Consider the following 72,089-nt stretch of genomic DNA (forward strand, 5'->3'; position numbering starts at 1 on the left):
CAAAGGGCTTTCAAAATAAAGTGGGGGTGGAATAAGAGGCTAGGGAACTGTTCCTTCATGCACCAAATGCATTCTCAGAGTACTAACATCTGTTTCAGTTTACATACTTTAAGTATGACTTTACACATGGAAATTAAACATGCCTAAGAAGGCTGTCTGCAAAAGAACTACACATACCATTAACAGCTGGAATTTGATTAGGTCCACATTCTACACAACATAATAATCTGTGAGCCACCAATGACCCCATCTCAAAACCCAAATGTCAAAGGACAGCTTCTAATGCTCATGAAATTTTTAGAGTATAGAGGGATAAGACAGTGAAGGAAGAGGAATCTGATTCCAAAACAACATATAGGAGTTCTAGAACTTAAAGACATCTTTTGTAAAAAAAGACAAGTAAAGATGCAAAGATCTTTTTGAATGTTTCTATACTAAGAAATGCTCATTCTATAACACTCTACTAAGTTTAATTATTAGTTAGATATTAAAAAATATTTTTCCATGTGCTAATATGATAATTACAATTTCTGGTAGACTGAAGTACAATATAACACAAAACCTACAAAAATAATGATGCACCTCTGGTGCCACCACGTGGTATATCTGTATTTTTGCAGTCGTAGTTTTTTTTAAATAATAGTTTTCATACCTAGTTCTGAAGTCATCATCATCAGCTCAGATCTCTGGCATGCAAATACTATTAAATACTTTAGGACTATAGGGTCTGTTCCCAGATAATTTACATACTAATAAATCATCAACCAGTAAATGGTAATTAGGAACCCACAATGCAGGAAACATTGCATTATGATACCTAGAAGACCAATATACCATCTTGCCCTCAAAGAGCATACATCTGTAAACACGAAAACACAGACAAATCAAGTATTAACAGGAGACAACTCAAGCTATTATACAATTAAATCGCAATAAGTGGTAAAGTAAAGTTTAAGTGCTCTGACTGGAAACTAGGAAGATAAATGAGAATGTTCGTGGAAGAGAACTGAGAAGGTTTGAACCTCTTGGAAAGGATTTAGATATTCAGAATGAAAATAAGAGGGCATTTCAGGTAGAAGCAACATTAAATAAAGGTAAAGATCTAGAATCATCATGGAATGCTAGGAGGACCACCCCACAGTGAGGTTCACAGAGGCGAGAAAAATAAGCTAGATTAGAAAAAGTTAGGACAATTTGTGTCAGTCCTTCATTGCCAGATCCAGAAGCCTAGATTTTAGCCTATAGGTCATAGGGAATCATTGATTCAAAATATCATGCTTTTATTTCCCACTGTAGATATAATCCCTCTGCCACGTGAACGTCTATGAGTTTATACAAAAATAATTTATTTCCCAAATTGAGAATAATCTAACAGCTCAGATCCTTTAATCCCTCACTCTGAGTAGGTAATTTGAGGTTACAGAGCCCTGAAATCAAAGTCAACCAGTAAATCACCCCAGAGGGAAAAAATTAATAAATAAATATTAAAAAGGAGGATGACTGGGCCCAAGGAGATGTGAAACCTTCTTCCTAATATTTTACTGAGATCTGTTCTGAGAGGATGGGTGTGCATTGCAGGGAAGGAAAAGAATATTAACAAAGAAGAAAGGAGAAGAAACTTAGGCTCATAGGCCCCTTTCAAAGCAGAGTGTAATGTAGTGTGTATTGGGGAGGAGCAGAGGCAGGTAAAGGAATGAGGCACTAGGACAATTGCTAGGTGACACTTAGATGTCCAGGTAAAAATTAAAACTCCAGCAGTGGGTCAGTTTGATTCAAATTGTTGATGTAAAAATCAAAAAAAATAAAAATAGAAAATTTATTGTGGGTCATATATTATTGGATGCTACACTGATTTGTTCTTTAAAACGCAATTACAGAGCACCATGAAGAGTAGAAGATCTCCAGGTGGGGAGATTCAAATAATGGTTCCTGAACCTTCACATGTGAGAAATCATGGGGAAAACTTGGGGTCTTTGTTTATGCTGTCCATTCTGCCTGGAATGTCCTTTTCAGAATCTCTTTACATGGCTTACTTCTATTCATCCTTTGAGAATTAGGTGAATCATCACCTCCTTCAAAAATGCAGGCCAGGTTAGGGGGCCTTCTGTAAACCCGCATCACCATGTATATACCTAACATTTGCACTTGATTACACCATAACATAATGATCACTTTTGTGTCCATATTCCTCAATATAAGATCCTCTCTTATGTACCATGTACCATGTCTTAACTCATCTTTATATCCCCAGGAACCAGGACATCGTCTAATATTAACTGTTCAATGTTTGTTGAATTAGGAAGCAAAATGCGTTATTAAAAAGATAAAATTACACACCTATCAGAATGGCCAAAATCCAGAACACTGACAACAAAAAATTCTGGCAAGGATGTGGAGCAACAGGAATTCTCATACATTGCTGGTAGGGTTGCAAATTAGTACAGCCCCTTTCAAAACAATTTGGAGGTTTCTTACAAAACTAAACATACTCTTACCATACAATCCAGTAATAGCACTCCCTGGTATTTACCCAAAGCAGTTGAAAACTTAACATCTACACAGAAACCTATACATGGATGCAATAGCAGCTTTATTCATAACTGCCAAAACTTCAATGCAAACAAGATGCCACAACCTCATCAAGTGAATGAATAAATAAACGGTGGTATATCCAGATAATGGAATATTATTATTCAGCACTAAAAAGAAATGAGCTATCATGCTATGAAAAGACATGAAGGAAACTTATACGAATATCACTAAGTGAAAGAAGCCAATCTGAAAAGGCTACATATTGTATGATTCCAACTATACAACATCCTAGAAAAGACAAAACTAGGGATGGAGACAATAAGAAAATCAGTGGTTTCCAGGAGTGGGAGTTGAGGAGGAAAGATGAATAGGAAGAGCACAGAGGAGTTTTAGGGCAGTGAAAATATTCTGTATGATATTATAATGCTGGATATATGTCATCATATGTTTGTTCAAGCCCATAGAATGTACAACACTAAAAGCGAACCCTTAGGAAAGCTAGGACCTTGCGTTATTATGATGTGGCAATGTAGGTTCATCCTTGATAAATATCTTCCCATCTACACTGTGAGAACCTGGCAGGGTTCCTGGAGATAAAACATATGAAAGTGTGGGGATACTCATGCAGCTAGGCCCCCTTGGAATTTTTAACAATCAAAGCTGTCCACACTGAGCCTCCAATAATTTGTCAATTATAGCTTAAGTTTTCTTTCCCAAGTACTGCTCCAGCAATGGCAGTTTCTGCTCTTGGGCATCTGCTCTGATATGCTGTGATTCCATCTGCCTGTCTCCAGTTTGGGGAGCAGGGGCAGTGCTTTTCCTTGTGACCTCAATTATTTGATGGATCTAAGAAGAACTGTTAATTTTCAGTTGTTTTTTTCTTTCTTTTTTCTTGTTGTGGGTGTGAGAGTAATGATTTCCAAGTTCCATACAAGCTAGACCAGAATTGTGACTACTGTGATAGACCAGAAGGGACCCTGTATGACTTTTGACACTAGACCACAAGACACTCCCTGAGGAATGTCAGCCACCACGTAAAACTTCCAACTACCCTGAGACTGCTATGTCAGAGACGCCAGGTTTAGGTGCCCTGGTTGATAACCCCAGGTAAGCTTGCAGCGAACAGTCAGCATCGACTTCCAACCATAAGTGCACCATTTTGGATGTCCAGTCAAGTCAAGCCTTCAGGTGACTGCAGTCCAGCCAACATGAAAAATCCCATACAACCATCTCAACTGACACATAAAAGTCACTTGACAAAATACAACATCCTTTCACGATCAAAACACTCAGAAAACTAGGAAGAGAAGGGAATTTCCTCAACATGATAAAGGGGACATATGAAAAATTCACAGCTAACATCATACTTAATAGTGAAAGACTGAACACTCTCCTCCCAAGATCAGGAATAAGATGAGGATGCCTGCTTTTACCACTGCTATTCACCACTGTACTGGAAGTTCTACCCAGATCAATTAGGCAAAAAAAAGAAAAGAAAGAAATAAAAGGCATCCAAACTGGAAAAGAAGAAGTAGTATCTATTCACAGATGACATGATCTGACATATAAAAAATCCTAAAGAATACAAAACAGAAAACTATTAGAGCTAGTAAATGAATTCAGCAAAGTTGCAGGATACAAGATCAACACACAAAGATCAGTTTTATATCTATACACTAATAATTGTGGAGATGGGGGGAGAAGTAAATACTTAAAGGTAAACGATTTCCTTTGGGGTGATGAAAATGTCCTGGAACTAGATAGAGTGGTGGTTGCACAACATTGTGAATGTACTAAATGTCACTAATAAAAAAATTTGTTATGTATTTTTCACCACAACTTAAAAAAAAAAAAAACAAATTGATGCCCAGGTTACACTGCAGACCAATTACATCAGAATTTCTGAAGATAGGACAGGACCAGGTTTCATTATTTTCTAAAGCACACCAGGTGGTTCCTATGTGTAGCTAAAGTTAACTACATCTTTATATATATTAAGGAGAATTTAGTAAAAGGTTGGTATGAATAGCTAGAATATCCTTGGGGATATAACTAGCATAAAATATTTATTAAGGCCAGGTACTTAAAAGTATGGTGTTTTGTATGAGTTGATTTTTATGTTGGTAGGGACTTGCGAGTCCACTTAATGGCTTATTTTGCACAGCTGTCATTAAATTGTGGAACTTTTTTTAGCTTTATGAAGCTATTCCTTATTGCCTAGCCTCTCAGATTGAAATCTGAGAGTTCAATAACAATTTTTAATTTTTGAGATATCATTTTAATAATCTGAGAAAAAAATTACCACCAAAAAAACCCGTAATTCTCTTTTGCAGTGTTACTTCCCAATTATATTACACCCTCAATCTGTACAAAATAAAATAATACTATCCATGTTTCCAGTCTTCACGAACACACTCCTTCTCCCTTCCTAGCTTACCATTGACCAGAAGCCTTACCAATAACAAAATAATCAATTAACATATATTTTTGTTAAATGTATATCTACATATGTGTTATGCATTCCTGACATACCTAACTTTCTCTTAATTTTTCCGATATTTTTGGGCAATTCAGTGCATCTGTGAGTTTTTTCAAATTGTCAAAAACCTCCAAAAAAATTTTCCAACATATTTATTGAAAAACAACTGCATATAAGTGGACCCACAGTTCAAACCTGTGTTGTTCAAGAGTCAACTGTATAAAACTCTTCATATAAAACATAGGAGAATATTTTCATAAACTTGGAATACATAAAGTGTTTTTAGATACAATAACAAAAGCACGATCCATAAAAGAAAAAAAGTGATAACTGTACTTCATCAAAATTTAAAACTTCAGTTCTGTGAAAGACACTATTAGAAGAATGAAAAGACAAGCCACAATCTGGGAGGAAATATTTATAATTCACATATCTGACAAAGGAATTGTGTCCAAAATATATAAAGAAATCTCCAACTCAACAATAAGAAAACAACCAACCAATAAAACAATGGATAAAATATTTGAAGACATTGCACCAAAGAAGATATACAGATAGGAAATGAACACATGAAAAGATGCCCAACACCATTAGTCATTAGTGAAATAAAAATTAAAACAATGAAATACCACTATAAACTTATTACAGTGGCTAAAATTAAAAATACTGACAACACCAAGTGCTGACAAGGATGTGAAGCAACTAAACCTTTCAAAATTTACTGATTAGAATGCAAAATGGTACAAAACTGGAAAAACAGTCTGGCAGTCTCTTAAAAATTTAAACATATTATTTGACCCAGCAATCCCACTTATTGGTATTTATCCTAGAGAAATGAAAACTTATGTTCACACAAAAACCTACAAATTAATGTTTAAACAGTATTATTCATAAGTTCCAAAACTGGGGAAAAAAATTAAACATCCTTCAACAAATAAACAAATTGCAGAATAGCCATATAATAGAATAGCACCCAGCAATAAAAATGAGAAAACCACTGATCTATACAACATGAATTTCAAATACATTATGCTAAGTGAAAGAAGCTAGATTCAAAAGGTTACATACTATATAATACCATTTATACAACTTTCTGGAAAAGGCAAACTATAGGGACAGAGAACAGATTAGTGGTTGCCCAGTGTGGTAGTTAATTTTATGTCAACTTAACTGGGTCACAGGGTGCCCAGATATTTGGCTAACCATTATTTCTAGGTTTGTCTGTAAAGGTATTTTTGGATGAGATTAGCATTGGAATCTGTGGACTCAATAAGGACTCAATAAAGCAAATTGCTCTCCCCAGTGTGGGTGGGCATCATTCAGGGCCCATTAATAGCCTAAGTAGAACAAAAGGAAGAGGAATAGAGAATTAGTTGCTTCTCTACCTGACTGCTCAGCTGGTACGTCATTCTTCTCCTGTACTTAGACTGGATTTACACCATCAGCTCCCCTGGTTCTCAGGCCTTCAGACTCAGACTGAATTACACCACCGGCTTTCCAGGATGTCCAACTTGCAGACTGCACATTGTAGGACTTTTCAGCCTCCATAATTGAGTGTACCAATTCCTTTTAATAAACAAACAAATAAATAAATTCTATTGGTTATGTTTTTCTGGAGAACCATGACTAACACAGATTTTGGTCCCAAGAAAGGGGTGCTGCTGTAACTAACAAATACCTAAAAATATGGAAGCAGCCTTGGAACCAGATAAAGGTAGAGGCTGGAAAAGTTTTAAAGTGTGTGCTAGGAAAAGTCAGTACTTTCTTGAAGGGACTTTTAAAGATGATTCTGGTGAGGACGCAGAAAGAAAAGAGGAGAGCTGAAGAGAACCGAAGACCTGTCAAAGATGCTCAACTCAACAAATGAACCAAACTTCCCTTGCTCTCTTCTATGAAATGCCTAGGGAAGTATCTGATACCACGTACAGAGAGCATCTAGCCACCTCTATCACCCTCAGTATTCTATTACTTCTTTCCAGCCCTCCAAACACTTTAGAAAATTTTGCTTTTATTTTAGTGTTTGCAGGCCAATCAACAAAGACTGTTGTATGATATATGAATGCCAGTATATGAAAAGAAATATTAGACTTGAGAAGCAGAATTCATTATACTTAACAATTCTTGAAAAAGTGACTCCACATTACACTCTTAATTTTAAACAGTGAACTCCCCACCCTTGCTACCTTTCAATTGTTGTTCATTGATGCAGTATTTATAGGCAACTTCATTTGCCTTACACCACTTCATCAGTCCTTTTCCCTCCTGATTTCTTCTTAAGAAATCATACTCTCTTATAATACTCCCTCTTCTGATGGATTTTCCCAAAACTTTAAATAGTTCCATTTTTTGGCTGCCATTAGTTATTCCTCTTGGTTTTCCCAGTAACACATATCTCTATTCCACAAAACACACCCTCAAAATAAAAAATGCAAATATCCTTTAACCCCACAATACCTATTCTAGGAATCTCTCCTACAGCAATACTGTCACAAATTTACATGTCCTGTAGCACTATGTGCCACTTTTTAAAAAATGGAAATGACTAAATGTCCACCTTTGAGAGTATGACTTAATCAATTATGGCACATTTACTCTATGAAATACTATGCAGTTATCAAAAAGGAGATAAAAATCTGTATACATTGCAGTGAAAGCATATAGAGAGGGGGAAAAAAGAATACGTGGTGCCTTGCATTGCGCTGCAGAATAACGTTAAGGTGTATGTATGCCTAGAAAAATATCAGGAAGCATATACACCAAACTTTTAATGGTGGAGAGATACGCATAGGGTATAGGATCTACCGAGACCATTCTATTTCTGCATTGAATTATTTTATATCAAATTTGTATTAACATTGAATTGTTAAAATATCATCTTTAAACCTACACGACCTTAACAAATATATATTCATCAGGTTAAGCCTAAACCTCCTCAGAGAAAACTATTCTCTCTTATATTATTGTTTTATTTTTTTCGGCACACAATCTGTGATCATCTCGATTGTTAAACATTTTTGTCTCTCTCCCATAGAAGGTAACAAGGCAGCGGTCACGTCTGTCTTGCATTGTGTCTCACATATAGAAGGCTCTCCATAATTATTTGCCTCCAGAAACACTGAAGGGATGTGGTAATTTTCTACGCAATCAAGGCAGATCTCCTGTTCTTGTTAAAGTTAAGCTGTCACTGGCTCTTTACCCTTAAGAGTGTTACAGAGCCAGCACAGAGGGGATTGGTGGAAGGAAGGGAGGAAGGAAGATAAGCACCTTCTAATATACTGGGGCCACGAAAATGATACACGTAAGTTTATAAAAAGGAATGGAGATGGAGGCATAAACTTTCTCAGAGTTCAGGGCTTCGGTCGACTAACTGCGGAAGCTAAAACCACGGCAACACGCACAAAACAGTAGCAAACCAGGGAGCAGCGGCCCTGGAACTTGGCCAGGGTAGAGTGCAATGTCAGACCGGCCAAGAAGGTCCAATGAACCAGGGAGAGAAATAGGAACCAGAATCCCGGAGTAAGAGCCGGGTGTCCAAAGGAAAAAGCAAGCCTCTTGGAGCTGTGAAGATTCTGTAGGAACGTATGCTCTGCTCAGAGGAACAGAACAAAGTGACGGCTAACGAGAGGAGCTAACACCTGTGCAAAAAAGAGAACGCTACCTTTCCAACCAAGAACTCAATTGCGCGACCACGAATGCTGTTGGCGCAAAACGCTGGCGTCATCTCGCAGCTCCCGAATCAAAGTTAAGAGAAAGGCGAAGCCTGGCGGGGTATGGGAAAGGACTGGCGGTCATCTGACACACTTCGGGCCACCTTTCCCTTCCGGCGTAAGAAACTTTAAAGTTAGATTAACAAGTCCGGAGAGAAATTTATCTTTTCTAAATAAAAGTTTAGAGGGATCTAATATAAATGCATTCTGTGTTTCGCTTTTTCCTTTTTTCACATGTCCTAATTTGACGATGCCCAAACCAAAGATGGCCGCACAGGTGCTGGGTCTTACCATTGAGAACTACCATGGAGACTGAGGCCTAGAGGAGCCCTGCGAGGTTGGGGGTCTGTGAGCAGGGGCAAACGCCCTATCAACCGGCTTCCGTCGGGGAAGCTCGGGGCGGGGCCGGCGACAGTGAGTCTTTGCGCTTGCGCGAAGATGGTGGAGGAGGAGAGGCTCCGCGTGGTTCGCTGTGGCGGCAGCGAGTTGAACTTCAGGAGAGCGGTGTTCTCTGCGGATTCTAAGTAAGAGGTCCACGCATTGCCGGCCCAGCTGAGGGGCGTGAGTCCCTGGGGGTTGGGGAGAAAGAACTGTCGGGCGCGTCTGGACAAACCAGCAGGCGGTTCTGGGCTCGGGGAGGGGACGCGCGTGCGGGAGACCGCAGGGCTAGCGGGAGGTAACTGGTGCCCGTGTGCTGTAAGAGGACTCAGAACCCCTTAGTTCCGTAGCACCTCAGGCTGGGGCGCGCTTCCCCCGTCCCCGGACCTGCAGGTAGATTGAGGGGCCCCCGGGCGGACCCACGTGTCTAGAATCGGCTCGGCGTTGGGGCGGCTGGAAAATGGTCCGGGCACGGATTTGTACGCCACTGCTCTTGCAAAACCACGAGGAGTATCCCCTTTTCGGACCGAATCGTGACTTGGAATTACTGTATGATTAAAGATTCTGATTTCTCCACACTTCCCTACTCCCTAAAAAGGCATTTTGGCCACCTTTTTGGAGCTCTGCGTAAAAACTGACATTAGATTCTGTGTGGGATAAAAACACGCGTAAGCCCTGGTCCCCTTCCTCAGGAGCTCAGTGTAGCTAGAAAGCTTAACTAAACCCAGTTCATCCATTGTGTGCCCTTCGCAAGGTTCTTAATCTCTGCCTCAGTTGCCTCATCTATGAAAAGGGAATAATATTTAGTAATCCATCTCGTAGGGTTGTTGAGAGGATTAAATGCCTTAATACAATACAAATAAAGCAAGTCAAACAATGCCTAGCACTTAATGGCTCAATATACGTCAGCTGTCACCATCATTGCTCTATTGTCAACATCATCTAGAAGTGACACAATGTAAAAAAACGTTTTCAAGTCACTCAGGGATAGAGAGACACTTAGTAAAAACCCTTTCTAGCTTAGAAAAGTAGAAGTCGTATCTTATGAAAGTTTGTATGCCCCACAATGTCTTGTTCATGGGTGTATGGCAGATAGTTATTGAATGCATGCATGACTTGAAGGAGCTTTCATAAACTGCCTTAGAGGCAAAAAAAAATCCTTGGTCTTTACAATAAAGAGGGCTTTGTCGATACTCATCTTGTGAATCAGAGGAAGAAACTAAGGCTTCAAGAGATTGCCAAAGTTCTGCCACTTTGGACTTAATATCCAGTTTCTTCCTCCAGTGTACTGTTTGTATATCTCATTCATTGTACTGGGATCCATTGTATTTCACTTGATTAGTGAAAATTGATTAGTCCTACAATTCATTTTTAAGTATTTATCAGCTGTGTATTTATAACAAGCTGCGATGACAAAAACTAAGATAATACCAGGATTGATCCTACTACCTTCAAGAGCTTTCAGTGTAGTGAGGAAAAGGAGATAATCAGTAACAGATGTTTCATACAGTGGCACTTTGGGATCCCATAAGAAACAGAGTACTTCAAACTGGAAGGATGGAGAAGGTTGATGAGGAAGTGATGTATAGGCTAGACGTAGATGGATGGATGGTATTTTGACTAGGGGATATGGATGGAAGGCATTCCAGTTAGGGGGCACAGTATAAGCATGAGGACTGTGGTACAGTTAGCTTGTAGGAATGGTATATGAAGAGAGCTAGTGGGAGATGAGGTTCTAAAGGGAACATAGAGTCAGTTCTTGGTTGTTTGGTCCAAAGAGAGTGTATTTTTTTATTCTGCAGATAAGGTGTTGGTGGGGAGGGGGGAGGCGGGATAACATGATTGTGTTTCCTCAAGAATATTAATCTGAGAACTCTATAAAACTATACAGTATGTGATGGAGAGACGAGAGGTGGCTAGGCTAGCATATTCAAGGTGCAGTGATGGCACAGAAGGAGGAGTTACACAGTGAAAGTTTCCCTTCAGCGGTAGGATCTTGCAAAACTAACAGGAGTTTGCCCCTTCCGTGATGCTGGGGGGGAGGGCAACCAGGCAAAGTGAGCAACTTGAAATTGGGGCGGGGGAGGGGTGTCATGTGCATAAGGTCAGTATACTTGCAGCATAGGCTGAAGGGAAGTGGTGGGAGAAGAGTCTAGAACATTATAAACCAGGTATTAGAAGACTAATGCAGGCATCCAAGCAAGAAATGATTTTGGCCAGAATTAAGATAATAATGAAGATGAAAAGACAGAGTTTTGGAGTGATTTAGCAATTAGGATTAACAAGGAGAAGATGTAGGGTTCACATGTGCCTGTTGAGTTTAAAGTACCTTTATAACAGCCAGGTGGGTGTAGCAGGTGTTTAGGCAGAAATTCAGGATAGGAACTTGGTCGAGATTTAGAGATACATTTTTTTTCATATATATAGAAGCTAATAATTAAACCAGTTTTCTGGCAAATTAACAGGGTTATAATGAATTCACCAAGGACTTGAATATTATCTAAAAGCTGCCACAGGGATTGGCTAACTTATACAAAGGGGAATAAAATAATTTTGTATTTTACCTCAAGGAGTTTATCAAAAAAGCTGAAATAGTAAATGAAACAACAGAATCGTGGAATTTTAACTGCTTTCTCTTGGTCACTAGGTCCTCTTAGAACTAGGACAAAACTCTGCTCTGCCTACTTGAGTGCGTTATCATGAGAGGCAAGCAGGGAGGTGAGGTGTACATGAAAGGACCTGGCATCCCCCTATCAAGTATTACTCCCAGTCCGGCACTGTTTGCATCACACCCTGTTGCCTCCCACAGTTATATGGTGCTATGTATCATAGCAGTAGGTTACTAGGGTATAGAAAACTAAAACAGTGGGTCATTCTTGCCTTTTACATTTCTAAATTATCACAGAATCGATGTCCCTGACTAAGTATTTTTCCCTGCAGATCGTTCTGGATACTGCTGCTGTTACGTTACTGTAACTCTTATTCCTCGTCTTGCTCAGAACCCTGTAACAGGGTTCTGTTGCCTTCCTTAACTATAGCTCTTATGTCTGGCTTTCAGGGCCTTCCCTGATCTAGCTCAACTCTGCTTATGGGGTTGTGTTTCCTGCTAGTGCCCATTATGCACACTTTGCTACTTACATAGGTACATTCCCTGTCTCTCGTAGGTACCGTGTTGTTATTTCCCTACTGTTTTTTATGTTGCTCTTTTTCTTTCCCAGCCCTTAAATCATGCATCCTTCAGAACCTCATTTAAATCCTGATTCCTGCTTGAAAACATCCCTAATTTCTTACTTCACCACTTGATTAACAAAGATGATTTGAGTCCTGTGTGACAGGCATTGTGGTGGTGCTTTACATGCACCCCTGTCTGCATGGTTTAGGTATTGTTATCCTCATTTTACAGAACCATTTATTGAGTGTTTGCTGTATATGCCAAGCTTGCACTTGCTGCATTGTTTCATTTAATCCTTATAATAACCCTGCGACTGGAGAACAGCGAGGTTTAGAAAGGTTAGGTAAATTCTTCAACGTCATTCAGCCTTGTACATAGTAAAGCTGGCATTCGAACCCATCTGTGTTTGACTTCTTAAAAATGCCTCCTTTTCTACCACACCCTGTTTCTGTTATTATTTGAAGTAAGTAAACACACAGTTCCTCCCCTCAAGGAGGGGAAGTTCTCTCATAACACCGTGCAGAAAGTGCTGGGATAGAGTTAAGCCCCGCACCCTGCAGAAGCACGTTAGGACTGGTGCTGATCTGGAATAAGATGAGGGAAGGCTTCCAGTGGAAAGACCCCTGAGCTGAATGTTAAAGAAGTAGTCGGAAAGAAAGCGTTCTCAGTAGATAGCAGAATGTGCAAGTGTGGAGAGTGTTCTCTCTAGAGGTTTGCATTCAAACAGTTGAAGTCATTATTCCCTGCTGAGGAGCAAGGAGAGAGGAAATTACTTTCCACTGGGGAAGAATATCAGAATCCGTTAGGGGGAGTTTTCTTGGCAAACAGCAGTACCCCCTCACCCACCAACATCTCCAGGAAACTCTGCCTAAAGGACTTGTTGATGCTAATGGAGAGCAGGGGAGAGTGAGGAGGTCGTTGGAGTTTTGAACCACTTAACCTGCTGTTCAAGTGAAAAAGTATTTCCAGTCAGACTGGAGTCAAACGTAGGAATTTGGATCATATCCTGAAGGCAGTAAGAAAACACTGAAGGATTTTAATTTAATTTTATCTTTATTTAAGGAAGTAATATGGTCAAGTTTGTAAAATTAGTCTGGTATGAGTACGAAAGGTTGAATCAAAGGGCCACACCTGGAGACTGTAGGAAGCCCTTAAGAGTGGTCCAGACAGGAGATGGTAAGAACTATGGTACTCATGGGAATGGAGAGGAGGATCCAGCCAAAGGGGAATCCATATACCTCGGTTGCTTTGTTGCTTGTACTTTGTTGATCTTACAAACAGTTGAACACAACCATGGCCCCTGGTTACAGCACTTTTAAGATGCATCCTGATTTTAGAGAGGTGAACATGTGAAAATCAAGTGTCTTAAAAATGATAAAATAGGATAGTAGCAACCCCAGTCAGCATTAGAAGATTTACCCTTTGATTATTTTGTAATAATTTTTTTACTGGTTCATTTTATCTAAATAGTTTATAAAACCTTTGAAGATCAGGCATGTTCTGTTTGACAAACTGGATTGGACATTGAAAATCAAAGATAAATAGGGCCTCTGCCCTATAGGAGCATATGGCCAGATAAGGGAGATGGATATTTACATAAATGAGGAATTTCAACACAGTTTGAAAGTACCCAGATCAAATCATGCCTTGGGTACTTTGGGAGCACAAAGAGGTCCAGCCTAAGAATTCTGTGGTTTGTACCTTCTATGATATATGAGAAAGCACCATGTTAGACACGTACGCTGTCAGATGTAATAGGCACAGAGCAAACGTTTTTTATTTGATGCTAGAAGATTTGCAGTTCTGAGCTTTGTCTTATGGGTATATCTATTATGAAAAAAGTTAAACAAATATTACCCCAGGTTAACCACAGTTAATAATTTAGTAGACTCTGATATATGGAAGAAAGCCACAAATCCAGAAAAACAAAAGCGAAGTCAGCTTTTTGGGAGTAAGAAAAAGAACGATCATAAAGTCTGAGACCTCACTGACTAGAGAGAATATTTGACTTCGTATTTGTAAGCTGGTGTCTGTGCAATGAATGATGGAGAGTTGGAGGACAGGGGAAGACGCTGCTGTTAGCAGAACCACCGCAGAATAAAACCTGATAGTGAAGGCGTAGCACAGTGTCTGCATCCATTAGTGAGCAGGCAGCTTGGTTAGGTTGGCTGTTTTTGCAGGATGATTCCATACAGCCTCTGCCCCTGGAACAGGTCAGAGGTATGACTTTGGCATCATTAATCTACTTCCAGAATTCGTGAACTAAACGACCTCAGATGTCCCCATAGGCTTAAGCAGCACAATTTGAAATACAGGTCTTAAACTATTATTTTGAAAGATATCTCTGTTGCATGTTATAGCTTTGTTTTTTGTTTTGTTTTGTTTTTCATGGACAATAAAAAGATTATGCTGTCTATACAGTATGTGATTCTTATTTTTCTCTCTTATTTCCAGGTATGTCTTCTGTGTCTCTGGAGACTTTATTAAAGTTTATAGCACAGCTACAGAAGAATGTGTACATATATTGCAAGGGCACAGAAATCTGGTGACTGGAATCCAGCTCAACCCCAGGAACCATCTACAGGTGTTAATTTACAGTCAAATATTTTAATATTGGCTTTATTGTTGCCAGAAAAATTTGAATTGAATTTGGCTGGGAAGCTTTCTAGGTGATGATCATGGAAATATCTATTTTGATTTTCTGATTTAGTATAGTTTTCACTTATTTTTAATTATTAAAACAGGGTCACAGCCTAGAACTACATTGTTCATGGTGTATTCTGTGAACCATTTGTTCACAGGATGCTAATAGGTGTTACTTGAAAGAAGGGGTTCTTGTTTGTATAGTTTCTGAAATTCAGGATTTGGCACAGTTAAATGAATTTCTTGATTATAGGTCTTCTCAAGTCCTTTATATGCGTGGTGAATATCCAGAAGGGGTATATAGTCTTGGGTGTTTCTCAAATTTATTTGACCTCCGAACTCTTTGGTTTCTGGAATGCATCTTTGAGGTATTGATGTTGTAGATCTATTTCTTTAGAGACGAGGCTCTTTAGTGTTAATGCAGATGTCACCGAATCTTAGGGCCAGTATCTAGACAAGAAGAAGGGATTCTTTATTCAGTGGATCAACCAGTTAATTTCAGGACAAACTTGGGGATCTAGTGGAGTCTGCACCTTCCCACTCTCCCCACAAAACAGCCCTTGCTTTTCAGAAATCAACAATAAAATGGTCATTTTAATTCTGTTCTTAAGTGTCAGCAAAGCTGCTAGAGAGTTATCTCAAAAATACTTGCTCTAGTTTTTGATCAAGTTCCCCTTTTCTGGATTAGTCTCAGCCAACTTGACAGTTACTGCTTGATTTAAGAATGGATTTGCATTGCCATTCACTGTGTTGTCATAAAAGAAGTAGGGCATAAAGTAACACTAACACTGATCTTTTCTTTCTAAAATTAAATGAGCTACTCTGGAAAATCATAGTTAAGTAGCTTTTCTGCAGGGTTCAAGCACACATTTTGTCCTTGCTGTCCTCTGAGGACTTGAGAAAAGAGGTTATGGTTATGTGTACCATTTGAATGTTTTTTGTAGCAGAAAAGAAAATTAAAATTGGAATTTATGAAGTCTATATTACCAAATTTAACAACAGGCTTGGTTGAGGTGAAGGGGTGGGTGCCAGAGACTCTGTGGACTCTGAACTCACAGTATTTGTGTATAACCATTGTCTTACAGTGATTCTGTTTGCCTTGTTATATTTTACTGATCTGTGTTTATGATTCATGTTATATATAGTAATGCTGGTGTATATTTTCTATCTAATATAATTCTTTTGCTTGAATAGGTAATATTTTCTTATCCATCATTTTTTATTTCAATTCTGTGATTCCATGTCCTCCCTGGAAGAAATCTTAAAATTGCCACTTTTTTTTTTAATTGAAGTAGAGTTGATTCACAATATTATATTTGTTTCAGGTGTACATATAGTGATTCTTCAGTAGTGAAGATTAAACTCCATTTAAAGTTATTACAAAATAATGGCTATATTTACATGCACTGTACAATATATTCGTGTTGCTTATCTGTTTTATACGTAGTAGTTTGTATCTCTTAATCCAGTACCCCTATCTTACCTCTCCCCCTTTTCTCTCCCCACTGGTATCCACTAGTTTGTTTTCGGTATCTGTGAGTGTCTTTCTGTTTTGTTATATATATTCATTTGTTTTATTTTTTAGATTCCACATATAAGTTATAACGTGCAGTATTTGTTTGTCTTTCTTTTTGTCTTATTTCACTAAGCATAATACTCCTAGGCCCATCCATATTGTTGCAAATGACAGAATTTTATTCTTTTTTATGGCTGAGTATATATATCACATCACATCTTCTTTATCCCTTCATCTGTTGGTGGACACTTAGGTTGCTTACATGTCTTGGCTGTTGTAAATATTACGCTACTGTGAACATTGAGGTACATGTATCTTTTCAAATTACTATTTTTATTTTTTCAGATATATACACAGGAGTTGAATTGCTGGATCACATTGTAGTTCTGTTTTTAGTTTTTTGAGGAACCTCCATACTGTTTTCCAGTAGTGGGTGCACCAGCAGTGTAGAAGGGTTCCCTTTTCGCCACATCCTCACCAACATTTGTCATTTGTAGACTTTTTGATGATAACTCTTCTGACAGGTGTGAGGTGATACCTAATTGTGATTTTGATTTACATTTCTCTAATAGCGATGTTGAGCATCTTTTCATGTGCCTGTTAGCCATCTGTATATCTTCTTTGGAAAAATGTTCAGATCTCCTGCCTATTTTTTAATCAAGTTGTTTATCTTTTTTTTTTCTTTAGGTTGTTTATCTTTCTGATGTCGAGTTGTATGGGTTGTTTATGTATTTTAGAAATTAATCCCTTATCAGTCATACCGTTTGCAAATATTTTCTTCCATTCAATATGTTGTCTTTCTGTTTTGTCTATGGTTTCCTAGCTGTACAACAGCTTTTAAGTTTAATTAGGTCCCGTATGTTTATTTTTGCTTTTATTTCTTTTGCCTTAGGAGACAGATCAAAAAATATGTATTGCTACAATTGATGTCAAAGGGTGTTCTGCCTATCATCTCTTCTAGGAGTTTTATGGTTTTCAGTCTGACTGTTATATCTTTTTTTTTTTTTTTTATGGCTGTGTTGGGTCTTCGTTTCTGTGTGAGGGCTTTCTCTAGTTGCGGCAGGTGGGGGCCACTCTTCATCACGGTGTGCGGGCCTCTCACCATCGCAGCCTCTCTTGTTGCGGAGCACAGGCTCCAGACACGCAGGCTCAGTAATTGTGGCTCACGGGCCTAGTTGCTCCGCGGCATGTGGGATCTTCCCAGACCAGGGCTCGAACCCGTGTCCCCTGCATTGGCAGGCAGATTCTCAACCACTGCACCACCAGGGAAGCCCCTGACATTTATATCTTTAATCCATTTTGAGTTTATTTTTGTATATGGTGTGAGGAAATGTTCTAATCTCAATCTTATATATGTAGCTGTCCAGTTTTTCCAGCACCACTTATGGAAGAGACTGTCTTGCCTCCTTTGTTGTATATTAATTGGCCATAAGTATGTGGATTTATTTCTAGGCTTTCTATTCTGTTCCACTGATCTGTGTTGTGTTTTTGTGCCAGTATAATCCTGTTTTGATTACTATAGCTTTGTAGTATAGTCTGAAGCAAGGGCGCATGATACCTCCAGCTTTGTTCTTTTTTCTTAAGATTGCTTTAATAATTTGGGGTCTTTTGTGGTTCCATACAAATTTTGAGATTATTTGTCCCAGTTCTGTTGAAAATGTCATGATAGGGATTGCATTAAATCTGTAGATTGCTTTGAGTAGTTTGGACATTTTAACAATATTAATTCTTCCAATCCAGGAACGTGGGATATCTTTCCATTTCATTGTATCATCTTCGGTTTTCTTCTCAGTGTTTTATAGTTTTCAGAGTATAGCTCTTACACTTCCTTGGTTAAGTTTATTTGTAGGTATTTTATTCTTTTTGATGTGATTTTAAATGGGATTGTTTTTTCTTCTGTTTCTGGTAGTTCATTATTAGTGTATAGAAAAGCAACAGATTTCTGTATATTAATCTTGTATCCTGCAACTTTACTGAATTCACTTTTTAGTTCTAATCGTGTTTCAGTGGAGACTTTAGGGTTTTCTGTTTGGGTTCATCTTGTTTGGGACCCTCTGTGCTTCCTGTACCTGGATATCTGTTTCCTTCTTCAGGATTGGGACATTTTCAGCCATAATTTCATCAAATACATTTTAGACCCCATTCTCTCTCTCTCCTCCTTCTGGGACCTCTATAATGTGCCCTATATTGTGAATGTTGGTATTCTTGATGTTATCCCAGAGATCTTTGAGCTGTTCTTACTTTCTTTTTCTTTCTTTCCTTCCTTCCTTCTTTCCTTCTTTCTTTTCTCTTTTTGTTCTTCTGTTTGGGTGATTTCCATTATTCTCTCTTCCAGATTACTTGTGCATTCTGTATCACTTAGTCTGCTGTAATTCCTTCTAGTATGTTTTTCATTTCAGTTACTGTATTCTTCAGTTCTGAGTGGGTGTTTTTGTGGTTCTATTTCCTCTAGTTCCTTGTTTAAATTCTCACTGTGCTCATCTATTCTTTTCCCTAATTCAGTTAACGTTCTTATTACTAACGATTTGAATTCTTTATCTGGTAGATTGTATATTTCTGTTTCATTAATTTTTTCAGGGGTTTTCTTTTGAGACCAGTTCCTCTGTCTTCTCATTTTGCTTAACTTTCTCTGTCTCTATGAATTTAGGTGAACTGGTTACTTATCCCGGTCTTGAAGGGGTATCCTTATGTGGGAGCATCCCTATGCAGTCTGCATGTGCTCAGTGCCTTTGGTAAGAGAGCTGGCTTTGACATGAACTACAAGTCACATCTTTCCTCGGGGTGTGCTGGCAGCTGTCACCTTGGTTAGAGGTGGGGCTAGAGATGGAGGTGCTAGGTTGCTTCTGTGTTCCACAGCCAAGCTCTCTCCCCAGTCACGGCAGGCCTCTCTCCAATGTGGAGCTGCGTCATGAAGTAAGCAGGGCTGGAGCGTGTACTGGAGCGGTCACAGGAAACCAGGCAGCCACTAAGGCAGTCTTCAATCTACCCTCTTCCTCAGGAGCAAGCCCACATGTGTGCTCTCCTCTTGAGTGGAATCCAGGCTTCCCACTGCCCTACTGTTAGTCCCAGCGGCACTTCAGCCAAGGGAACTTGCCTTCCCTGTGTCAGACCCTAGGACTGGAGCACCCAGTATGTGACTCAAACCGCTCACTCACTCCGCAGGGCAGATCTCTGCCCATGTAATCTCCTTTGTCCTCTGTGTTCCTTCCCAGTGGAACAGGTCCCGACCTGATTGCTTCTTTTCCCTGCCTACCTCATTCCATGTGGATCTTTCTTACAGCCTTGGTTGTATAGGATTCTTTCTGACAGTTTCCAATTAGTTTTCAGTGAGAACTGTTCCACATGTAGATGTATTTTTGATGTGTTCGTGGTGGGAGGTGAATTCCACGTCCTCCTACTCTACCATCTTTCTTTCAAAAAACTCAAAATTTTAAGTAAAGTGTTTTCACACTAACAGCAACGAAAAAATCCAGTGTGACCTTAGTAAAACTCAGTCTGCTGGGACAAAAATAAAAACATGCTACAGAGGCATTCTGGTGGTACCAAAGTATGGCCCACAGACCAGTGCCACAAACCATTGGTTACAGGTCTGCAATGAGATAAGTATAGAAATTGAGTGTCTAAAACTTTAGGGCACTTTGACATTGCCACAGCATCCAAGTACATAATAACTTAAGTTGTAGTTTACAAAAATATTGGTCCGTGATGGGTTGGAAACTTTTTTTTAAAAAAAGGACATTCTCAGATCATTTGAGAGACACTCCTTTGATACCAATGTAAGATAAAAGCAGTTCTGCTGATAAAGGACTGGGCTCTGGGAAAATAGCAACAAGCTCTCAAGTGCTTTTCATAACTCAGTACCTTACCATCTCCCTCTTGAAGACAGAGGGTTGACTTTTTTCTTTATTTTAATTAAAAGTTGAAATTGATAGGTCTGCTTTCTACAAAGAGCTGTGATAAGATTTTTTATTTTGCAAAAACAATATAAATAAATGATTTCACCTCTTTAAAGCTGATAATGAATTAATGAACAGGCAATGCCTTCTGTATCAGCAGTTAAGTTACTTGATATCTTAATGTAGTTCTTTTTTTTAATCAGTTTTGTACTATTTTTACCCTTCTAGCTGTATTCATGTTCCTTTGATGGCACAGTTAAACTGTGGGACTATATAGATGGCATTTTGATAAAGGTACGTGGATTGAGCTTCCATTTTCATTATGTGAAGAAGAATGGCAACATAATTTAATGACAGACATATTATTTATTGAATACTTCCATAAGGCCCAATCTTTTAGATAGCCTTCCTAAACAAATCATGAAATTCACTCACTATAAAAGAAACGATAAATTTGACTATATAACATTTTAAACTTTTTTAACCAAAAAATGAGCAATGAAACTGAAAGAAAATATTTATGAGAGCTGTTATCCCTAATACACAAAAAGTTACCAAAAACCGATAAGGAAAAACTAATGACCCAATGGGAAAAAAATTGGTATAAATTAAGAATATGTAATACACAGAAAAGAAATAACAAGTAGCCAATAAACATGAAAAGATGCTTAACCTTGTTAATAATTAAATGTAAATTAATAGATAACACAGCATTTTTCCCTGTCACTTTATCCAAATTGCAGATTGAAAAAAATACAGTGATAAAGTATAGAGAAATAGACACTTTTGTACACAGTCAATGAGAATGAAACTGAAAATGAATAAATACCTTTTGCTCCAGCAATTTCACCTTTAGGAATCTCTTGTTGAAATAATGGCAGGTATATGTAGTTCTTAAAACATTGTTCATGGTAGAAAAAAAAAAATTGAATATAATCTTGAGGTCAGTTAAAATTTGATAGTCATTCAGTAGAATACTGTAAAACCATTGATAAGAAACTGGTAGATCTATATATGTATTAACTTAAAAGGTTATTCAACAAATATGTATTGAGTGTCTCCATAGGCCGGGTTTTCTTCTGATGTTGGCAATATAGCAGTGAGCAAAATGGATTAAAAAAAAATCCCTGCCTGTTATGGAACTTATGGGGGGTGCACAGAATGAACAATATGGTGCTTTTTATCTTTCAGACTTTCATAGTTGGATGTAAACTTCATGCCCTCTTTGCTCTTGCCTGTGAGGATTCTGTCTTTGTTATAATAAATAAAGAAAAACCAGGTATAGTATAATTAATTTTTTTTATACATATGTAGCATTGAGTGGCTCTCTACGTTTTACAGTGTCTCAAATTTAACATTTTGGTTTTAGTCTGAAGTTAAGTTTTTGGAGCTGGCTTTTAAATTGGTTTCATCACTGTTACATTCATTTGGGGGAGGCTTTGTATTATTTCTGAAATATTGATGCGGGAATGATTACTTAATAAATGGCTGTGATAGTGGACAGCATAACTCCAATTTTAAAGCTGTTTTGAGCTATATGTGTCTTCCTACTGACCTTAAATCTGTCATTCTTAAGCATCACTATTACTTTACCCATCACTGAACACCCATTTGTTGATCTTGAATCTGGAGGAAATGGTATAGAAAACAGGTGATTAGGAACTAATAGTGTGGCTAAATTATTATTATATTTTCATTATCATTGGAACATTATTCCATTGAAACTGCCATGTTTCAGAGCATTTAAGGATTTCTAGAATATCTTCAGTGGTTACAAATAATTGTCCTTTAGCAGTAAATTTAATACATTTAACATTGACATGAAGGATATATCCGAAGAATTTTTCTAATCTCGGACTTCAAGAATGCCAGTCCCCCCGTGTTGTCCTCCTTAAAATAAAGTTGTATTCAGAATTCAGAGTACAGACCAGCTTTAAAGTGGTTACTGGGCAGTCAGCTAAATTGGCTCACAGCTCATTAGCTAAGTGAATCCTTCGGGGGGAGCGGGGGCGGGCATTGGCTTGGTTTTTGTTTTGTTTTGTTGTTCTGGTAGTGGTTTTTTTGTTTGTTTGGGATTCAGGGAGTTTTGTTGTTTTTTTGTTTTGTTAAAACAAATTTACGGATTGTTATATCATGGAGTTTTAAGTAAGTTGAGAATAGTCAAAACTGTGAAGCTAAATCTTTTTTAGCTAAAAGTCGTTTGGCGCCAACTCTGTTAATGAGTAATATTTTTATCTATCAAAAATGTGACATGAAAGAATAAAAGCTGTAAGTTTAGTTTTCTGATGTGGCCCATAAACCACCTCTAAGGGACATGCCAAAAAATGTTTTGGAAATGGCAGTGTATTTCTTAAAATAATTAAGTTGCCTTACCAGATGACTATTTTAAAGTAGCACTTTTGAATATTTAGGTTCTGTTCTGTATATGAAAATGTGAATTCTTTTTTTTTTTTTTTTTTTTTTTTTAGGGAGTTTTTTATTTTTTGTAAATTTATTTCTTTTTGGCTGCATTGGGTCTTTTTTTTTTTTTTAATGTTTGGCTGTGTTGGGTCTTTTTGTTGCTGAGCGCAGGCTTTCTCTGGTTGCAGCGAGCTGGGGCTACTCTTTGTTGTGGTGCGCAGGCTTCTCATTGTGGTGGCTTCTCTTGTTGTGGAGCATGGGCTCTAGGCGCACAGGCTTCAGTAGTTGTGGCATGCAGGCTCAGTAGTTGTGGCTCACGGGCTCTAGAGCACAGGCTCAGTAGTTGTGGCGCATGGGCTTAGTTGCTTCGCAGCATGTGGGGTCTCTCCGGACCAGGGCTCGAACCCGTGTCCCCTGCATTGGCAGGCGGATTCTTAACCACTGCGCCACGAGGGAAGCCCCTGCGTTGGGTCTTTGTTTCTGCGTGCGGCTTTTCTCTAGTTGCAGCGAGCGGGGGCTACTCTTCGTTGCAGTGCGCGGGCTTCTCGTTGCAGTAGCTTGTCTTGTTGTGGAGCATGGGCTCTAGGCACGTAGGCTTCAGTAGTTGTGGCACATGGGCTCAGTAGTTGTGGCTTGAGGGCTCTAGAATGCAGGCTCAGTAGTTGTGGTGCATGGGCTTAGTTGCTCTGCAGCATGTGGGATCTTCCTGGACCAGGGCTCAAACCCACATCCCCTGCATTAGCAGGCGGATTCTTAACCGCTGCACCACCAGGGAAGCCCTGTGAATTCTTAATGTCTGTCTAAATGCTTACTAAAAATTCATGTTTCTAAACTCCCTGACAATTGATTCACTAGGTCTGAGATTTGGTCTAGGAATCTGCATTTTTTTGTGTCTCCCCAGGTGGTTCTGCTCATCACTCTAGTTTGGTAGCCACTCCCCATACTCACTGCATGATTCCTCAGTTGGAGGGGTAGTTGCCAATAGCAGTAATGAAAGTTTTTATCCATATCAGTAAGACAAGTGATTCTTAACACTGACTACACATTACAGTCACTCCAAGGAACTTAAAATGTAAGATTCTCTGTGGTGGGGCCTGTCTATTTAAGTATTCCCCCAGTCGAGTCTAACGCGCAAGCCAGTATAGAAAACTGTAGATCTAAAGTAAGTCTCACTCAGATCTAAAGTCATTAGCCTTTTGGAGCTAACTGGAAACTTCCAATGCTGTAATGTCATCTGAATTCTGTTCATGGTGGAATCTAGTGTTACTCTTGAGTACTTGGCACATCGTGGGCACTCAGCCTGTGAAAATCTAGTTACTATATAAAAATGTGAAAAAGGCTTGAAAAAGATTCCCTGTGACTGGCATCTCAAAATATATATTAACATATACTTCTTTATTTGTTTCATCTTTGTTCCACAGTCCAAAACCAGAGTCTCTGATAGAAATTTGTATAAATCATATTGAAATATGCTTCTCTAGTTTAAAAACAAATGAACCTTTTATTTACACGTTATCTTATATGGTGTCATTTCTTGACTCTGTAATTAATTTATTCACCAGCTAATTAAACATTTACCATGTACCAAATACTGTTCTGGTTGCAGAGAACTAAACAGACATTAAGCTTACTAGATCAGTCATATAATACAATAAGATGACAGGTGTTCTAGAGAAAAATAAAGCAGGGAATGGGAATAGGCAACACTGGAAGAATACATATTAAATAAGTGATCAGGCGAGGTCCTGGGAGAAAGAAGAATACGCTGTGCAGCTGTGTTGGAGAAGCATATTCTAGAGCATTCCTGCCATGTTTGAGGAATAGCAGGGAGGATAGCTTGGAGTGAGCCTAAGTAGAATGGATAATGTAGAGCATTGTACGCGATTAGAAGGACTCTGACTTCTACTCTGAATAGACAAAAAGCCATTGAAGGTTTTTGAGCAAAAGAGGGACATGATCTGACTTAGCAGTAATAGAACACTGGCTTCTGTGTTGAGAAGAGACTGAAGGGGACCAAGGGTGGACGTAGGAAGAGCTGTTAAGAGATCACTATTCCTAACACTTAGGATATGAAGCAGGATCATGGCTTTAGGCTAGGTGGTAGCGGCAGAGGTGGTTAGAATTTATTGAATCTTGGATGTGTTTTGAAGATAGAGCCAGCAGGGTTTGCTGCTGGTTTGGTGTGGGGCATGAGAGAGAAGTCAAAGGTGACTCAAGGATTAAGTCTGAGCAACTAGGTAAATGGTGGTGCCATTTCCTCCAGTGGGCAATGTGGGGGAAGACTAAGTTCAGAAAGGAAAATAAGAGTTCAGGATTTAGGCATGTAAAGTTTGAGATGACTGAAAAGGCTAGAAGAATTGAGTTCAGAGCGTATAATCAGGCTGGAAAACAAAAAATGGTAGATCAGTGTATTACAGTGTATTATAAAGTCTAGGAGGATAAGGAAATAGCATAGTGAAATATAGCTATTTCCCCTTAAGGAGAAATTTTTTAAATGGAATGCAAAGAGAAGAGCATGCCAATTCTACAGAAAAGGAGATTTATTCTATGAATGTGTGGCAAGCCCATAGCATTTCTGAAACCTCTCAGATGGTTTGTTGCTTTTGGCTGCTCAGTTCACCAATGTATCATATTCCATCTCCATCTTAAAGCTCATCTCAGTACTTTGGGTTTGTTTTTTTGTTTTTTTTCGTCTCAGTACTTTGGAAAGCAGTATGCACCAGTAAAACAAATTGTTTTCTATTTCTACATATATGAAGCGTGTGTGTGTGTGTGTGTGTGTATGAGTTGTGGAATTAGCCTTCCAGTTAAAACTTGTATATTCAAATGAAGAGTACAACTTGTTCAGACAGCCTAGAATTATGATCTTAGCATCAAATTAACTTTGGAGTACTAATTAACAGTTTTATATGAGCAAATGCACATCTTCACTTTCTCTAGAGAAGCTTTATATTAATATAGCTGCCTTTGGCTAGATGTATTTCAGCTGGTTTCAGTGAAACTACCAAAATCATCAAGTCAGGAAATAGAAGCTAAGGAGCTCTCCTTTGTTTTGGATTATATAAACCAGTCACCCAAGTGCATTGCCTTTGGAAATGAGGTAAAATTTGCTTTGTTGGTTTTGTTTTTTGTACATAAAATCTCTTTCCTGCAGTCTTTCCTCTGAGAATTTTATGTTATAGTGATTTAATATTGCCTTGAGTTACAATATTTTTGTTAGTAACTAAGAAATCTGTCTTACTACTTTAGCATGTGTTTGTAGTATAGATTTTTTTAGGACTACCCTAATTTTGTAGATTGTATCTTTTTGCTCTTGTAAACTCTATAATTGTCCCCAAAAAAAATCAATGTTTTGGCATTTGTACTGTACTTCTTAGCCTGTACCATGTAGAAGCCACTTAAATGCTTTGATTATAGATATGTGTCTTTTGAAAATATGACCTCCATGTCTACAAATAACATGCCCTTATAGAAAATTTTGAAATTACAGAAAAATATAATGAAGAAATTAAATCTCACCAGTGGTAATATTTGAGGAATTTTTTCTAGACTTTTTCCTAAATGTATAAAATAACTTTTCTCAAATTGAATAATTGTCTGAGGATTTTATCTTTTTTTTCTTCACTTAACACTGCAGCATGAGTGTGTACTTAAATGTTCATCAGAAATAGTGACTGTATGATGTTCATACCATGACTTATTTAGCCATCCGTTGTTAATAATCACATAATTTATTAAAATCAAGTACCATCAAAAGCCCCTATATATCATTGTGGTGGCATGTTTCTTTAGTCTTAAGTTTTGTAGCATTATTTTGGCTTTGTTCTGAAAAGGTTTAATTTCTTAGAGTAGAGAAAACACTTTTACATTATAAACGTCATTATTCTTTAGCATCATAGTCATCAGTTAAATACAAATTGAAACCACAGTGAGATACCACTTCAGGTCCACTAGAACAGATAAAATTAAAGAATGACAGTACTGAGTAGTGGAAAGATATGGGGCAAAGTTAAACATATGCCTTTACTGTGACCCAGCAGTTGCGCTCCTAGGTAGAGAAATGAAAACATGACCACAAAACGACATGCACAAGAATAATTAATACTCATTAATAGCTCCAAAATGGAAATAACCCAAGTGTTCATCAGTAAGAGAGTAAACAATTTATGATACATATGCGTTCATTGGGATGCTGCTTCACAGTAAAAAGGAACTAATGGTGCACATAAGAGCGGGGGTGAATCTCAAAAAGGTGATGTTGAGCTACAGTCCAGACATGAAGTGTATTTACCATTCTGGTTGTATTCTGTTATAGAAAAGGCAGAGAAGTAAGCTATGGTGATAGAAATCAGTAGTTGCTGACAGGGGTGGGGGCGTTGGGGAGTGACTGGAAAGAGGAACAATGGAGCATTCCTGAGGTGAAGAAAATGTCCTAAATCTTGATGGTAGTTACATGGTTATACACGCGTCAAACATTGCATTCTGTGGTGTATAGATTACGCCTTAATAGAAGAAAGTTTAATCATTATACTTAGAGAGTCTAGTTTTAGGATTTAGGGCCTACTTTCATCTTTTAATTTTCTATGATTATTGTAAATGTAGGAGTATCCTTTCCATAGTTAAACTGTAATATGGGTTGGCCAAAGAGTTCATTTGGGTTTTTCTATAACATCTTACGGAAAAACCCAAATGAACTCTTTGGCCAATCCAATACATCATTTCATACTAATATACTCTCAGTCTGCAAAAAGTTTATTGTTCCCGTGTTAACTTTTATGATAATATTTCTTCTTAAAGGGTGTTGACTATTTTTGTGAATGTTATCTTCTCTTTGAAATACCAGGGAGAGTATGTTGCTGCAGTACGGGACTTTTACTTGTCTGTTTATTTTTTCAAAAAGAAAACAACATCAAGGTAAGAATTCTTTTTTGATAGCTTTATTTTAGTTACTCAAGAGTTCATTATAATTTTATTCATCCTTATACCTGTGACCCAAAGCTGTTTCATGTTACAAGTAATTATGAAACCACAAGATGAGGTAGAGTTTTTAACCCACAGTGGGTTAGAATCGTTAGTCACAAAATCCTAGGGAGCTTTTCCCCCCAAAACCGCTTTCACACTTAGATTCTGCTGTGTATACTTGGTGTCAAAATTGGATGTGGTTTGAAAAGTTTTCCCTAGGTGATCCACATTGTCATTTTATGGCTATAGGAATGAATATAGGCTTTGGTATATCTGGGTTTAAAATGAGTCAGATTAGTCCATTGAACCTCACTGCACTTCAAATTAACATGTATTTTAAATGGCGATAATTTCTACCTAACAGAGTTGTAAGGATGAATGAGAACGTATTTAAAGAAACTAGTGCTAAGCATGAGTAGTCACTCTTCAAATGACTCTGTCCCCTCTCCCCTTTTACCCTGCCAAGATTAACATTTGTTTTCCTTTGCAGTATAAGGATCCTGACATCTTTGGACACATTAGCCAGTTGTCTCAGATATAATTTCTCAGGCTTGTCCATACTTCATGCTAAAAACTTAGCTTTAACGAGAAATTCAAACAAACTTTGCCCAGGCAGAAAACCATAAGAACAACTGTCTGTTCTCTATTTCACTCTCAGTGGCCTCCATAGACAAGTTACTATGGTAGAATGTTATTCACATGAAATTTATATTGTGTATTAATAAATGTTTACAAAACAAAATTCTTGATTCTTGGTCATGATTTTTCTTAAAAATCGTGCATTTATGTTCAGTGAATTCTGAGCGCTCACCAGTTTGGGTTGATAAGGGTGAGACCTCCATTTTGCCTAACAACATCACTTACCAAGCCTTTAATAATCAAGGGGAAATATTTTTCTTCTAGGTTTACTTTATCATCATCAAGAAATAAGAAACATGCGAAGAACAATTTTACATGTGTAGCATGTCACCCGAAGGAAGATTGCATAGCAACTGGTCACAGGGATGGCAAAATTCGTCTTTGGTCAGTTAACTCTTGAAGAACTTGGCAATCATTTATTTATTTTAGATTAGTCCTGCAGAAAAGGGGTATACCTGGGTGCAGGGAAAAGGATGGAACTGAAAAGCAACAGCCGATAATAGAGATGATGCTTTGCTGGCATCCTCCCTTTCTTTTATTACTGTACTCTTCATTGCATAGACTTACTGTTTTAGGACTTCAACCCTTGGCCCTAGGAGTAAATCCATTTTGTCCTTAATCATTTAATTGAAGAGAACTTTTTGTCAGCCTTTAAGTAGAAAGGAGAGAGTAACAGTGAATATTGAACTAGTAGAATACTATGATGGCCTATTGTTTGCAGAAGTGACTCGTTTAGAAATAGAAAATGTACTTTTTGCACATTAAGACCAGTAAACTTGATAAACATACGCCTTTGGCCAAATTAAGAATTTTGGTTTTCTCCAATAGGAGGAATTTTGATGATGAAAAGAAATACACATACACATGTTTACATTGGCACCATGATTTGGTTATGGATTTGGCTTTTTCAGTGACAGGTAAGTACAAGTTTAAGACTTAAACTGAACTTTTAAAGTATGTGAACCAAGTATTTTAATTCACTGTACTTATAGTTTGAAAGATTTAGAATTGCATGAGCCAAATGAATTTTTTTAAGCACTTGTATATCACCCCTGTGTTTTGGGCTTTGCTCAGCACAATGCCATATGCTTAAGTTTTCACAGCTCTTCAGAGTATCAAAGTGTACACCTGTCATAAAGTCTCTTGTTAATATAAACCTATTTAAATTATATTCCTTTTCTTTTTCTAATGTATGTGCACATAGCTAAGTGCTTGTTGTCCATAAGTATAGCTACAGTTTATCAGGAGCAAACGACTGTGCTGATGCTTTACATCCATTATCTCATTTAATCCTTGACTCTGAAAATAGGCATCATTATTCTCATTTTACAGATGATGGAAGTGAAATTTGTAGTTGAGAACTAACTTGCCTAAGGTCACGTGTCTCGTAAGTGGGATTTGGACCTAGGTCTAATTCGAACGTTTGTTTTTAACTGTAAGATCGCCACATTCACTATTTTAAGTTAATTCAGATCTTTGTTCCATTCAAGCTGCATGAGAGTGGCTATAATGCGTAAAAATACCTCCTTGGAAATAGGATGACCTTCAACAGAAATTTGGAGAAGTACATTTTGTCTTTGGTTACCGTTAGCATCCCCACACGTATGTGGTGAAAATTATGTCAGTACATTTTGACTGGTCCTTAAGGGGGTGGGGGAGGGGAGGTGCTAGATGCTCCAGAAGTTTACGTGCCTGGAGAAGGTGGTTCTTCTTCCTGTAGGTCCTCCTAAAGACTGGCAGGACAAGTCTTAGTACCATTTGCTCTAGATTCCTACAGGCTTACTTGGGTTTAACTCAGTGGAGCCTCAGGAAGCAGGAGGCATCTTCAGCCTACTTGTGCTTTTGATTTGGGGGATCAGTGACTGGTATATGGGGGTGGGACCCAACCTGACACACTTAGAGTAGTACAGCAGGAGTACAGCTGTGACATATGGGAACTAAGAACAGAAGAATGAAGAGGGTGTTAACCCTATGGATAAAAGACATAGGCTACTCTTATCTTCACCCTCCTCCCCACCAAAAATACAAATGAGTATGTTTGTGGCATTGTGTGTACATATGTCTGTAATATTTCAGGCAGTGTTGTTATTCTCTCCTGACCTAAGGTGGTTTCTTCTGCCCTTCCTCATCAGTTTCTTTTTCTCTGCTGTGGCCCATGCCCAAAGGCCAAGACCCGTTGATGTATATTGTCACTGTGACTTTTCTCTGTTTTGTTGCCCTTACGCATCTTTCCACCTCCTCTCACACTAGTTATTAGTCACAGCTTTCTGTGATGGCCTTACTTATTAGCCTTAAGTCCTGGGACATTCAGGATTGGCCTTCTCAGGTGGGGTTTGGGGAAGAAGGAATAGTTAGATTAGTTGGCACTCAAAAAAGAGAATACCAAGTGCCTCTACTGTGAGCCATGGCTTTCATATAGGAAGTACTGCAGATCATCTTGGCTATTAGAGAGTTCAATTCTTGATGTTATTTTTTAAATCATGTGAGTATTTGTGAGAAGTAATATAGTACATGGTTGTCAGTGAATGTATAGGTATGAGAGAGTTAATAGAAGAAATGAAAATTAGTTGTCTGTGTAAACAAACTACAAATTATAGGGTTTTTGAGAACTGTTTATAAGTTAAGGCAAATGTTAACAGTATAAACTGTTTTGGCTCTGCTTTGAACGCAGTCATGCTGTCTGTGAGCATCTAATTTATTATTTACTTCTTTCTGATTCTTAAGCCTTTCTTATTTCAGTGCTCTAGGACCTCAAGTTAATGTTGGATAAAAGTGGTATTGGTGTTCCCAACACAGGGGGAACGTTTTCAGTGTTTTACCACTAAAATATTTGCTATAGATTATCTGTAAGTATTCTTGATGAAATTTTAAAGGTCTCATCAATTCCTAGGTTACTGAGAGTTTTTATTATGGGTCTAGAATTCTATCATTTACTTTTTCTGCATCTGTTAAGATACTGATGATCTATTTCCCTTTTTTCTGTAAGTAGAGTTCATTACATTGGTTTATTTTTCAAATGTTAAAATAATCTCACATGCTTACAATAAATTTTACCCTGCAGTGATGTCTTATCTTTTTAATATATCATTGGATTCAGCTTGCTGATACTTCATTTGGTAGTTTTCATCTGTTATGAAATTGGCTTGTACTTTTCTTAATGATGTGCTAGTTTTGGTGCAGAATTACGCTGGTCTTCAAAACAAATTGGGAAGTGTTCTTTCTTTTTTGTTACCTGGAAGAGTGTAAAACTGGTTTATTTCTTCCTTAAATGTTTGGAAAAGTTTACTAGTGAAGCCAGCTGGGCCTGGAGGATGTTTGTTTCATCCAGTTTTTCTAGTTATTGGCAGAAGAATTTGTCAGCAACAAAGTAGTCACATAGTACTGGAAAGGAATAATCCCTGAACCAGTGATCTTTAAATCTTTTGTCTTGCAAGTATATTAAAAGATATAAAGACACTTGTTTGCGTGTTTTTTTAAATAGTTTATTTCTCTAACATAGGAAAAATCAAAACATCGATTATATCTTCCTGTTTTTTCCCCCAAACACTGTCCTTTTCATTTCTTTGGGTGGATGAGAAGGCAGCAGTCTGCTGAGTGGTGGCCGTGAGTCTGTCCTCGTAGAGTGGCGAGAGGCAGCAGAGAAGAATAAGGAGTTCCTCCCCCGTTTAGGAGCTACTATTGAACATATCTCAGTGTCTCCAGCAGGGGATCTCTTCTGTACTTCGCACTCCGATAACAGTAAGTCTCAATTTGTTGTCATGAGGAAATACAGTTTGTGTAATGTCATAAATTAGCTAGCATCTGTAGGGGATGGAAAATAAGAGACCTCAAACTAAGAGTAGCATAGGATTTAAGGAGCATTTTTTTCTCTTCCATTTCTCCTCTTTCCTCCACCCCTCTTGCCCCAAGATGCCACCTGAATCCAACATTTCCAGAGTTGTTTTTATGAAAGTGTAGGGCTAAGTGTATTTGGTTATTGTTGTGCCACTTATATTTAAAAACCTTTTCATGTGGAATGATTGGGGGAATAAAGGAGGTTTTCACAATATAATGGCATTCTCGAAAGAATGCTCTGAGGTTTTCCTTTGGTACAGTCATTGTCTCGGTGTGGGAGTCCTGTGGATTCTGACAGAAATGGAGCAGTCTTCTGATTCCTCCCCAGCATTTGGTCATCCTGTTACACCTCAGCTTAGATGTAAATCCCGTGCCCATTGCCTCCTTTCCCTTCAAAAGAGAGCATAACTGAGCAATCCAGTAGTGCAGTGACTCATTTCAAAATAAACAGCCGTCTCTTTTGGGACATATAAGTTTCTGAATTAACACTTCTAATGTATTCATAGTCACAGCAGAAAACTTAGAGACTCCAACAGAAAAAGCCCTCATCCCCACCCCTAGTTTTTCTGTTAAATCACAAAATATATTCCTAATTTTCCAGTAACACTCCAAGAAATTGAACATACTCAGTTGTTTTGTATTCTGGTATATTTCAGAATGATATAAATTCATTTTAAAAAAAAAAAAAAAAAAACCTTGAAGGTTTGACCTATTTATGTTTAGATGTTTGTTTGTTTATTTATTTATTTATTTTACCCACAGAGCTGATAATCATTCACCGAAACCTTGAGGCATCTGCAGTAATTCAAGGCCTAGTGAAAGGTATCACAGACCTCAGTGGATGTGGAATTGTGTACATTTTTAAAAGTGAATATTTGTCTGATTTCAGCTATTGTTCATCACTTCTTTTGCAGACAGAAATATCTTTACCGGTTTGATGATTGACCCAAGAACTAAAGCTTTGGTTTTGAATGGGAAACCTGGCCACTTGCAGTTTTATTCTCTCCAAAGTGATAAACAGTTATACAATGTAAGATTTTTGATCTGTTAACTAGCCTTAAAACTAATGAAATATCTTTATAGCACCACTGGGGTCAAGTAACTTATTGTATAGCTTCTAAAACAAGATCCTGTGCCTATGTTATTTGAACATAGTATTATCAGTTGTTTACAGCATGATTCTAATGAGGCCACAGTTGCAGATGAAGTCTACATGTAAGCCAGTTGGCACTGTTGTGTGCGCTCTATCTATTTTATTCTGTTTAAGACTACACTCTAAATTAACTGTTGCACACATCTATGCCTTTGAGTCATAAGGATAGGCAATGAGAATATGGATTAACAATACAAACCTGTCTCTGCTTTGTGGTGAAACAGTATCATATGTACATGCTGAAGATAAAATCTTCAGTGTAGATTAAAGAGGAACACTTCCTATAATCCTGGTAAATGCAATCTAGACTTTCCACTTTTTCTTTAGTGCCCCACAGTACCCTTTACAGATTTCTATCACAGCCACTCTAACACTTTATCGCTTTCTCTCCAACACCTTTAAACCTCTCAAAGAAAGGAAACTTATTGATCTTTGTACATTTCTAGTACAGCGCCTGGAAATAGTAGGCACTTAATACATTTTTAGTAAATAGATGAGGAAACAATAAAAGAAAAATTATAAAGAAAAAGCTGGCCTATTTACAATGTTGTGCTTTTTTCACTTCTTAAAAATTGTAGGTTTCATTTTTGCTCTCCTTGTTTCTAGTGATGTGGAATCTAGCCTTGAGATTTTATGTAAAGCTATTTGTTCTTAGAAACAAAAGAAAAGCATTACTGTAACCTAAAGTTCTGGTGTATCATATAAATGGAGCATAGTCGTTACTAAAATTTAAGGTCATTGAAGAATCATCACCACCAGATTGGTATTATATAATATGCTCCATGTTTTCAATGGCAGTTTCGATGTCCGTAAGTAATGATTAGTTCATTTTTCTCTTCACCTAAAAATCTGTTATGTAGATTCCAGAAGGTATCTATGATGTGGTTAATTACCATTGCTTGAATGCTTTAACATTTATGTATTTACATTAATAAGAATTTTGGATTTTTTTTTTTTAACCCATCAGTTAGATATTATACAGCAAGAATATATCAATGATTATGGTCTGATCCAAATTGAGCTAACAAAGGCTGCATTTGGCTGCTATGGTAATTGGCTTGCAACGGTGGAACAACGTCAAGAAAAGGAAACTGAGCTTGAATTGCAAATGAAACTGTGGACATATAATAAGAAAACACAAGGGTAATACTACCTATATAGACATTTAACTTGAGAGCAGAAAATTATTTGACTTTCTAGTTTCAATTGTTGGTCTTTACGATGTTTCATTTTGATAAATTTATATTAAGAGAAATGAAGGAGGTGCTATTCCTCTTATAAAGCCTTTATGCTTTCTGCTCTGAGAAAGCATTGGTGTCCTCCAAATTATGAGTCACCTCATTGCATAAATGAGGAAACATGGAGAAGTGACACCCCCAGGAACACATACCTACTTCCAGGCAAATCCAGGATTAGAATGCAAAGGTCTTGGTTCCTTAGCTCTTTATTAATGTTATATTACCTTCTTTGGGAAAATGGCAGTGGTTGGTGGTAGAGGTGTGGTGTGGTGTAGTCTTGATTAGATAAGGAGCCCACTAGTTTCTCATACCATGGCTGTAATAGCAATTTATCAAGTTCTTGCTTGTCAAGAACTGGGCTTAGTGCTTTCGTGCCCATTGTCTTGTGAATCTTCACAAGATAATCTTTCATTCACAGCAGTGTCCTGTCGAGCTAGAAACAAGCTTTGAGAGGTAGTTTGGGTGACTTTAAATATTAAGTATTGACCAGGGCAGTGAAATAGGTAATGTTCTTTCTGTACCATCTTGCCAAAAACAAGGGCTTTCATAGCCATTTCCTTTTTTGCTTATTTTCAAAAGAGTGAGGTATCTGTGTTCTACACAGTTTCCCTGCAGTTTAGTATAGTAGCCTTTCAGGTATCATTTTTTTGATGACCCCTATTTTATACTCATTCTGTACCAGTAAGCTGACACTATTTATAATCATCTCTGTTACGTACGTTACACGAGGCCAGAGGTAATGTGTTAGAACTCTTTGCATCCTGTGGCCATTAGTGATAGAACACTCAATTGTTTGTCATGCTAGGTGATAATATATCAGTTGCTCATTCTTAAAGATGCTATTGTAAAATGTGCAATATGTAAGGAATTCTTTTTTTTTTTTTTTTTTGGTAAGGAATTCTTAATACTCATATGATAGTATATCATATTGCCCTGGTATAAAAATAAATTGGTTTCCTTCCTACTAGGTTTGTTCTCAATACAAAGGTTAACATGCCACATGAAGACCACATCACAGCTCTCTGTTTCTGTAATGCAGAAAAGTCTGAAAACCCCACCTTGGTTACAACAAGTAAAGATGGTCACTTCAAAGTGTGGATATTAACAGATGATTCTGATATATACAGTAAGTTACTTAAATATAGTATGTCTATATGTCGTGCACAGTTTTAAGAATTGATATATTTATCTCTCATGAATTGTATCCATTCTGGGAGGACATTTTCTACTTTGTTTAATTCTGTAGGATATTGCCCAATTTCAAAAGATTTGAGAGATTACATTTTTCATGCCTTTTCTCCCAAATCTTTACTTATTTTATGACGTTCTTGATTAATCGTGTGCTAATTATTCCAGTCTGTGAGAGTACAGTAAAAAGGGCTTTTGCAGTAGTCCCTTTACTGTTCCACTAGAGGGAGGTCAAGGTCTCTTGGAAGGGACGCAAATTTCAAATCAGTCAATGATTTGTAACTAAAATTTTGGAGAGGAGGTTTTTTGTTGTGTTTCCTTGTTTCTTAATGCATATTTCTTATAAATTCCCTAAAATATTATCTAGCATTTGTACTATTTCTATGGTCTATATTTTCACAGAAAAAGCTGTTGGCTGGACCTGTGACTTTGTGGGTAGTTATCACAAATACCAAGCAAGTAACTGCTGTTTCTCCGAAGATGGCTCTTTACTAGCAGTTAGTTTTGAGGAAATAGTTACAATATGGGATTCGGAGACATGGGAACTTAAATGTACATTTTGTCAACGAGCTGGGAAAATAAGGTAGGTAAATAATTGGGGGAGTATGAAGTACTGGGTTTGTTTCTTTTTTTTTTTAATTCAAACAAGTCTTTCTACATAAACTTTAGTAATTAATTTATGCTTTCTCCAGAGGAATCCTGTGGGTCAGTGGTGCCAGCAGCTAACCAAAATACTGGGAAGCTAAAAAATACTGGGTTTATGAACTATGTGCATTACTTTTCATGGTTGTACTACACAATAATAGAAGCTATATATAAGCCTCAGTAGATCCAAACAATGTTTATTTTCTCTGTATTTTCATAAAAGCGATGTTATGCTCAAACTTCATTGTTTGTAATAATGGCAAGGGAATGTAACAGCAGTATCTTTCATTTTATTTCCAGTAACTTGGGCATTTGAGGACAGAATGGGAAATGGCTGTTTCTAATTCCCAACATGTCTAATTCTGAATTTACTTTGTAAAACTTTCTTCAGAATTCATATTGCAGATTTCCCTCTTGAGGCAAAGAAGCATAAAAAAGAGTTTTTGTTAAGTAACTTGGTACGTTTCACATACATTTTCTCTATATGTGTCAATTATTGTACCATACAGCATATTAGAGAAAAGAATTGGTCATCAAATCTGTTTTCCTAAAGAAACAAAATAGCTAAATAAAGCTTTCCTGTTGTGCTCCTTACCCCCTTTCCTGCAGAATAATTATGAACAAAAACATACATGTCTGTCTAAAAATTTGCATTGCACGAAGCTAGTACTGTGCAGGAAGTCTGCAGTCCTTTGTAACTACGTGTGCTAGAACTGACTGTTGTTAACTTCCTTGTTTTAATCTAGGCACCTTTGCTTTGGGAGATTGACTTGTTCCAAGTATCTTCTTGGTGCCACTGAAAATGGCATTCTGTGCTGTTGGAATCTGCTCAGTTGTGCATGTAAGATATTTGTTGCTATAAAGTGATGACTAAGCATATAGGAAGTGGACATCAACTAATCTTTGGCATTTTAGGACTTCTGGATGATATCTTCGTATCTTTACCCAGAGAATATATAATTTTTTACGTGGTACATTGTACCACCAAACTTTGGCGTGCTATGCCTGTAATAATAGACTTTGATTACAGTTGACCCTTGAGCTATGCGGGCGTTAGGGTCACTGACCCTCTGCACAGTCAGAAGTTCACTTATAACTTAGAGTCAGCCCTCTGTGGAGTCAGCCAACCTGGGATTGAGCAGTTACTGTAGTACTTGCTATTTTAAAATCCACATGTATGTGGACCCTCACAGTTCAAATCCATGTTATTCAAGGGTCAGCTGTATTTATAAACTGCCTAATTGTCAGCAAATCATCTTCCATTATCCTCACCTTTTTCCACTGTCTTCAGTGTATGACTTTGTTGCCCTCCATCTTATTATCCATCCTCATAGCAATTTGAGGAAAGTTTCTGATAGTTCATAATGCATATTAACCTGCAGTGTCCCTGACAGCATTAAATTTGAATGTAGCCTATCACAATCCTCCTAACAAATGTGAACTTTGTGGCATTTTACTCATTCGAGTATATGTTTGGAAGACATTGTGGTTACTTTGTAATGAATGTGTGTGATAACATTTTTTTTAATATTCTCTACAGTGATTCTGGTTAACATTTTGCCCACATTTAGCAGTAGTGGAAAAGCACCAGACAGAAGTTGCACTGTAATAACCATTTCATAGCATGGGGAAGAAGTATCAATACTTTGTTTTTGTGCTTCTTGCCCCTCGTTTTAGTGCAGACTTCCACAGATAATGTCAGTGTGTTCTCCATGTATTATCTGGAATGGTAAAATCCCTCTTCCTAAAAATAATAGAATTGATTGTCCCAATAAATATTGAGTACCTAGTTTAAATAACAAGCTTAAGAAAGCTTTTGGTAAATCTCTTCTTAGAAGTGAATCACTTTTTTTCCCCCAGTGGAGTGGAGTGCAAAATTAAATATGAGAGTTTTGGAACCTGATCCCAATTCAGAGAATATTGCTGCAATCTCTCAGTCTTCCACGGGTTCAGACTGTAAGTACAGACCATTCTTTGACAGAAGAAATCTATTACCTAAATTTTCTTTTTAACACCTTTAATATAATTTGAGTTAAACTTACCTTCAAATCAGATGTCCATTTGAAGCCATTTGCCTGACCACTGCCCTTCATTTCTTGAGTTCCAGCTCCAGCACATCCGTCATTTTTCAACATGTCATTTGCTACTCAGCCTTCAAAATCCAAGAGAGATTTTGCCTCTTTGAAGCATTCCTAAATCCCCCAAGGAGCTTTTATCGTTCCTCTATGATCTTGAAGCTCTTTCTACAGATCTCTGTTCTAGTGCTTAAGACAAAATACTGCCATAGTATTTTGGTGTCTGTTTTCTGCAGTTGACACTGCTCTCAGAAACAGGAATTTTTCTTTCTGTTTTTCATCTTCAAAGCCCTCATTCCTAACCGGCTTGGCACATAGGAAGCATCAAGTAGATATTTGTTGACTCAAAGCCTAAAATAATCATGACCTGATCAATTTACTCAATGGGGTAAGTCCCAGGATGAGTGTGGTCTGCCAATCTGAGGCTGAAACTAACCTCTGCAGGCAAAATGTTGTTGTCTATTTGGTTTTTTTTTTCTCTAGTGTTTGTGTTTAGGCCTAGCGAGCCCAGGCCATTGTATATTCAAAAAAATATCTCCAGAGAGGAAGTCCAGTGGGGAGTGTTTGTTCCACGAGATGTCCCTGAATCATTCACCTCAGAAGCTTACCAGTGGCTGAACAGATCGCAGTTTTACTTCCTAACAAAATCACAGGTAACCGTCCACCTCAGAAAAGGCCGTCATTTCATATGTGTGATTTTCATTTGCTTTAATATTTGAGAGTAATAGCCCAGGGCAAGTGGAATAGTTTTATTAAAGGATTACTCCTTCTCTCCCCTCCCGTTCCCCTGCCAAATCGTCTAATGTGCTCTGTACAGTCATATTACTGGTGGGAGTATATTAGCCCACACCTTTGGGGCTAAGTATTGCTTGCATTCATTTACTCTGTGACACCAAAAAAGATATGACCTAGAAGATAATTAGAATACTTTAAATTGTATTTATTAGAATGGCTCTTTTTTAATTTTAGTATTTGATTTACCATAAAGAAATCAGTGGCTTAAGTTTGACCCATCAGTTGAATTTTATTTCATTACCAATTCTTTAAAATGATCTTTGAGAACAATCTTAAAACTGTCACAGCAGTTATTAAATACGTTTTAAATCTTTTATTACTTTTCTGTGAGCAGATATATTTATATCAAGATGAAAAGTCGACATCATTTTCTAACTTTAACATTTAGATTTGCACTCTATATTTTGCATCATTAATTGACCTCTCTTTTCAGAGTTTATTGACATTCAGTACACAGTCTCCAGAAGAGAAACTCACACCAACAAGCAAACAGGTATGTTCTAGTCACTCGTGGTGCAGATCATGCACATTGCCTCCCTGCAAAGATAAGGTTATCTTTTAGAACTCAGCTATGAGAAAAATGTTTTACCTGCCCTAAAGTGGAATTAAAATTACATACTTAGAAACTACTTGCTTCGTTTGATGTCATAGTGCTCTTTGAAAATGTAGTCTCAATTTGTAATATCAGTGACACATGCTTGTGATTTAAAGAATCAAATAGTTCTACAAGACTTCTTGGGGAAAACTTGAACATCACCACCACTGCCATTACCCACAAAGATACTCTCAACTCTTTGAGTTGAAGTTTTTATTTACCTCCGTATCTCTAAGAAACATGTTTATATTGCTAATCCTGGATTTTTCAGATCTAGGTATTATTTGTTAACTCTGATCTATTGAAGTTGAAGTTTCTTTCACACCACTCCCGCCATATACATAACATACCCCCGCATATTTTCTGTCCCCTAATTTTTCCAGTATAGATAAATCTTAAATTGGTCAGGTCACTGTTCATCCTTAAACATGTAAACACAATTCATAGCTGAGCCACATAGTAATAAACAGGTTGTTTTTCCTTTTGTGACCAACTTCTTTTCTCTGGAGTTAATGATTGCCTTCTTTTTTCATTTGCTCAGTTTCCTATTTACTTCTCACCTAATTCACCCCTAAACTCTACCCTGTAAGTCCTCTCTCATTATTTTCAGACATATTAGGTATTCTTTCGAGTCTTGAAGAAATATTTTCAAGAGCCTCTGACCTGCTTCTTTCTGAACTGATTGCCCTGTAAACCTGCTGCACAGTAATCATCTTAGGATCTACATTTGCCGCCATTCTGGGGATTTATTCACATCCACTGTAATAGATCCTGTAGTTTTTCTCCTTCTTTGGTCACTCCCTTGCTTTGGTAAAGCACATCCTACTGGTGCATGGGAAGTAAATTTAAGACATTGCACGTTTGGACATGCTTTTATTCTCTCCCATTGGATTGGTTGGTTGGGTAGAGTTCTAGGTTGAAAATCATTTTGTCTTAGAACTTTGAAGATACTGTCTTATACTTTATCTGTATCCTGACGTATTTTTCTCTGAAAATTCATTGAATTCATTTAACATTTTTTTGTTGATCATTACTACATGTTCTAGACATTTGGGATATATCAGTGAGCAAAAGAGTCAAGTCTCTAAACTAGTGGTGTTTATAGTCTTAACAGTTAGGCACAGATGACAAACATCAAGTAAGTAAAATATATAGTATTTTAGAAGGCAATAAGAATTATGGGAGGAGGAATGGCGGGAAAGGGAGTGTGGAGTGCAGTTTGCCTTTTTAAATAAAGCAGTCAAAACAGGCTTTAATGAAAAGAATTTGACTTTTCCTCTGAGTTAAATGTAGAGCCCCCTTCGAGGGTTTTAATCAAAAAACTGTCTAAGGAGAAGAATTAATTCTTTCTTTGCCTTCATTTTCTCTAGAACTGCTATTATTTACTGCTGGACCTTCTAGAATGGTGCTCTCTAATATTCTTAATTTTTCTCCTGTTTTCTTCCTGTTGTCTGAGAGGTTTCCTCCTCTTTTCATCTGATCCTCTGTTGTTTGTCTCTCTCTTAACATGGTTCATTTCCATTAGGTTTTTATTTCCAATCTGTTTTGGAGATTTTCATCGAAGTCTCATGACTCTTAGCTGTCTGCTCTTATTTAAAAGTGAGCAAAATCGCCATTTGGAGGTTTTCTACCTAGGTGGAACTTGACCTCTGGCCTCCACTGTCTGCCTGAGCTATTATGAGAAAATCTCCAAAGTCATTATTTTTAGGACTTTCTCTCTTAGATTGGTCAAATTGTCCAGATAAAATTCTTCCAAATTCTTGCCTAAAAGATGTCAGCGTGGCTGCCAGTGTTCTGAGAAGCACCCTCTATGCAACTGTGTTCACTGCCTTCAGCTGTGAGGCCACCTCCGCCCCCCCACACACCAAGCCATCCATTCGAAAGACACACTTTATGTCGCTCTTCGAGGAACATTCTGCCAGCCCTCTGCTGGGGCTGAGGAGGAGATCTGGAAACCTGAGCGCTCTCTAAATAGACCTTCAACCAGGCTAACTGGTTTCTTTCTTTTTTTTTTTAAGCCTTTTACAGGGGAGGTACTGTTACTATTAGTACCAATTCTTGAGTGTTTGCAGGATTCTACAGTATAAATTGGGATGCTTTTAGCTTTCTTCACCACCAGCTTAGAATCCTGCTTTCTCAGGTCTACTAAGTTAGCTACCACCATTCAAACTGCTTTCCACTTTGCACATCACACAGTGTCTTTATTACTGTGGATTTATGCTCTTTTGAAAACCCCTTTGCTGCCATTTTTGTAGGACTGGGGGACTAAGTAGTGGTGGATGCACATTTTGTTCTGTCATCGAAGTATCTACTGTTAGCTTTTCACATAGTAAATTGACTGCCCTCAGTTGCTTTACCTGTGAAATGAAAGAATCATACTAGATAATTTCTATAGTTCCCTCCATCTGACATGTTATGACTGTGATACTTCTTATTGCCTCAAAGGTAGTTCCTCCTTTTTAGTGAAGTAATTTATTTCCCTTTGTCTTAAATCCTTACAGCTATTAGCAGAAGAAACTCTTCCAACAACCCCATTTTATTTCATATTGGGAAAGCACAGGCAGCAACAGCAGGATGACAAGTTAAATGAAGCTTTGGAGGATGAACTGGTACAACTACCCTTAACAGAAAATATACCTGCAATTAGTGAGGTAAGTAATTATTCATTACTTATTAGTGTGAAACATAACTTTTGTTATAATATTAATAAGTAAAACTAATAGTGTAAATTAATTGCTTATACCAATGTGAATGGGTTAAACGCAATAAAGTTCCTTAAGTTAGAGTTTATTTATACAATCTGTAACAACTAATTTTTAAATAATCATTTATACACTGTGCAACTTTTTTGAACTTTTGAATTTTATTTATTTTTCTATACAGCAGGTTCTTATTAGTTATCTATTTTATACATATTAGTGTATACATGTCAATCCCAATCTCCCAATTCATACCACCACCACCCCCCGCCACTTTCCCCTGATGGTTTCCGTACCTTTGTTCTCTACACCTGTGTCTCTATTTCTGCCCTGCAAACCAGTTCATCTGTACCATTCCTCTAGGTTCCACATATATGCGTTAATATACGATATTTGTTTTTCTCTTTCTGACTTACTTCACTCTGTATGACAGTCTCTAGGTCCATCCACGTCTCTACAAATGATCCAATTTTGTTCCTTTTTATGGCTGAGTAATGTTCCATTGTATATTTGTACCACATCTTCTTTATCCTTTCGTCTGTCAGTGGGCATTTAGGTTACTTCCATGACCTGGCTTTTGTAAATTGTGCTGCAATGAACATTGGGGTGCATGTGTCTTTTTGAATTATGGTTTTCTCTGGGTATACGCCCAGTAGTGGGATTGCTGGGTCATATGGTAGTTCTATGTTTAGTTTTAGAAGGCACCTCCATGCTGTTCTCCATAGTGGCTGTATCAATTTACATTCCCACCAACAGTATAAGAGGGTTCCCTTCCCTTTTCTCCACACCCTCTCCAGCATTTGTCTGTAGATTTTCTTATGATGCCCATTCTGACTGGTGTGAGGTGATACCTCATTGTAGTTTTGATTTGCATTTCTCTAATAATTAGTGATGTTGAGCAGCTTTTCATGTGCTTCTTGGCCTCTGTATGTCTTCTTTGGAGAAATGTTTATTTAGGTCTTCTGCCCATTTTTGGATTTGGTTGTTTGTTTTTTTAATATTGAGCTGCATGAGCTGTTTATATATTTTGGAGATTAATCCTTTGTCCGTTGATTCGTTTGCAAATATTTTCTCCCATTCTGAGGGTTGTCTTTTTGTCTTGTTTGTAGTTTCCTTTGCTTTGCAAAAGCTTTGAAGTTTCATTAGGTCCCATTTGTTTATTTTTGTTTTTATTTTCCTTACTCTAGGAGGTGGATCAAAAAAGATCTTGCTGTGATTTATGTCAAAGAGTGTTCTTCCTATGTTTTCCTCTAAGAGTTTTATAGTGTCCAGTCTTACATTTAGGTCTCTAATCCGTTTTGAGTTTATTTTTGTGTATGGTGTTAGGGAGTGTTCTAATATCATTCTTTTACATGTAGCTGTCCAGTTTTCCCAGCACCACTTATTGAAGAGACTATCTTTTCTCCATTGTATATCCTTGCCTCCTGTGTCATAGATTAGTTGACCATGGGTGCATGGGTTTATCTCTGGGCTCTCTATCCTGTTCCATTGATCTATATTTCTGTTTTTGTGCCAGTACCATATTATGTTGATGACTGTAGCTTTGTAGTGTAGTCTGAAGTCAGGGAGTCTGATTCCTCCAGCTGCATTTTTTCCCTCAAGACAGCTTTGGCTGTTTGGGGTCTTTTGTGTCTCCATACAAATGTTCAGATATTTTGTTCTAGTTCTGTAAAAACTGCCACTGGTAATTTGATAGGGATTGCACTGAATCTGTAGATTGCTTTGCGTACTATAGTCATTTTCACAATACTGATTCTTCCAATCCAAGAACATGGTATATCTCTCCATCTGTTTGTGTCATCTTTGATTTCTTTCATCAGTGTCTTATAGTTTTCTGAGTACAGGTCTTTTACCTCCTTAGGTAGGTTTATTCCTAGGTATTTTATGCGTTTTGTTGCAATGGTGAATGGGATTGTTTCCTTAATTTCTCTTTCTGATCTTTCGTTGTTGGTGTATAGGAATACAAGAGATTTCTGTGCATTAATTTTGTATCCTGCAGCTTTACCAGATTCATTGATTAGCTCTAGTAGTTTTCTGGTGGCATCTTTAGGATTCTCTATGTACAGTATCATGTCATCTACAGACAGTGACAGTTTTACTTCTTCTTTTCCTGTTTCGATTCCTTTTTTTTCTTCTTCTCTGATTGCCGTGGCTAGGACTTCCAAAACTATGTTGAATAATAGTGGTGAGAGTAGACATCCTTGTCTTGTCCTTGATCTTAAAGGAAATGCTTTCAGTTTTTCACCCTGGAGAATGATGTTTGCTGTGGGTTTGTCGTATATGGCCTTTATTATGTTGAGGTAGGTTCCCTCTATGCCCACTTTCTGGAGAGTTTTTATCATAAATGGGTGTTGAATTTTCTCAAAAGCTTTTTCTGCATCTATTGAGATGATCATATGGTTTTTCTTCTTCAGTTTGTTAATATGGTGTATCACATTGGTTGACTTGCATATACTGAAGAATCCTTGCATCCCTGGGATAAATCCCACTTGATCATGGTGTATGATCCTTTTAATGTGTTGTTGGATTCTGTTTGCAAGTATTTTGTTGAGGATTTTCGCATCTATATTCATCAGTGATATTGGTCTGTAATTTTCTTTTTTTGTAGTATCTTTGGTTTTGGTATCAGGGTGATGGTGTCCTCCTAGAATGAGTTTGGGAGTGTTCCTTCCTCTGCAGTTTTTTGGAAGAGTTTGAGAAGGATGGGTGTTAGCTCCTCTCTAAATGTTTGATAGAATTCACCTGTGAAGCCATCTGGTCCTGGACTTTTGTTTGTTGGAAGATTTTTAATCACAGTTTCAATTTCATTACTTGTGATTGGTCTGTTCATATTTTCTGTTTCTTCCTGATTCAATCTTGAAAGGTTATACCTTTCTAAGAATTTGTCCATTTCTTCCAGGTTGTCCATTTTATGGGCATAGACTTGCTTGTAGTAGTCTCTTATGATGCTTTGTATTTCTGCGGTGTCTGTTGTAACTTCTCCTTTTTCATTTCTAATTTTATTGATTTGAGGCCTCTCCCTCTTTTACTTTTTCTTTTTTTTTTTTTTTTTTTTTGTCAGCTTTGCTTGTGGTTCAAGAAATTCTGCAGAGGACAGTCACTGTGGCCTGTGACAACAGTGATGCCGTGTGTGTATATGCAAGTATAAGCAGCCCTCAGAACATGTGCTGCCATACTTGACTGCATGTTGGAATCTTGCAAGGAGTTTTTAAAAATAAGGAAAAAAATTTTTTTTTAAAAAGCCTAGGCTGCACTCTAGACCAATCAAATCAGAATCCCTGGGGTGGGACCCATGAATTGATATTTTTAAAAACTCCCTCTTTTTCTTTATGAGTCTGGCTAAAGGTTTATCAATTTTGTTTATCTTCTCGAAGAACCAGCTTTTAGTTTTATTGATCTCTGCTAATGTTTTGTTTCTGTTTCATTTATTTCTGCTCTGATCTTTATGATTTATTAGCTTCTACTAACTTTGGGTTTTGTTTGTTCTTCTTTCTCCAGTTCCTTTAGGTGTAAGGTTAGATTGTTTATTTGAGATTCTTCTTGTTTCTTGAGGTAGGCTTGTATTGCTATAAACTTCCCTCTTAGAACTGCTTTTACTGCATCCCATAGGTTTTGGACCATTGTGTTTTCATTGTCATTTATCTCTAGGTATTTTTTAATTTCCTCTTTGATTTCTTCAGTGTTCTCTTGGTAACATATTGTTTAGCCTCCATGTGTTTGCATTTTTTACGTTTTTTTGCCTGTAATTGATTTCTAATTTCATAGCATTGTGGTCGGAAAAGATGCTTGATATGATTTCAGTTTTCTTAAATTTACTGGAGCTTGATTTGTGACCCAAGATGTAATCTATCCTGGAGAATGTTCCGTGTACACTTGAGAAGAAAGTATAATCTGCTGTTTTAGGATGGAATGTCCTATAAATATCAATTAAATCTCTGGTCTATTGTGTCATTTAAAGCTTGTGTTTCCTTATTTATTTTCTGTCTGGATGATCTGTCCATTGGTGTAAGTGAGGTGTTAAAATCCCCCACTATTGTTGTGTTACTGTTGATTTCCTCTTTTATAGCTGTTAGCAGTTGCCTTCTGTATTGAGGTGCTCCTATGTTGGGTGCATATATATTTATAATTGTTATATCTTCTTCTTGGATTGATCCCTTGATCATTATGTAGTGTCCTTCTTTGTCTCTTGTAACATTCTTTATTTAAAAGTCTATTTTATCTGATAATGAGTATTGCTACTCCACATTTCTTGTGATTCCATTTGCATGGAATATCTTTTTCCAACCCCTCACTTTCAGTCTGTATGTGTCCCTAGGTCTGAAGTGGGTCTCTTGTAGACAGCATATATATGGGTCTTGTTTGTGTATCCATTCAGCAAGCCTGTGTCTTTTGGTTGGAGCATTTAATCCATTCACTTTTTTTTTTTTAAACATCTTTATTGAAGTATAATTGCCTTACAATGGTGTGTTAGCTTCTGCTTTATAACAAAGTGAATCAGTTATACATATACAATATGTTCCCATTTCTCTTCCCTCTTGCATCTCCCTCCCTCCCACCCTCCCCATCCCACCCCTCTAGGTGGTCACAAAGCACCGAGCTGATCTCCCTGTGCTATGCGGCTGCTTCCCACTACCTATCTATTTTACATTTGGTAGCGTATATATGTCCATGACACTCTCTTACCCTGTCACATCTCACCCCACCCCCTCCCCATATCCTCAAGTCCATTCTCTAGTAGGTCTGTGTCTTTATTCCCGCCTTGCCACTAGGTTCTTCATGACATTTTTCTCTTTCCTTAGATTCCATATATATGTGTTAGCATACTGTATTTGTTTTTCTCTTTCTGACTTACTTCACTCTGTATGACAGACTCTAACTCCATCCACCTCATTACAAATACCTCCATTTCATTTCTTTTTATGGCTGAGTAATATTCCATTGTATATATGTGCCACATCTTCTTTATCCATTCATCTGTCGATGGACATTTAGGTTGCTTCCATGTCCTGGCTATTGTAAATAGAGCTGCAATGAACATTTTGGTACATGACTCTTTTTGACCTATGGTTTTCTCAGGGTATATGCCCAGTAGTGGGATTGCTGGGTCGTATGGTAGTTCTATTTGTAGTTTTTTAAGGAACCTCCATACCGTTCTCCATAGTGGCTGTATCAATTTACATTCCCACCAACAGTGCAAGAGGATTCCTTTTGCTCCACACCCTCTCCAGCATTTATTGTTTCTAGATTTTTTGATGATGGCCATTCTGACCGGTGTGAGATGATATCTCATTGTAGTTTTGATTTGCATTTCTCTAATGATTAATGATGTTGAGCATTCTTTCATGTGTCTGTAGGCCATCTGTATATCTTCTTTGGAGAAATGTCTATTTAGGTCTTCTGCCCATTTTTGGATTGGGTTGTTCGTATTTTTGTTATTGAGTTGCATGAGCTGCTTGTAAATCTTGGAGAGTAATCCTTTGTCAGTTGCTTCATTTGCAAATAATTTCTCCCATTCTGAGGGTTGTCTTTTGGTCTTGTTTATGGTTTCCTTTGCTGTGCAAAAGCTTTTAAGTTTCATTAGGTCCCATTTGTTTATTTGTGTTCTTATTTCCATTTCTCTGGGAGCTGGGTCAAAAAGAATCTTGCTGTGATGTATGTCATAGAGTGTTCTGCTTATGTTTTCCTCTAAGAGTTTGATAGTGTCTGCCCTTACACTTAGGTCTTTAATCCATTTTGAGTTTATTTTTGTGCATGATGTCAGGGAGTGTTCTAATTTCATACTTTTACATGTACCTGTCCAATTTTCCCAGCACCACTTATTGAAGAGGCTGTCTTTTCTCCACTGTATATGCTTGCCTCCTTTATCAAAGATAAGGTGACCATATGTGTGTGGGTTTATCTCTGGGCTTTCTATCCTGTTCCATTGATCTATATTTCTGTTTTTGTGCCAGTACCAAACTGTCTTGATTACAGAAGCTTTGTAATATAGTCTGAAGTCAGGGAGCCTGATTCCCCCAGCTCCATTTTTCGTTCTCAAGATTGCTTTGGCTATTCGGGGTCTTTTGTGTTTCCATACAAATTGTGAAATTTTTTGTTCTAGTTCTGTGAAAAATGCCAGTGGTAGTTTGATAGGGATTGCATTGAATCTGTAGATTGCTTTGGGTAGTAGAGTCATTTTCACAATGTTGATTCTTCCAATCCAGGAACATGGTATATCTCTCCATCTATTTGTATCATCTTTAATTTCTTTCATCAGTGTCTTATAATTTTCTGCATACAGGTCTTTTGTCTCCTTAGGTAGGTTTATTCCTAGATATTTTATTCTTTTTGTTGCAATGGTAAACAGGAGTGTTTTCTTAATTTCATTTTCAGATTTTTCGTCATTAGTGTATAGAAATGCAAGAGATTTCTGTGCATTAATTTTGTATCCTGCTACTTTACCAAATTCATTGATTAGCTCTAGGAGTTTTCTGGTAGCATCTTTAGGATTCTCTATGTATAGTATCATGTCATCTGCAGATAGTGACAGCTTTACTTCTTCTTTTCCGATTTGGATTCCTTTTATTTCTTTGTCTTCTCTGATTGCTGTGGCTAACACTTCCAAAAACTATGTTGAATAATAGTGGTGAGAGTGGGCAACCCTGTCTTGTTCCTGATCTTAGTGGAAATGGTTTCAGTTTTTCACCATTGAGGACAATGTTGGCTGTGGGTTTGTCATAGATGGCCTTTATTATGTTGAGGAAAGTTCCCTCTATGCCTACTTTCTGCAGGGCTTTTATCATAAATGGGTGTTGAATTTTGTCGAAAGCTTTCTCTGTATCTATTGAGATGATCATATGGTTTTTCTCCTTCAATTTGTTAATATGGTGTATCACATTGATTGATTTGCGTATGTTGAAGAATCCTTGCATTCCTGGGATAAACCCCACTTGATCATGGTGTATGATCCTTTTAATGTGCTGTTGGATTCTGTTTGCTAGTATTTTGTTGAGGATTTTTGCATCTATGTTCATCAGTGATATTGGCCTGTAGTTTTCTTTCTTTGTGACATCTTTGTCTGGTTTTGGTATCAGGATGATGGTGGCCTCGTAGAATGAGTTGGGGAGTGTTCCTCCCTCTGCAATATTTTGGAAGAGTTTGAGAAGAATAGGTGTTAGCTCTTCTCTAAATGTTTGATGGAATTCTCCTGTGAAGCCATCTGGTCCTGGGCTTTTGTTTGTTGGAAGGTTTTTAATCACAGTTTCAATTTCAGTGCTTGTGATTGGTCTGTTCATATTTTCTATTTCTTCCTGGTTCAGTCTCGGCAGTTTGTGCATTTCTAAGAATCTGTCCATTTCTTCCAGGTTGTCCATTTTATTGGCATAGAGTTGCTTGTAGTAATCTCTCATGATCTTTTGAATTTCTGCAGTGTCAGTGGTTACTTCTCCTTTTTCATTTCTAATTCTATTGATTTGAGTCTTCTCCCTTTTTCTCTTGATGAGTCTGGCTAATGGTTTATCAATTTTGTTTATCTTCTCAAAGAACCAGCTTTTAGTTTCATTGATTTTTGCTATTGTTTCCTTCATTTCTTTTTCATTTATTTCTGACCTAATCTTTATGATTTCTTTCCTTCTGCTGGCTTTGGGGTTTTTTTGTTCTTCTTTCTCTAATTGCTTTAGCTGCAAGGTTAGGTTGTTTATTCGAGATGTCTCCTGTTTCTTGATGTAGGCTTGTATTGCTATAAACTTCCCTCTTAGCACTGCTTTTGCTGCGTCCCATAGGTTTTGGGTCATCGTATCTCCATTGTCATTTGTTTCTAGGTATTCTTTGATTTCCCGTTTGATTTCTTCAGTGATCACTTCGTTATTAAGTAGTGTATTGTGTAGCCTCCATGTGTTTGTATTTTTTACAGATCTTTTCCTGTAATTGATATCTAGTCTCATAGCGTTGTGGTCGGAAAAGATACTTGATACGATTTCAATTTTCTTAAATTTACCAAGGCTTGATTTGTGACCCACAATATGATCTATCCTGGAGAATGTTCCATGAGCACTTGAGAAAAATGTGTATTCTGTTGTTTTTGGGTGGAATGTCCTATAAATATCAATTAAGTCCATCTTGTTTAATGTATCATTTAAAGCTTGTGTTTCCTTATTTATTTTCATTTTGGATGATCTGTCCATTGGTGAAAGTGGGGTTTTAAAGTCCCCTACTATGATTGTGTTGCTGTCGATTTCCCCTTTTATGGCTGTTAGTATTTGCCTTATGTATTGAGGTGCTCCTATGTTGGGTGCATAAATATTTACAATTGTTATACCTTCCTCTTGGATCGATCCCTTGATCATTATATAGTGTCCTTCTTTGTCTCTTGTAATAGTCTTTATTTTAAAGTCTATTTTGTCTGATATGAGAATTGCTACTCCAGCTTTCTTTTGATTTCCATTTGCATGGAATATATTTTTCCATCCCCTCACTTTCAGTCTGTATGTGTCTCTAGGTCTGAAGTGGGTCTCTTGTAGACAGCATATAGATGGGTCTTGTTTTTGTATCCATTCAGCCAGCCTGTGTCTTTTGGTGGGAGCATTTAATCCATTTACATTCAAGGTAATTATCGATATGTATGTTCCTATTCCCATTTTCTTAAATGTTTTGGGTTTGTTATTGTAGGTGTTTTCCTTCTCTTGTGTTTCTTGCCTAGAGAAGTTCCTTTAGCATTTGTTGTAAAGCTGGTTTGGTGGTGCTGAACTCTCAGCTTTTGCTTGTCTGTAAAGGTTTTAATTTCTCCATCCCATCTGAATGAGATCCTTGCTGGGTAGAGTAATCTTGGTTGTAGGTTTTTCTCCTTCATCACTTTAAGTATATCCTGCCACTCCCTTCTGGCTTGCAGAGTTTCTGCTGAAAGATCAGATGTTAACCTTATGGGGATTCCCTTGTGTGTTATTTGTTGTCTTTCCCTTGCTGCTTTTAATATGTTTTCCTTATATTTAATTTTTGACAGTTTGATTAATATGTGTCTTGGTGTGTTTCTCCTTGGGTTTATCCTGTATGGGACTCTCTGTGCTTCCTGGACTTGATTAACTATTTCCTTTCCCATATTAGGGAAGTTTTCAACTATAATCTCTTCAAATATTTTCTCAGTCCCTTTCTTTTTCTCTTCTTCTTCTGGGACCCCTATAATTCGAATGTTGGTGCGTTTAATGTTGTCCCAGAGGTCTCTGAGACTGTCCTCAGTTCTTTTCATTCTTTTTTCTTTATCCTGCTCTGCAGTAGTTATTTCCACCATTTTATCTTCCAGGTCACTTATCCTTTCTTCTGCCTCAGTTATTCTGCTATTGATCCCATCTAGAGTATTTTTAATTTCAGTTATTGTGTTTTTCATCGTTGCTTGGTTCCTCTTTAGTTCTTCTACGTCCTTGTTAAATGTTTCTTGCATTTTGTCTATTCTATTTCCCAGATTTTGGATCATCCTTACTACCATTATTCTGAATTCTTTTTCAGGTAGACTACCTATTTCCTCTTCATTTGTTAAGTCTGGTGTGTTTTGACCCTGCTCCTTCATCTGTGTGTTTTTCTGTCGTCTCATTTTGCTTATCTTACTGTGTTTGGGGTCTCCTTTTCACAGGCTGCAGGTTCGTAGTTCCCGTTGTTTTTGGTATCTGTCCCCAGTGGCTAAGGTTAGTTCAGTGGGTTGTGTAGGCTTCCTGGTGGAGGGAACTAGTGCCTGAGTTCTGGTGGATGAGGCTGGATCTTGTCTTTCTGGTGGGCACGTCCACGTCTAGTGGTGTATTTTGGGGTGTCTGTGGCCTTATTATGGTTTTATGCAGCCTCTCTGCTAATGGATGGGGCTGTGTTCCTGTCTTGCTAGTTGTTTGGCATAGAGTGTTCAGCACTGTAGCTTGCTGGTCATTGAGTGATGCTGGGTCTTGATGTTGAGATGGAGATCTCTGAGAGATTTTTGCCGTTTGGTATTACGTGGAGCTGGGAGGTCTCTCGTGGGCCAGTGTCCTGAAGTTGGCTCTCCCACCTCAGAGGTACGGCCCTGATGCCTGGCTGGAGCACCAAGAGCCTTTCGTCCACACGGCTCAGAGTAAAAAGGAGAAAAAATAGAAAGAAAGAAAGAGGCTATAATATAGTGAAGTAAAATAAAGCTATTATAAAGTAAAGCTATACAGACAAAATCTCACCCAGAAGCATATACATATACACTCACAAAAAAAGGAAAAGGGGAAAAATTAATATATCCTGCTCCCAAAGTCCACCTCCTGAATTTGGGATGATTCATTGTCTATTCAAGTATTCAACAGATGCAGGCACATCAAGTTGTTTGTGGAGCTTTAATCCGCTGCTTCTGAGGCTGCTGGGAGAGATTTCCCTTTCTCTTCTCTGTTCGCACAGCTCCCGGGGTTCAGCTTTGGATTTGGACCCTCCTCTGCGTGTAGGTCGCCTGAGGGTGTCTGTTCCCCGCCCAGACAGGACGGGGTTAAAGGAGCAGCTGCTTCGGGGGCTCTGGCTCACCCAGGCCGCGGGGAGGGAGGGGTACGGAGGAGGCGGGGCGAGCCTGCGGCGGCAGAGGCCGGCGTGACGTTGCACCAGCCCGAGGCGCGCCCTGTGGTCTCCCGGGGAAGTTGTCCCGGGATCACGGGAGCCTGGCAGTGGCGGGCGGCACAGGCTCCCGGTAGGGGCGGTGTAGAGAGTGACCTGTGCTCGCACACAGGATTTTTTGGAGGCGGCAGCAGCAGCCCCAGCGTCTCATGCCCGTCTCGGGGGTCCGCGCTGATAGCCACGGCTCGCGCCAGTCTCTGGAGTTCGTTTAGGCGGTGCTCTGAGTCCCCTCTCCTTCCGCGCCGCGAAACAAAGAGGCAAGAAAAAGTCTCTTGCCTCTTCGGCAGCTGCAGACTTTTTCCCGGACTCCCTCCCGGCTAGCTGTGGTGCACTAACCCCTTCAGGCTGTGTTCACGCCTGAGCCTCAGCTCCCAGCCGCCGCCCGCCCCGGCGGGGGAGCAGACAAGCCTCTCGGGTTGGTGAGTGCTGGTCGGCACTGATCCTCCATGCGGGAATCTGTCCGCTTTGCCCTCCGCACCCCTGTGGCTGTGCTCTCCTCCGTGGCTCCGAAGCTTCCCCCCTCTGCCACCCGCAGTCTCTGCCCGCGAAGGGGCTTCCTAGTACGTGGAAATCTTTCCTCCTTCACAGCTCCCTCCCACTGGTGCAGGTGCCGTCCCTATTCTTTTGTCTCTGTTATTTCTTTTTTCTTTTGCCCTACCCAAGTACGGGGGTAGTTTCTTGCCTTTTGGGAGGTCGGACGTTTTCTGCCAGCGTTCAGTGGGTGTTCTGTAGGAGCAGTTCCACGTGTAGATGTATTTCTACTGTATCTGTGGGAAGGAAGGTGATCTCCGCGTCTTACTCTTCCGCCATCTTCTCTCCTCCCTCAATCCATTCACTTTTAAGGTAATTATCGATATGTATGTTCCTATGATCATTGTCTTAATTGTTATGGGTTTGTTTCTGTAGGTCCTTTTCTTCTCTTGTGTTTCCCACTTAGAGAAGTTCCTTTAGCGTTTGTTGTAGAGCTGGTTTGGTGGTGCTGAATTCTCTTAGCTTTTGCTTGGCTCTAAAGCTTTTGATTTCTCTGTTGAATCTGAATGCGATGCTTGCCAGGTAGAGTAGTCTTGGTTGTAGGTTCTTCCCTTTCATCACTTTAAATATATCATGCCACTCCCTTCTGGCTTGTAGAGTTTCTGCTGAGAAATCAGCTGTTAACCTTATGGGAGTTCCCTTGTATGTTGTCATTTGTCCCTTGTTGCTTTCAATAATTTTTCTTTGTCTTTAATTTTTGTCAATTTGATTACTATGGGTCACAGTATGTTTCTCCTTGGGTGTATCCTGCGTGGGACACTCTGCGCTTCCTGGACTTGGGTGGCTATTTCCTTTCCCATGTTAGGAAAGTTTTCAACTCTGATCTCTTCAAATATTTTCTCGGGTCCTTTCTCTTCTCCTTCTGGGACCCCTATAATGCAAATGTTGTTGCGTTTAATGTTGTCCCAGAGGTCTCTTAGGCTGTCTTCATTTCTTTTCATTCTTTCTTCTTTATTCTGTCCCCCGGTAGTGAATTCCACCATTCTGTCTTCCAGGTCACTTATCCGTTCTTCTGCCTTAGTTATTCTGCTGTTGATTCCTTCTAGTGTATTTTTCATTTCAATTATTGTATTGTTCATCTCTGTTTGTTTGTTCTTTAATTCTTCTAGGTGTTTGCTCTTTAGTTTTTCTAGGTCTTTGCTAAACATTTCTTGCATCTTTTTGATCTTTGCCTCCATTCTTTTTCTGAGGTCCTGGATCATATTCACTATCAATCATTATTCTGAATTCTTTTTCTGGAAGGTTGCCTATCTCCACTTCATTTAGTTGTTTTTCTGGGGTTTTATCTTGTTCCTTCATCTGGTACATAGCCCTCTGCCTGTTCGTCTTGTCTATCTTTCTGTGAATGTAGTTTTTGTTCCACAGGCTGCAGGATTGTAGTTCTTCTTGCTTTTGCTGTCTGCCCTCTGGTGGATGAGGCCATCTAAGAGGCTTGTGCAAGCTTCCTGCTGGGAGGGAATGGTGGTGGGTGGAGCTGGGTGTTGCTCTGGTGGGTAGAGCTCAGTAAAACTTTAATCCACTTGACTGTTGATGGGTGGGGCTGGGTTCCCTCCCTGTTGGTTGTTTGGCCTGAGGCAACTCAACAGTGGAGCCTACCTGGGCTCTTTGGTGGGGCTAATGACCAACAGACTCTGGGAGGGCTCACACCAAGGAGTACTTCCCAGAACTTCTGCTGCCAGTTTCCTTGTCCCCACAGTGAGCCACAGCCACCCTCCGCCTCTGTAGGAGACCCTCCAACACTAGCAGATAGGCCTGGTTCAGTCTCCTATGGGGTCACTGCTCCTTCCCCTGGGTCCTGATGCACACACTACTTTGTGTGTGCCCTCCAAGAGTGGAGTCTCTGTTTCCCCCAGTTCTGTCGAAGTTCTGCAATCAAGTCCCACTAGCCTTCGAAGTCTGATTCTTTAGGAATTCCTCCTCCTGTTGCTGGACCCCCAGGTTGGGAAGCCTGCCATGGGGCTCAGAACCTTCACTCCAGTGGGTGGACTTCTGTGGCATAATTGTTCTCCAGTCTATGAGTCACCCACCCAGCTGTTACGGGATTTGATTTTATTGTGATTGCGCCCTTCCTACCGTCTCATTGCAGCTTCTCCTTTGTCTTTGGACGTGGGATATCTTTTTTGGTGAGTTCCAGTATCTTCCTGTCGATGATTGTTCAGCAGTTAGTTGTGATTCTGGTGCTCTCACAAGAGGGAGTGAGCACACGTCCTTCAACTCCACCATCTTGAACCAATCCCTATACTGTGCAACTTTAATTCCCAAACTAAATGGCCTAAAACTTACAATTTCTGATTATTGTAGCCTGACATGGGTTTGGGGGAGGGGTTATTTGTATAAAAGTAGGGAGTTCTTTTTTTTAATCTATTTTTTAATTATTAATTTTATTTATTTATTTATCAGCTGCGTTGGGTCTTCGTTGTTGTGCACGTGCTTTCTCTAGTTGCGGCGAGTGGGGGCCACTCTTCGTTGCAGTATGCGGGCTTCTCATTGAGGTGGCTTTTCTTGTTTCAGAGCACAGGCTCTAGGTGCACGGGCTTCAGTAGTTGTGGCACGCAGGCTCAGTAGTTGTGGTGCATGGGCTTAGTTGCTCTGTGGCATGTGGGATCTTCCCAGACCAGGGCTCGAACCCATGTCCCCCCTGCATTGGCAGGCAGATTCTTAACCGCTGCACCACCAGGGAAGCCCCAAAAGTAGGGAGTTCTTTGGTTTGGTATTTCTGTGGGGAGAGCCTTCTGTTGATGAAAGCCTTGGCATTTCATCTTTTTAAATGAAACCCTGTTTTTCTGTTTTACTGTAGCTTCTTCACACTCCAGCCCATGTACTGCCATCTGCTTCTTTCCTGTGCTCCATGTTTATAAATTCATTGCTGCTGTCTAAGGAGACTAAGAGGTAAGGCAGTTCATAAGATATATGTTTAGATACTCTGTTTTGAGAAACAGGATGGTTTGTGTTATCCTTGATTAGAATATTCTTTCCCTGTGTTTCTCTTTATTTCAGCTTTAACCTATAGTTAAAGGATATAGGATTACTAAGTCAAATAAATAAAATTTATTGAAACTAAATATCAGAGATCTTTCGTGATAATGTTTTAAAGGTTTCAAAATTTCATATTTTACAAATTTACCTGTTCTTTTATAATCATAATTTTTAAAGTGTATTCAATAACAAGAATTTTCATTTATTTTGTTCATGATTATGTTTTTTCATAGATACCTTAAATTGGAAAGTTATTGTTTAAAAATATTTTTTAATAGTAATTGTTGTATTTTATTCTGTTATTGTTAAAAGTGCTGAAGAAATTCCTGATGATGTCAGTATGGAAGAAGAAAAAGAAAGTGTTGATTCAGATGAAGAAAATAATTTCACTGAACAGGTCCAGGATACAAATAACACAGATTTGGGAAAAGACATTATACATCAGTTGTCAAAATCTGAAGAAAAGGAACTGAGAAAATTTAGGAAAGTAGACTACAGCTGGATAACTGCTCTTTAAGCCTGGGAGACTAGGGGAGGGTTTTACACTTTTTGTGTTTTTTTGTTTTGTGGTTGTTTTTTTGTTTGTTTGTTTTTATTGTATGTTAATATTCCAAAATTCTATTTTAATGTTATTTCTGTTCATAAACTGTTAAATATTAACAGGCCCTACTTTTTAAATGACTGGTAATATGAAGCTATATTTGCATCATGTTTTAGTTGCTATATGCATCATCTCATTTCACTTTTCAGCCCTATAGAGTAGCTAGATATTTTCTTCACAGGTGATATAGCAGAGCTGGGACTTGAATTCATACAGCATAAGTCCCCTTTTCTGCAATTCGGAGATAGATAGATAGATATAAAAGGTCAAAAGGTTTTGTTGATGATATTAAGTTGGAATTCGTTTGGTGGCCAAATATGACCTGAACTGATATGAGGTTCTCTGTAGTCTTGTTTGATCCCTCTTAGAGTATTTCTTATAGAGAAATTTAGAAAAATGATTTGATTATGGTGGTATTTTTTACATATGTCTGAGTCAGTATCCAAGTAAGATCTATACATTTCATTTAAATAGCTAGATTGAGATATAGATAACTCACAAACTATACAATTCACCCATTTAAAGTGTACAAGTCAGCAGTTTTTAGTATATTCAGAGTTGCACACCATCACCACAGTCAATTTTAGAACATTTTCATCACCCCAAAACTCAACCCATTACCAGTCACTCCCCATTACTCCCAGCCTGCCCCACCCCACACCATAGGCAACCACTAATATTTCTATCTCTATAAATTTGCCTAGTCTGCATATTGCATAAAAATAGAATCATATAATATGTGGGCTTTGTGACTGGTTTCTTTTCACTTAGCATTCATTCTGCAGCATGTATCAGTGCTTCATTTCTTTTTATTATTTTCATTTCACCTGATTATATACCTAGGAGCAGAATTACTGAGTCACTTGGTAACTCTATGTTTAACTTTTTGAAGAATCACAACACTGTTTTACACATCAGCTTCACCATTTTATATTATTTACATTATGTGGGATATAAATTGTTCCACAGTCTGATCCATTTAATTTAGGTCCCTTTGCAGGGTTAGTTTTTGAGGCCAGTGTTTGAGGTTCCTGGGAGGACTCTTTAGCCATCTCTTTTCCTGGTTCTTTTCTTTTTGGTAAATTAGCTGGCATATGGATTAGCTTGTTGCTCTCATGGAGCTACTAGCTTCCCCTTAATTGCTCACCACCAAAATCTCCATTGTTTTCAAGAATACCTTAGGCTTGAACTTCACTCTATTTCAAATAATGTCAGAACTCTCTATTCTTATGGACTGTCTCTTGCCCCTGGGCAAAATCTCTCACCCACTGCTCCAAAAAGGGGGGATAGGGGGGATAAGGCACAGTGGACCCTCTCAGAGTGTCAGAGTGACACCTCTGCTTCACAAACAGTGGAGAAAATAGCCTCTGGTCTTTGTATCTCCTGACGTGGAACCTCTGCCCTAACCAGCTGGGGCAAGGACAGCCAGGTGACCAGTATTCTCAGCCTGGGGAGTGGGGCTGACATAAGTTAATTATTTTGCCGCCTTCAGACACTGACATGGTACCGCCAATTTTATTTTTTGCAGTTATGTATGAAAGGTTTCATACTTTCAAATCAAATTACTTAAATTTGGAGCTTTTTAAAATGATTATTCCATAATCTGAATCATTGCTTTATAAGTGTGGGCTTTTCTAAGGAGTTGATCTCTCACACTAAAACATGACAACCTTGTTATTATTCTAATTTTTTTCTCCAATACTAAAAAAATAAAAATTTTTCCAAAGACAACTATACAGATAAAAGGGTAATAGCCACTCTGTTCCTTCAAATCTGAACTTCTGTCCAGCAGATCTGTACTGCCGTCCCTCAGTTTCTTTCCCACAGAAAACTGGTCCCATCATAGTAAGCAAACCCATAAAGATTATTCACCTTCTAGCCTCCCTTGTTTATCTGATTTACCTGTCAAGGCACAGACTCACTACGTGCTCTCACAAGTGCAGCCTGTACTTCTGGACGCAATCTCAGCCTTACTGCAGGTGGACCACATGTTAACCACCTACCATGTCTGCGTATCCATGTCAGATATTTACCCCACTTTGACAAATGAGGAAAACTGGATCCATAGAGAGCGAGTAATTGGTATCTAAGTCACTGAGTTCTCAAGAAGTGGGGCTAAGACAGGAGCCCCTCCCTCTCCCATCAAATACCAAATCCTGTGCTCATTATAGAATAGCACATTGTCTCCCAGACACTTAAAACAACTAGTTAGCATTACGAAGGCATCTATAACTGGGGAGGAATTGTGATTAAAAAGAAAAAATTTTTTTAAAATGAACAGCCCAGGTTTAGAGCTGGTCTCAGCTGCAGACAAGAGCTAGCTAGCTCTGTGACCTGGCTAAAGTCCTATAATCTGTCTGAGCTTCACCCCCTCATCTGTAAAATGAAGTGCTCCCTCCTTACGTAAATGGTTTTGACTGACTAGTACTGTTATGTTCCAAAATAGGAAAAGTGTATGAAATTTGGATATGTATGATATTGTACACTTGATTATATGCAGAATTTTAATGAAAAATCTAGGCTAATTAAATGGCTGCATATTAATTAATTAGAATAGGCTCATTGTTAATGTGCTGAAGCAATTCCTCTTTGGTTTTTTTCCCTTATCACAGACTAGCACTTAGTATAGAAATTATAGGGCTTCCCTGGTGGCGCAGTGGTTGAGAATCTGCCTGCCAATACAGGGGACACGGGTTCGAGCCCTGGTCTGGGAAGATCCCACATGCCGCGGAGCAGCTAGGCCCGTGAGCCACAACTACTGAGCCTGCGCGTCTGGAGCCTGTGCTCCGCAACAAGAGAGGCCGCGATAGTGAGAGGTCCGCGCACCGCGATGAAGAGTGGCCCCCGCTTGCCGCAACTAGAGAAAGCCCTCGCACAGAAATGAAGACCCAGCCATAAGTAAATAAATAAATAAATAAAAGAAATTATAGAATATGTGGTAATGTGTCAAATAATTTCAGGTCTTTGTACTATGACTATAATGGAGCCTTTAAAAGAAATCTATGAGGTTAAACATAACCATTTTGTTAAAGTTATTTAAGTCTTATAAATGGCACTGATTTTTCTGTGAGGCTGCTTTATCTGAGCTACTGGAAATTGTGCTTTCCTCTGTCAGCTTCTTGTGTGCTTCTTGATAGCCATGAAAATGGCAAAATTATCTTACAACATCAAAGTGAAGGTTCTGTATCACTACACAATCCTAAATGAAATGACAGGGCCCCAGGAAGGATATATGATCCCAGGAAGATTATTTATTATTGAGATTAAAGAGAAACAGAAATGGAAGTAACTGGGATTTGATAGTATACCATGCAGGGGGGAATGTGAATGGAATACAAGCCACCAGAGAGATGCAGAAGCAATGATTACATTGTTGAAGTTAACTTTTGTTTTTCTAAAAGCATGAGCAAAACCACAGTCTGAGTTACAGTTCATCTAAGCTGCGTAATTAGAATGATCTCTTCTTGCTCCGATACTCCGACCACAAAACCAGGATGCCAGACTGGGGTATTATAGCCCCCACTCCCACCTCATGCCCCGAAACACCAAGGATCTGGTCTTGCAAGTACTAATTTATGGTACCTGTATGTAAACATGTAAAGATATATCTATCTTAGTTTCCCATCTTCAGGCATGACATATCTCTGGCTTGGAAACTCCTTTGGAGATCAGAGCACTTAGTTCACAAAAGAAAAACCCAGACATGAAAGCACACCAGTTCTTCCCATTGTTGTGCTGAGTTCTGATAATCCTTGTTGTTCAGTGGTTGCCTATTTTAACGGAAGGATGAATATAAGTGCTCTGAAAACAAGCACTTTAAATGCAAATATTGATGTTATATTCTAGACCACATAGGAAGGCAAATTTAAACTTCTTGTTCCCTCAGAAATGCCTGTCTGCAGTTGTAAAATTTGAGTCCCTTAGCCCAGCTTTATTTGGTGAGCAGTGTTTTCATACCAGAAAGACCATTGGTCTAGGAGCCAGAAGACCACGAATTGCAGCTCTGCCTCTTACTAGGTTTGTGCTTGTATTAAGTTTATTTGAGGCCTTAATTTTTTATCTCTAAAATAAGAGGGCTGTGTTTCCTTAGATGGTCCTCCAAGGCCCATTCTTGACTCTCAAATTGTGATTTTCCAAAACGCCCCGAATTCTATTAGCCCTACTCAAAAAATATATGTGGGGCTTTGCTACTTAATCACAACTTCCACTGGTGCTGGAGAGAAGAGGAAACAGTAGTTTAACAAGATTTCATTTCCAGGGACTTCCCTGGGGGTGCAGTGGTAAAGAATCCGCCTGCCAATGAAGGGGACATGGGTTCGAGCCCTGGTCCGGGAAGATTCCACATGCCACGGAGCAACTAAGCCCGTGTGCGACAACTACTGAGCGTGCACTCTAGAGCCCGCGAGCCACAGCTACTGAGCCCATGCACCGCAACTACTGAAGCCCGCACGCCTAGAGCCCATGCTCTGCAAGAGAAGCCACCACAATGAGAAGCCCGCGCACTGCAACGAAGAGTAGACCCCACTCGCCACAACTAGAGAAAGCCTGTGCCCAGCAACGAAAACCCAATGCTGCCAAAAATAAATAATTAAAAAGAAAAAAAGATTTCATTTCTGAATAAGAGATCTGCACCTACTTAGTCTCAAGATGCCCTTGGCCTAAATCTGCAGACTTTACCCAAGAGAACAGATTAGAATCAGAGCTCCTCATCAGCACCTTCCCCAGAAAATACAAACAAAAGCCAAAAAAAAAAAACCAAATGTAATGAAGGAACAAGCAGGCTGTGTGACACACAAGAGGCACTCACATTTGTTGAATGAAACCATAAAGAAGGTAAGAGGAAATAGGTTTACACTTACAGGTTTTTACTTAAATTCAAAGTCAAGGTGAAATAAAGAGCCAAAGATGCCCTATTAAATGTTTCCCAGGCTCAAAGTACTCCCAGAAACCACTGAGGAGTTAGATATTCTGCAACATGGGCAGCACAGTCCATGAATTTTAGTCAGGAGGTAGAGTAGCATAAGAACATTGAATGTCCCAGTCTTAGAATATAGCGCTTCACAGGATATTTGAGGCGTTCTCCACTCCCCACGTCCCTCAGCACCAGGATAGGACGAGGTCGGCTTTCTGTTCCACACTGACTTCACAAGGATGCTGTTTCATCCTTGTGTAGGAGTACGTCTTTGAGTTTCTTATCCCCACCCTCATGGTTTTTATCCCATTTTTTTCTGGTCCGCTTGGGACCTGCTCCAGCAATCATCCCCTCCAACTCTTCTATCTTTAATTTTCACTTTCCCCTTTCTGCTTGACGTAGGAACATGCTGACACTTGGTATTGTCAACTCTTTAAACAAAATCACACAGCTTATGCTTTGTGTTGTATTATGAATCTCAACGTTGGCATTATCTTTCTTTCACCCCACTTGGCATTTTTGCATTTACCTCCTTTTGTTGCTAAATCACATGTGTCTCTATAAGCTACTTTAAATCCTTTTGGAAACAGGCCTGAATCTAAGGGCATGCAAATATTCATATTCATATGCTCTAACAGGTATCACAGCCAACCTTTCATCCTGTATCTAGCAAAGTCAGTTCCAAAGGAAAGTGAGAACTCAATGAGCAAATGAATGTCTTAGGTAACATGCAATTAGAACAACAAATAAAAGTGAGATTTTTGTTTTAAGACTGTCCCTCGTTCTGCAAAAATTGTTGTGGTTTCCAGAACCTCAATTAATCTGATCTCTGGTAGCCTGATCTTTCTAGTGACCAATTCTGAAACAACCACCTTTCTCAGGCAGACGGGAAGGTAGTGCATGTGTGGCTGCAAACCACTCTCAAGAAGCAAAGGACACTGAGTGTGACCTGGATCTCGGACAACCCTAGTCTCCTCTCTGAGGCTTCAGTCATCTCACAACCTCACAGGGCTATTAAGAACATTAAATACATTTATGTATGATAAAGCCCTTCATAGAAATATAAATTTTTGTATAAAAGTTAAGCAAACCAGTTGGTAAATTTCACCACCCTACCTAAAATGTATCCCCTTGAACGGCAAAAGGATTTCAGTTCCGCTTGGAGGATGAATCACAGCAAGAATAAATCTAACATGAGGTTAACACTTGACGTGTATATTGCCACACGTATCTGTTTTCCAAATCTATTCCTTCAAGAAAAAAAAAAGTGCAAAGTGGAAGCTCTAGGATGAAAAGATCTGATTATCAGTAACAGAAAGCAGCCCTCTGATTCCTGAACTACACGTAGTACAGAGTAAGGTAGAATTTTGAGATGAATCCAATTTATGTCATGGAGGTGTAGCTCAACTGTCAGCACATCCCCAGTTCACTGAGTGACCATCCCATTCATTCTTTATAAAACATATTCAGGATGCAAAGCAGAATCACAGCAGGCTTATAGGACTTCAGTGCATTATGACTTACTGAAAAGCTTATTGTCTACATTGCCACTTATGTGGTACTCCTACAAGAAACCGTTTAACCTAAATCCAATCATGAGAAAACAGGCAAGTCCACATTGCGAGATTCTGCAGAACAACTGAACCCAGGACTCAAAAATAGCAGCCTTTTAAAGAAAATAAGCTAGGGAACTACTACAGGTTAAAGGAGACTAAAAGAGACATAAATAAATGCAATGTGTGCTCCTTGGTTGAATCCTGACTTGGAAAAAAGGCTATAAAGGGCATTTTTGGGACACCTGGGGACATTTGAATATACACAAATTTTAGATATAGGATTATATCAGTGTTACGTTTCCTGAAAGTGAATTGTAGTCATGTAGCCATGCCCTTGTTCTTGGGAAACAGATGATGAAATATTTAGGCGTGAAGTGTGATGCAAAACATTTAAAATTCACAGATAATATAAGTGGTTCGGGGGGGGAAAAAGTGTGTATGTGATAGGTAGATAGAGGCAAATCTAGGTAAAGAATATATGTATACTCGATGTACTCTTCTTGCCAACTTTCCATAGGTTGAAAGATTTCAAAATGAAAATACAAAAAAATCAAAAAATTATATAAAAATTCTACTTCTGCTATTTCTATTGTTGCAGGACCAAATCTTTGCAACCCTATCTGGCTATCTTCAGCTTGTCTCCAGAACTACTCAGATTCTTCATTTGATAAGTCTCCTTATGAGTTCATTCTTTCCTCCTGGAGTTTTACTACCCTCAACTTTCCCACCATTTCCTCTTAAGCAATTTATCTAGCATCAGCTGTGATAACACCACTCTTCGCTTATTCGCCTTACTCTCTGCTCCTTTGGCCTCCTTTGCATGTATCTTGCTCTCCTATTCTATTGCCTTAGGACCAGTTGTCATCCTCCAAGTTGAGTTTTGAGATCTTTACCATTTCCATTTTTCCTGCCTTAAGGGCACTAAGCACTCCTGCTCAAATTGTTCTCCTTATGTGACCTAATCTGTCCTGCATTTCTGCCCTATCTTCAGTCCCATAACTTCTTTGGAACTCCTGCTGCTAACTGGATATGCCTAAGTCCATTCCACTCTATCCCTCTGATGTATCCAAACTGTGTAACACTCCTCTCATCCCCTCAATGCGTAACCTGGATAGAAAATATCCTATTGACTATATAAGCCAACCTAAAGGAAATATTGAACACTACAAAATATACTGATATGTTCACGTCACTTAAATAAAGGAGCGTGGGGATATGATTGGCTATTGAAACTAAACTACCCAGAGAGCACATCTTTATTGGTATGTCCAATAATTGGGAATATCTTGAACCAAGGACAATAAATTGCTATTTTACATTTTGCCTTTGTCCTCTAACACTTCCAACTTTTAATGGGAAATTCAGCCACCCTGAATATCCCTGCATCTTTTGAAAGATCTCTATCAGGAGTAAGTTGTATGCCCATCACTATAGACCTGTATTTCCCATTCAAGATGTTATAGAATCTTCCCCCAAGTAGCTCTTCGAGGGCAAAGAAAGTGTAGCTCAACCCTCAGTTCAGTCACAGTGGCTCTGCTGTCTCCGTCTGTCCCTATACCTTCAATGCCTCCATCCTATTCCCACCAAAAACTTAAAAAATCAAGATGTTTTTCACTGTCCATGGCTTTGTGTTTAATAAACAATTTGCAGTGACAGATAAAAAATCACTTAAACTTCCATGAACATGTTTCCTCATCAGTGAGGCAGGAAGAGGCTGTCATCTCTGAGGTAACTTCTAGCCCTGAGACTCCCTGATTGCAAGAGTGCTACACAATCTTTTGCAATTAAGATGGTAATGCTTTGATAGCAATAATTCATTGCTGAATATACCAATAGACTAATGGTGTGCAGAATTCTCTATACAATTAAAAGGAGTCATGAGTCAACAAACACACCTCCATACAAGCCAGAGAGACACCGACCCTGGTCCTGCCCTCCCAGGGCTCTAGTCCAGATGTGTGTGTATGTGTGTGTTGGCAGAGTTGGGAGGGGCAGCATGCAGAATGGCAGAGGGAGAATCAACCATAAAGCATCTTATCGCATAGATAATTCCACCTCTCTTAGGGACCCCAGAGATGTAATAATAACAGGAATGCCCAACATTTATTTAGGGCTTACCATGCTCCATTTAATCCACACCTTAGGATGTAGTTACATGTTAAAATGCAGTCTTATTATCTCTAATTTTCAGAGTAGGACACTAAGATCCAGGAAGGTGAGGTGAATTGCCCAAGGTCACAGCAGTAGTTAAGTGGATATTCAAATAGAGTGGATATTCAAGCCCATTTGGCTCTATGACCTGCTCCCTTAGCCACTACAGTTCCCAAAGCCAGCGAGCAGTTTCCTCACCATAACCCCAGGGCCTTCTGCAAATTTAGCACCCCCAGTCTGGAGTGTCTTCCCTCCCATGAGTCTGGGTTGGGGCTGGGGTCTCTGCCCCTCCTCACTGACTGTGTGGTGGTCTAGTGATCCCCACTTCTGCCCCCATCCCCATCCACTGGAGGCTCTTCGATCTCCTTCCTACCTCTTCTCAACCTCACCATAGCCTCAGCTGACTGGCAAACCCTGGGCATCAATCGTCCTAATGTTGCTCAGCTGGGTGAATGCCTGGACCCTGCCCCTGTGGAAAGTGACCACCTGCCTCAGCAACAGAATCATTGCCAACCCAACTGGTGTGAGAGGGGCTGTGGATGTCCTGTGTGCTACAGAGCAGGAGTCAGAGGCAGTACAAGGCTGCCCACATCCCTTTGCATCATCATCTTCCTTGTAGCTCTGCTGAACCTGCTTATCTACATTACGGGGGCCGGGTATAACACCTCTGTAGAAGACAAGGAGTCCACGGTCCCCCTGGTACTCATCTCTGGGATTATCTTTTTCATCCCAGTCCTGACCCTAATCCGCATCTGCTGGAGAGCCCGCATCATCACCCCCGACCCTGACCAGCACCTAGGCTGGGCTGCCTCAGCCTCTGGCTGGATGAAGGTGGGGAGGCTGATGTGCTCTAAGTGCAGCTCTGAGGGGTCCAGGGCTCCAGCCCTCACATGGTACTTTGCTCTGCCTCTGCCTCATCTGGTACCTCTTTGGGAGCCTCTGAGTATCCCCACTAAGAATTATCTCTGAGGAGAATAGGAGAGTGAAGGCTCTTTTAACAATGGAGTCTTCCCCTCTTAAACTGGAGTCATCGAAGTGATGCTTGTCAGCTTTGGGGTTGGTTTTATATTTATTTTCTTGCTTTTTGGTGGGTTTTGTTTTCTCTGGGTTTTTGGGTTTTTTTTTTTAATCCATTGAATGATTGAACCAAGAAAATGACTCGGACTCCTATCCTGGACTCTGCTGCTGGTGTTCTCACCTTTGGATGATGGAGCCAGAAATGATGCTTTGAAGCTTCTGGATCGTCATCCCTCCTCCAAGGCCTGGAAATGGAGCTCCTGGTCACATCCCCACCTTGGAGGTAAAGCTGGAGATGTGGACCTACCATAAAAGGCTGCTTTCTGTCCTGGCTCTTCCTGACAAAACAGTCTCTCTCTGAGAGGACCTGCTGCTGTTGGGGGAGGAGCCTCCCTGGACCTGAAGGGACACCCACCCGCTTTCCTCTCAACCACTGGGACACCCCACCCCCACCCAGGATAACTCCTAGAACTTCAGCAGATAAGTTACCAGAGACGCCTCACCTCCAAGACTTCTGACCTCTGGTTCCTGTGTTCCCTACAATCTGTCACAATGTGCCCTCTGGGACTGGGGACTTCTGGCCCTCCCCAAGTCCCGGCTATGCTTTAGTCCCTCTACCCTTTCACTTCTTACTCACTGTAAGCTTCTGCTTATGCCCTGCTCTGTACTCATAAGTTTTTCCCTAAACAAAATGAGTAACTGTGTGTGTGTGTGTGTGTGTGTGTGTGTGTGTGTGTGCGCGCGTGCGCGCGCGTATGTGTGTTTAAAGAGGAAGAATTAGGAGAGGCGTCTACAGTTCAGGGGGCATCTTGACCATCAGTGGCCTTGGTTAAAACTTGGCAGATAAGTTTACAATTATGGCAAAACCATTGAAGATTTTTATATTTATGTTTATTAATTTTATCCTAAATATGCACATGAGGTATTCTGGATCAGAGACAGATTTTGTGTTCATTACCTTACAGTAAATAAGAAGCATACTGGCCCCCCTAGGGTACTGCAATGAGAGGCAGGTCAAGTGTCTTACACAAGTAGCTGGACACTCCATAGGTGAGTGATGACAAAAAGTGATTTTTCTCTGCTTATAAGGAGGAAGGGAAGCAGCTGTCCCCCTCCCTTCCTGAAATAGTCTCCTTAGAAATATCTCTGAGTCCTTTCTCCTTATGTGAATAAAATAACTCCAGGAGCCAGATAACCCCATGTACCTCAGTTTTTATGACCTAGAGATGTCTCCAAGGTCTGGGCTTCATACCAAAGGAGATAGCACTGCCATTGGTCATCCTGGCACCCTGGGGCTTAACCTAGGGACCTAGTTTGTGTTGGAACCATTTGGCTCTTTCAGGGACATGAGAGAAATTGTATTGTCACTTCAGATCAAAGCAATTACCCAGACAAGTGGATACAGATCTAATTCTCATGGTATGTAAAAAGTGTTGGGAGGCTTGGGTTTTTTACCAGATCACGAGGAAATCCGAGGAAATTTTATTTCCCTGTAAACACCCACAGTGTTCTAAAACCAAGGAATGCCTAGAAATTTCTGGTGTCCAGAAAATTGACTTTATTCAATAAGTTTCTGAATATATACTTTGTGAAAAGGTGAGTAAGATGTAGTTCCTGTCCCTAAGTTGCAATGGTGCATGTGGGTCAATTTGTTATAGGCCAATGGGACTTGAAACTACTGCTTACACAGTGTCAGAGCAGACCCACCAACGTCACAATATAGGCAGGCTTACTGTTAAATAGCAAGAAAAGATTCTAACCAGATGTTTTGCCTCAGATCAACCACATGAAAATTGCTGCCTCACTGTCACTGCACACAGCTGTCCTGTAGATGTGTACTATTAATAGAAACTTACCTATCCAGACCCCTCTGAAGTTCACAAAGTGAAATGCCCATAGAATTGATCTCCATAAAAATTAGAAGAGTGATTAGTATAGCCCAGAAGTGACTTGGCCAAAGTCATATGATGAATAAACAGTAGAACTCAAATTCTGATGCAGATCTTTGATTACAAAACCTGAATCCTTTTCACTAAGTGAATTTTATATAATTCTATGTAAGCACTCAATATTTATAATATTATAATGTTAATTATTGCAATAGTTGCTGTATATCTCATTCAAGTTCTGAGGACCATGAAAATGTTAAAAATTCTTAAACGAGACCAGTTTAAGAAACTGTATAAGAATGCACTGAAGTCCTACTTGTTACCATACAGCATAAATCAAATACTGGGAAACGGCAGCAGTAAGCATAGTTTACTAATAGAGTATGTGATAATCTAAGATGACATCACTTTTTTTTTAATCCCTCTTGCCGCACCACTGGCAATTCCTGTCAACCGCTGATCTTTTTGCAGTCTACATAGTTTTGACTTTTCCAGAATGTCATAGAGTTGGAATCACACAGTATATAGCCTTTTCTGACTGTCTTCTTCCACTTAGTAATACGCATTTAAGGTTCCTCCATGCATTTTCATGGCTTGATGGCTCCTTCCTTTTTAGCACTGAATAATATGCTACTGTCTTGATATACCACAGTTTATTTATCCATTCATCTACTAAAGGCATCTTGGTTGCTTCCAGATTTGGCAATTATGAATAAAGCTGCTGTAAACATCTGTGCAGGTTTCTGTGTGAGTTTTCAGCTTTTGTGAGTAAATACCAAGGAGTGTGATTGCTGGATTATATTGTAAGAGTGTGTTTTAGTTCTGTAAGAAACCACCAAACTGACTTCCAAAGTGTCTGTACCATTTTGCATTCCCACCAGTAAATTCCACATCCTTGCCAACATTTAAAGCTGTCAGTATTCTGGATTTTGGCCATTCTAATAGGAGTGCAGTGGTATCTCACTGTTTTAATCACATTTCCTTGATGACTTATGGTGTGAAGCATCTTGTCTTATGCTTAGTTGCCATCTGTAGATCTTCTCTGTGAGGTGTCTGTTGAGGTCTTTGGCTCATTTTTCAGTCAAAGTATTTTCTTATTGTTGAGTTTTAAGAGTTCTTTCATATTTTGGTTAACCGTCCTTTATCAGATGTCTTTTATAAATATTCTCTCCCAGCCTGTGGTTGTCTTCTCATTCTCTTAACACTGTCTTTCCCAGAGGAGTTTTTAATTTTAATGACGTACAATTTATCAATTCTTTCTTTCATAGATTGTGCCTTTGGTGTTTTTTTGGTATTTTTAAATTTTATTTTATTTTTCCTGGCCATGCCACATGCACGGCGTGCAGGATCTTAGTTCCCTGACCAGGGATTGAACCCGTGCCCCCTGCAGTAGAAGTGTGGAGTCTTAACCACTGGACTGCCAGGGGAGTCCCGTGCCTTTGGTGTTGTATCTAAAAAGTTATTGCTATACCCAAGGTCACCTATATTTTCTCCCATATTATCTTTTAGGAGTTTTGTAGTTTTGCATTTTACATTTAGGTCTGTGATCCCTTTTCAGTTAATTTTTGTGAAGGGTGTTAGGTCTATGTTTGGATTCAATTTTTTTGCATACGGGTATTCAGTTGTCCCAAAATCATTAGTTGAAAAGACTATCTTTGTGCCATTGTATTGCCTTTGCCCTTTTGTCAAAGATCAGTTGACTATATTTATATAGGTCTATTTCTTGGCTTTCTATTCTGTTCCACTGATCTATTTGTCTGTTGTTTTGCCAATACACTGTCTTGATTACTGTAGCTTTATGTAAGTCTTGAAGTCAGGTAGAGCCTGTCCTCTAACATTGTTCTCCTTCAATGTTGTGTTGGCTCTTCTGGGTCTTTTGCATCTCCATACAAACTTTAGAATGTATATGCCAATATTCACAAAATAACTTACTGGGATTTTGATTGGCATTGCTTTCAATCTAATATCAAGTTGGGAAGAATTGACATCATCACAATATTGAGCCTTCCTATCCCTAAACATGGAATATCTCTCCATTTATTTAGTTCTTTGATTTTGTTCATCAGAATTTTGTAGTTTTCTTCATAGGGATCTTGCACATATTTTGTTGCATTATACCCAAGTATTTCATTTCTTGATACTAATATAAATGGTATTATGTATATTTGAAATTTAATTTCAAATTTCACTTGTTCCTTGTTGGTATATAGGAAAATGACTGACTTTTGTATATTAACCTTGGATCCTGCGACCCTGCTATAATAACTTATTAGTTCCAAGAGTTTTTTGTTCATTCTCTCAGATTTTCTACATAGATGATTATGTCATCTGTGAACAAACACAGTTTTATTTCTTCCTTCCCAATCTGTATATCTTTTATTTCTTTTTCTTATCTTGTTGCATCCACTAGAACTTCCAGTATGATGCTGAAAAGGAGTGATGAGAAGTGATAGCCTTACCTTGTATCTGATCTTAGTGGGAAAGCATCAAGTTTCTCACCATTAAGTATGATGTTAGCTGTAGTTTTGTTGTTGTTTGGTAGATATTCTTTATCAAGTTGGGGAATGTCTTCCTATTCATAGTTTACTGAGTGTTTTTATCATGAATGAATATTGGATTTTATCATGAATGAGTATAGTTTTCCATCTATTGTTATGGTCACTAGATTGTTCTCTTTTAGCCTCTTGATGTGATGGATTATATTAGTTGATTTGCAAATGTTGAACCAGTCTTGCATACCTGGGACAAATTCCACTTGGTGGTGGTCTATAACATTTTTTATATAGTTAGGCCTCTGTATCCATGGGTTCCATATCTATGGATTCAAACAACCGTGGGATCAAAAATATTTGAAAAAAAGTTCCAGATAGTTCCAAAAAGCAAAACTTGAATTTTCTGTGCACCAGCAACTATTTACTTAGCATTTACATTGTATTTACAACTATTTACATGGTATTTACATTGTATTAGGTATTATAAGTAATCTAGAGATGATTTAAAGTATACAAAAAGATACACATAAGTTATATGCAAACGCTACAGAATTTTATACAAGGGACTTGAGCATCTACCGATTTTGGTACCTGCAGTGGGTCCTGAAACCAATCCCTGGTGCATACTGTGGCAAAACTGTATGTTATTGAATTTGATTTGCTTTTATTTTTTTTTTGAGGATTTGTACATCCATGTTCATGACAGACATTAATCTGTAGCTTTCTTTTCCTGTAATGTCTTTGTCTGATTTGGTATTGGGGTGATCCTGACCTCGCAGAATGAGTTAGGAAGTATTCCCTCTGTTTCTCTCCTCTGAAAGAGATTGTAAAGAACTG

The 72,089-nt window shown here is 38.7% G+C and overlaps 1 protein-coding gene across 1 annotated transcript; it reads left to right on the top strand.

Annotated features, from left to right (window-relative positions):
- Positions 1–9,144: 9,144 nt before the first annotated feature.
- On the top strand, positions 9,145–57,294 carry WDR75 (WD repeat domain 75). The gene is made up of 21 exons (XM_059928324.1): positions 9,145–9,242; positions 14,723–14,852; positions 20,552–20,617; positions 21,515–21,602; positions 25,699–25,823; positions 27,567–27,637; positions 28,589–28,708; positions 29,153–29,241; positions 31,904–32,062; positions 32,921–32,980; positions 33,073–33,188; positions 34,279–34,454; positions 35,518–35,675; positions 36,140–36,320; positions 37,129–37,223; positions 38,243–38,338; positions 38,941–39,110; positions 39,686–39,745; positions 42,349–42,498; positions 56,456–56,547; positions 56,947–57,294. The coding sequence occupies exons 1-21, from the start codon at positions 9,157–9,159 to the stop codon at positions 57,149–57,151; spliced, it is 2,493 nt and encodes an 830-aa protein (XP_059784307.1). The 5' UTR covers positions 9,145–9,156; the 3' UTR covers positions 57,152–57,294.
- The last annotated feature ends 14,795 nt before the right edge of the window (positions 57,295–72,089 follow it).

This window comes from Balaenoptera ricei, chromosome 7 (assembly GCF_028023285.1).
Source record: "Balaenoptera ricei isolate mBalRic1 chromosome 7, mBalRic1.hap2, whole genome shotgun sequence".
Classification (NCBI taxonomy): domain Eukaryota; kingdom Metazoa; phylum Chordata; class Mammalia; order Artiodactyla; family Balaenopteridae; genus Balaenoptera; species Balaenoptera ricei.

Bases quoted from the DNA above. Each gene is read 5' to 3' on its own strand.
- WDR75 (XM_059928324.1), top strand. From the start codon at position 9,157: ATGGTGGAGGAGGAGAGGCTCCGCGTGGTTCGCTGTGGCGGCAGCGAG. The intron at 28,709-29,152 runs GTCAGTTAACTC...TTTCTCCAATAG, and splicing joins GATGGCAAAATTCGTCTTTG to GAGGAATTTTGATGATGAAA. The intron at 29,242-31,903 runs GTAAGTACAAGT...GTGGATGAGAAG, and splicing joins TTTGGCTTTTTCAGTGACAG to GCAGCAGTCTGCTGAGTGGT.